A 71,454-nucleotide genomic window follows, 5' to 3' on the forward strand; every position below is an offset into this window, starting at 1 on the left:
GAGAGAAGGTGATGGTGACAGGGATGGTGGAGGCCCTGGGAGAGATGATGTGGAATCGATAGGTTTGGAAGTAGCTGAGAAGATGGCAGAGGTAGAGTTGAGAATGAGGAAGTCCCTGGTAACAATGGTGATGACAAGGGTGAAATGGGGTTGGAGGAGATGGTAGGGTGGCAGTAAAGAAGGTAAGTATACATAGTGGAGGTCATGGTAGTGGTGGCAGTGGTGGTGGTCATGGCAGAGGCAACATCAGATGTGATGATGTGGATGAAGTGGAGATGACAGAGGTAATGCTAACAGCATTCACAGTGGGAAGGATGGGGGGAAGGGTGGCATTGAGGAGGTAAGGGTGGTAGAAATTAGGAAGAGGAAGAGAATTGGCAGTGGCAAGGAGGGGGGGTATGAAGATCACTGTGGTGACCAATAAGAGGTGAGGGTGATGGAGAAGTGATGAGGTAAAGATGATGAATGGGAGTTGGTGAAGATGGTTTCTCACAACTCTTAAGCTCCTTGGGGGAGGGTGTGATAGAACCATCATAACAAAAGCAGGGAGAAAGGAGGAAGGAATCTGAAGAGACACAATGTCTGCTGTGATGGGGAGAAGGAGGTTCCCAACCATGGACCTAAAGAAAACTCAGAGACAACTTCTGGCTTCTCTTCAGCAAGATCTCAGCTACACCCCAGTTCCATTTGGTGAGGGTGGCAGACTTGAGGTCTGCAAGTGGCCAGTGGGGTGGAGAAATCATAGCCACTGGGCCTCAGTGTCCTCTTCTGAGAAGTTGGAGGAAATATGAAAACCAAGTGAATAAGTGAATTTGGTCTCTTGCTGGGGCAGCAGGAACCTTACCCACAGAGGTCCCTGGGCTGACCAGCTGTGCATGTGCAGTGGCAGGAAGCTGCCTGTGGGAGGCAGGGAAGGAAGAGGTGAGTGTCAGAAAACAGAGAGCACATGGTCACCAGGGCTGGGGAGACATTGACAAATGTCTTCTCAGAACAGGCAATTGCCTGCTATCACTCCTCCACAGCCCTCCTCTCCACTTTTCTGTCACCCTCACCTCATTTTGATTACTACAATGAAGGTTGCCAGAGCTGTATCCCTGATGCTCTCCTCACAGTTCCAGTTCCCTCCGGGGAGGTCACACCCGAAGCCAGCTACAGAGTGAGCTGGTTTAGTCCACATGCTCGGAGTCAGGCTCCAGATAATAGTTGTGTGACCCTGGACGATATGCTTAACCTCTTTGAGGTTCTGTTTTCTCATCTATAAATTAGGAATAAAAATATCTACTATACAGGTTGTAGTGTGGATGTCTATAACATGTTTAGTCCAACTAACTTCAACTCAAAGAACTGGTAGCTGTCGGGCAGACACTTCAGGAGTCAAGTGCACCAATATCATTTATTCTTTAACCTAAGAAGCAGTAGCCACAGGAGAGAGGGCCTCTCCAAGACCTGTGGTTTCTGACAGCTGCAAGGTACAGTTGAGCCTTCTGGTGGAACCTACACTTGCACATATTGTCCTGCAGAGGGCGCACCTCCTCCATGAGCCAGGACTCCATGGACGACCAGGCTGCCCCAGGGAGGAAACACCCTGCCCAGATTGTGAGAGTCACTCTGCAATCCCTGTACTCCCCTGGGGTGAAGGGGTGAGAGAGGAGGAAGCCTAGACCTCTGGCCAGACTGCTTTGGGAGGCCGGAAGAGGGGCAGAGAGATGGAATCAGTTGTTGTTTGTGGCACTCAGAGGTCCTAAGTCTTTCACTCTGGCTGCAGATTTGCTGGGGACTGGCCATTAGCTTAGGGCGGAAGAGCCATCAGGGTTCCCCTGGAAGCATCTCTGGGCAATTCCACACCCCCTTTCTTTGTTTGGAATCCCTCCCCACACATATACACTGTGATCCAGCACGATTCACTGTGAGCGGCAATAATCCTAATGGCCCAGCCGATGGCCCATGTTTGCCCAGGATAGAGAGGGCCTGAAGAGAGCGGGACCCGGCAGTCACCTCTCCTATCTGTCTGTCAGCCTCGTCCCTAGGCCCACAAACCATACAGGTGCACACCAGGATGCTGCTGTTCCCATCGGCAGACGCTCTGCTCTGAGTCACGCAGGCACAGAGAGCAGTGATGACACGAGCTGTGGCCTCCTGCCACGGGGCCAGTGTCAGGGCCAGCAGGACCATTTAGGATGCACACTAAATGCCAATCTGAACAAGGTGGAACCATGGATGTGTCTGAGCCAGGGAAGGAATGCAATGAAGTCTGGGTTGGAGGGCTCTGTGTGGGGCTGGAGTTGGAGGCCGCCTCTGTTTTTTCTAGCCAATAAAACTAGACTGTGTGCCACAAATGTGTTTTTTAATATTTTAGTAATTTTAAAAGTAAAAAGAAACAGGTAAAATATTTACTTTACCAATCCTATATAATAAAAGGGTAATATACAAATCAACTGAACAGTGGAATGACCAGAACACCTACGGCCCCTTGCCCCAGCTGGCTCTGCCTTGGAGCAGGCACCTCCACCCCAATCAGGGCCTAGGCCGGCCCGCGGCCGCTCACCCCAGTTGGCCCCACCCACGGCCGCTTGCCCCAGCTGGCCCACCCCCAATGGCCCCCATCGGGGCAAGCTGGCTGGACCCCACCAGTGCATGAATTCATGCACCAGGCCTCTAGTATATTCATAATATTGTTGCTTCAACATGTAATCAATACGAAGATATTAATGAGATTTTTACATTCTTATTTTGGTATAAGTCTTTAAAATCCAGTGCATATTTTACACTTTCAGCACATCTTAGTTGTGACAAACTACATTTCAATGCTCAGCAGCCACATGGAGCTAGTGGCTCCCATATGGGACAGTGCATGTGAGACAGTCACTCACCCTTGTTACCTCTAGTCCTCAATCTCAGCAAGTTTATGTGGACTGTCTGGCTCACAGGCTGGTAGTCTTCTGGGATCCTGAGCAGCAGTGGCTGAGGGATCTAATGAGCTTCAGGCTCCCTCCCTTCAATTACCCCCACAAGGGAAGCCCACAGAGCCTCCTGGAGAACTGGAACCTGCTCATAGCTGGATGGGCCATCCACCCTTGCCAGGGAGCTCCCTTGCCAGAGGCTGCCAACTGGTGCAAGCTCCACAGGATACCTCAGGAGCCCTCTTCAAACCAGTCCTCAAGGCACTCAGGGCACAAGGCTGCACTACCAGAGCTCCTTGCCCTGGCCCACAGCCCCCCCTGAGGCTGGGGATGGCCCTCTGTCCTACTTGAGGGGAGGGACTTTGTGCAACCATAAGGGAAGTTAACAGTATCTGCAGAGTGGAAAGAAGAGAGTAAGGAAAGAGGCCCAGGAAGGCAACAGTCTGGGCAAAGGCCTGGACATGGGATCTAGGGGACAGGCGATGACAGGGAGCCAAAGGAAAATTAGGGGAGAAAGAGAAAGGAGCAGCTGTTGGCCTTGGAGGTGTGGGTGTGTGCATGTACGTGTGTGCATGTGTGTGCATGTGCGTGTATGTGATGCATACTAAATGCCAAACTAAACAAGGTGGAACCATGGACGTTCTGAGCCATGGAAGGAATGCAATGAAGTCTGGGTTGGAGGCATGTTAACTGGAGCCCATACAGAGAGGACCAGGAAGGAAGAGCTGAGTAAGGAAGTAACCACTCTGGGGTGATTATACATGTGGAATGAAGGGCACTTGTGACCTCCAGTATTTGGCTCTAGTGAGCTCAGCCGAGGCTGGGGCCTCCGTGCAGAGTCTGCGGAGGAAAGTGGGTCAGAGGCTTTAAGGTGGGCTACCCAGGAGTTTCCAGGCTTCTGCATGTCTCTAGGAGGGCCTGCCAGCTTCCACCAAGGGATTCCAATGGCTACTGTGGCTGTGAGTTGGGTAGGGTTTTGCTTCTCACTCACCTTCTATTCTGGACTACAGAGTCTGAGGGCTAAGCAGTGAGCCCTGGGTTCCTGCAAAGCCAACATATTCTCAGCTCACTGCAGACCATGCAGGGCATGTGTGAGCACTATAAAGGCTGTCCCTCTGGGAAGATGCATCCCTTTGGCAGATAGTGCCTTGTGCTAAAATGTGCCCAGAATGGGCTGGATTTCACTCCCACCTCTCCCGTGGCTGAGACCCAGCACATAAACCACACGGCCATGCAGAGCAGTCCTGCATGATTCCCAGCGTTGAGGGAAACTGTGCTGAAGTGGCAAGTCACACCTGAAAAGCACAATGAGACCTTCCCCCACCTCCCTCAGATCAGGGGAGGGAGATCTATTGAGTAAATATCATCAGGAAGCTATGAGGGGACAGGATAGTGGGGAGGTTCAGGCAGGGTGAGCTTGCTGAGCCCAGGGAATCAGAGCAGTAGTGTGCCAGGATACAAAGATGGCTACATCTTGTCTCCTTGGAGCCAGGTGAACACAACTCTGGAGAGAGGCAGGACAGAGAGTAGAGTTCTACTTAAAAAAACAAACAAACAAATACAGGCCAAAAGAGTTTAAGTGCCTCCGTTGGCACAGCTAATAACAAAATGGTGGGGATGAGAAGCCAAGTCACAGGGCAGTGAAGAGGCACCAAGCAAACCTAGGGGTTGTCCTGGCCCTGACCTTGGGCACTCACTTCACCTTTCTGAGTTTGTTTATCTGAGTTAACATGGAGATAACTAGGCTCTTTCCCAGATTAAAGACAGCACTGGATGGAGAGTGTGTAGTGACAGTTACAGAAACTGGGACTAAGACCCTAATTTCCTGCAGGGAGAGATGTGGACACTCCTTAAAGGCCCACAATAGACGAGGAAGTCTAGGATGTTAGTTGTCAAAGTACCAGACCTGCAGACCAAAAGAAGGTGGCTCAGAAAGCTGCGCCCAGCCCCCTTCAGGACCAGGTGAGCATGGCCTGCTGAGAGCTCCCAGGGCAGCCCTGGCCAATGACTCCATGTAGGTCACGGGTCAGGATCTCTCCCCCGACTTGGGGCAGCTCTGCAGGGCCCTCCGGAGCCATCTGTGCCTTCTCAGCAGTGCAGCTACCCCTCTGCACACCTCTGCTTCCTTCACTGTGAGAGGCAACCCCACTCAAATCCCTGAGCACAAACCTTCATCCCTGAGTGCTTCACAGGTACAGTATTCCTTTCTTCTGGCTGCTGTAACAAATCAGCACAAACTTTGTGGCTTAAAACTACACTCATTTATTGTCTCTCAGTTCTGGAGGCCAAACGCCTGAAATCAGCCTCCAACGTGGCAGCAGGGTTGGCTCCTTTGGGGGGCTCTAGGGGAGAATCTGTTTCCTCACATTTTCTAGCTTCTGGGGGCCTCCTGCCTTCCTTGTCTCATGGCCCCTTACTTTTGCATCACCCCAACCTCTGCTTCTGTTGTCAAATCTCCTACTTCCTCCTCTCAAATTCTCATCTTCCTCTTGTAAGGACGCTTGTGGTTAAATTTAGGGCTCACCCAAATAATCCAGAATAAACTCTCCAGCTCATGATCCCTAACTTAATCACATATGCAAAGTCCCTTTTGCCATATAAGGTAACATCCCAGGTTCTGAGGATTAGAATGTGGACATTTTAAAGGGATGGGGAGAGCTATTCAGCTTGCAACACCAAGAAGCCAAACCAAAGAAAGTAGCCTTCTATCTTAAGCTGGAAGGCCAGATGACAGTCTGATTCCATCAAAGAACAATGGGAGGGGTCTGACTATGGGAGGACTGCCTCTGGAGGCAGTGAGACCTAGGTTGTGAGACATCTAGCTACCAGGAAGGCTTATGCAGGCCTATAAGTCTTTGAAATCCAAGAATGCCTGTGCTCTCTTTTCTCTACCCCTAAATGTTTCTCATTTTTGAAGGCTTGGCTGCCACAGCCCACTCAAAACAGCTGCCTGCTCTCTGCCCTCCACCACGCTCCCCTGTGCCTCCATCGGTGCCTGCCCCCAGCCTGCTGCACGAGTCTATCTCCAACTTCTCTCTCCTAGGAGAACAGGTCTTTCTCATTTTCTCACTCTTTGATGCCCACCGTGGGGGTCTGTGCCCCTGGAGAGCAGAAGCCTGGTCTGTTTCCAATCAATCAAATAACTGCTCGCAGAACTGGGTCCCCCTGAGCTAATCCATGACTCCCAAGGAGAAAGACAAAGTGCAAGGTGTCAGCCCAGTGGCCTGGCAGCTCAGTCGGAATAGGTGCAGGCTGGGGTGCTCTAGGGAGCCCCACCTACCTTCCATCTTCCATCCATCTAGGCTTGGCAGCTGGAGGAGTGGTATGCTGCTGCTCCTGCAGACCCACCTGGTGGCTCTCCCTGACTCTGAGTAACTCCCCAATCTGCTAGGAGCCCCTTTCCCCAGCCCCAGGTACCTTCCAATAGCTTTCCCATTTCCGTATTTTTCAGAGTAGTTTACATCCTCTGTATTATCTCTTGTTCTCCCATAAGTCAGTCCTGTCCGGCTTCTGCTCCTTTCTCCCACAACACTGCCCTCCCCAGAGTCACCAACAACCTTGGTGCTGCCCAATCCAAAGGCTCCAGTAAGGTCTGGCTTCTCTGCTGCTCTCCATCCTGCCCATCCCTCAGCTTCTTGGTTTCTCTTCAAAAGGCCGTTCTGTGGCCCTGGACTGGACTTGGCCCCCACATGGGTCAGACTGGAATGCTTGGGGCATGAGTGTCCCAGGAGCAACCCATAACCGACCAGGGGTGGGAGTTGGTAGATAAATACTGCTTCCTTGCCCCTCCATGGAACAGTTCTAAGGCATGTTTTGCATATCAGGGGGTCCCCACTGGGATTGGGCCAGGAGTTGCCCACAGCTGTGGCCTGATCATTAACACACCTTTTATTGACTTGCCTCTCTACCCAGCCTCACTTCCCTGCTTTCTCCTCTGCTTCCTGGAACCACCTCCCAAACAAGTGGCTTCACCCAAATCCTTGTCATAATGCCTGTTTTCAACCTGGCCAACCAAAGGGTCTTGGGTTCCATTCCTGGTCAAGGGCATGTACCTGGGTTGCAGGTTCTATCCCCGCCCCAGTTGGGGCTCATTCAGGAGACAACAAATCCATTTCTCTCTCTCTCTCTCTCTCCCCCCTACTCCTTCCCTCCTGCCCTCCCTCCCTCCTTCCCTCTCTCCCTTCTCCCCACCCTCCCACTCTCTCTAAAGGAAATAGGGGGAAAGATCCTCTGATGAGGATTAACAAAAAAGCAAAATAAAACAAAAACACACGCCTGTTTTCGTGGAAACCAAACTAAGGCAGCAACCGATCATGTTACTCTCTCCACTGCCAACCAAGAGACCAGGCTCCTTCGCTCAGTCTCCAAGGCCCTGGATGGTCCTGAAGTGTCTGCCTCTTCTGTACCACTTACCCCCTTCCCAGCCTAGAGGTCACCATCACCTGCACCACCCACAGCAGCTGCGTCCCCCCACACACTCTGGCCCCTGCCTGTGCCTGGAGCCCCCTTGTACCTTTCTACTTTATGCTCAATCAAGCATTTTGTCTTGGCGGCCTTCCTTTGTGACTAGGGAGGCAAATCCTGGACTTCCTGCCTAGTCAGCATACTGTGAAGTAGCCAGGATGGAATAGACTGTTGGCCCAGAGTGAGACCTTGTCCTGGAGAGGCTGCTGTGCCAGCAGCTCCCCTCCCTCCAAGGCCCCACAGGCAGGCAGGAAGCCCCTTTCCCTAGCCTGGTGATCAGCTTGCACTGTGTTAATCTAAAAAATAAAAAGTTCTTTCAAAGTGAGAGGCAAACAAACATTTATTTGATATCAATAAGAACTGCTACTCTGTGCCATGGCTGGTGTGGCTCAGTGGATAGAGCGTTGGCCCATGCACCAAAGGACTGCAGGTTCAAACGCTGGCCCTAGTCAGGGGTGCATGCAGGAGGCAACCAATCAATATGTCTCTCTCACATCGATGTTTCTTTCTCTCTCCCCCACTCCCTCCCTCCCTTCTACTCTCTCTAATAATCAATAGAAATTCTCCAGTGAGGATTTTTTTAAAAGCTATTCTGAGATGCAATGAATCAGCAGAAGTCCAAACAGTGTTGTGATTAGGAGATGGATATTTATGAGAGGGGAGGGGGAACAATACATCAGTAGAAGGAAGACATTTTTGTGTGTGCAAATAACATACATACTGATGTTAATTCTAAGCAATGTTGTTGATTTTCAGTCCAGAAGTTAGCAAATAGTCATAATAACTGGGGGTTTTTTTGCAAAATTTTTAAATATATTTTTATTGTTGATAGTATTACAGATATCTCCCATCCCCTCCCCCCGCCCCTTTCCCCTTTCTCTCAGCCCCCCACCCTGAAAAATTTTTTTGGACACAGTATTTCCCTAAGCCCAGTCAAAAGGTTATTTTGCCCTGTTTTAACATTCCAAGGTTTGAGGTATCCAGCTCCACTTTAAAGTGGTTCCATTTATATTATTATTTACAACTGGCTCAAAAGAATTAAACTTGCATCTCTTCCCAATTCTGCATTCACTGACATCAAGTTGGTATCTTGAACTCAGCCATGATGAGAATATTTACACCATGGAAATTGGCAAATGCTACAAATCAAGGATTTAGTTTTCTTCAGAGAGCCACTACTGCTTTTGTCCCCATCCCTGCTCCCCATAACATGTGGCTCTGGGTGTGATGAAATCCACACAATGTTTGTGGGTTTATAGCACAGATCCCAGCTCTAAGCTTCCTTTAGAATCAGGGCAGAATCAGCTTGGGGAAGGGATGTCAATTGGGCAGATGATGCCAAGATGGATGTGGATGGAGCCAGGGACCAGAGTTCAGCTAGGTGAGATGGAAACCAGAGCTGGAAGGAACTGGGACAGGGGTGTGTGTGTGTGTGTGTGTGTGTGTATGCGTGTGTGTGTATGTGTGTGTGTGTGTAAAAGAGAGAAACAGCAAGGGAGAGACAAGGAGAGAAGGAAAAGAAAAACATGGAGAGATAAAACAAACACAGACAAAACAAACAAAAAACACAGAGGGAGGGAAGAAGACAGAGTAAGACAAGGTAAATAGAAACAGAGGCAGAAACAAAGAGAAAGACAGCGTGAGAAAGGGAGAGTAAGACAGAAATGGCAAAAGCCAAGGGCAAAAATAGAAGAATTCAGTGACAAAAGTGAAAACAGGGAGCGATGAACAAAGGCAATTAGCATCCTGACAGGGCCGGGGAGGGGACCAGCCCACACCCAGCTGACAGTGAGACCTGCTTCTACAGCATTCAAGCGTATGCCATGGAGCAGCTTGCAAGAGAGGCCATAGAACCAGGTCTCCGCACAACCCCAGCCGTCGGCCACAGTGGGAACACCTCCTTAGGTGCCAATCATCTACCAGATTAAAAAATGCTAATGTTTGATTGCTTCTTCCATTTAGGCACTAAATCCCTCAGTAATTCAATAATGCATTGCCCAATTACTCACGTGATGAGCAATTTTAAATTAGGTAAAAAATATTTAGGCAAGTAAATTGCTAAGTGGTTTGATTGTTTCTGAAGGAAATTCCCTCCTAGGGCAGTGGTTGGCAAACTGCGGCTCTCGAGCCACATGCAGCTCTTTGACCCCTTGAGTGTGGCTCTTCCACAAAATACCACATGCGGGCGCGCATGTACAGTGCGATTGAAACTCGTGGCCCATGTGCAGAAGTCAGTATTTTGTGGAAGAGCCACACTCAAGGGGCCAAAGAGCCGCATGTGGCTCGCGAGCCACAGTTTGCCGACCACTGTCTAGGGCAGTGATGGCGAACCTTTTGAGCTCGGCGTGTCAGCATTTTGAAAAACCCTAACTTAACTCTGGTGCCATGTAACATATAGAAATTTTTTGATATTTGCAACCATAGTAAAACAAAGACTTATATTTTTGATATTTATTTTATATATTTAAATGCCATTTAACAAAGAAAAATCAACCAAAAAAATGAGTTCGCGTGTCACCTCTGACACGCATGTCATAGGTTCACCATCACTGGTCTAGGGCTTTATTCTCCCTTCTTAATCAGTGGTGAAGGGATGAGCAGATCTAGAGTCTGCCTGATGGCTCTCCTGGCTGAATCAGTACATCCGTGAGGTTAGGCTCCCCGATTCACACCCTGCCCCTTGCCTGGCCATGTACTGAAGTCAGCTTGTACTAATGCAAAAAAAACAACAAAAGATTTGTAAATCTTTTCCCAATTCTGCATTCAGTGGCACCATGTTGGTAGCTTGAAATTGGTCATGTGCCCTGACCGGGAATGGAACTGTGACCTCCTGGTTCATAGGTCAAAGCTCAACCCCCTTTTCCCCCTTTCCCCCCCTACCTCTTTCCCTCCCTTCTTCCCTCCCCCAAACCTTGGCCCTTACTCCCTATCAACCAATTAGCCCACAGAAAACAGCTAAATATAGTCCCTTATTCCTTGGCATCTACCAACTAGCCGAAAACTGTCCATGCTCTTTCATTGCTCAGCTGTGTCGTTCCAGTCATGAACCATCTGCTGCTCCTGGAACCTCATTGGGCTGCTCTCCAGCCCATTTTTGTTGGGGTCTGCAATGAGGAAAAGTAGTTTGAGAGGACCAGTTTAGAAAATGTGAAACCAGCATGGACTTTGGAAAGACTGGTGTTCAAATCTTAGCTTCACCACTTCCTAGTGTGTGAGCTCAGGCAAGTTACTGAACCTCCCTGAGCCTCATGGTCCTTGTCTGCACAGCGGGGCTAATATTGCGTGGCTCACAGAACTGCTGGGATGGTCAACCAGCATAATAGGTGTAAGCTTCTAGCCGAGACCTGGCACAGAGGGAGAGCTTGATAACAGTTCACCCTTCCCACCACACATTCTTTTCTTTCTTTTTTTTAAATATATTTCTTTATTGATTTCAGAGAGGAAGGAAGAGGGAGAGAGAGATAGAAACATCAATTATGAGAGAGAATCATTGATTGGATGCTTCCTGCACGCCCCCGACTGGGGATCGAACCCGCAACCCAGGCACGTGCCCTTGGCTGGAATCGAACCTGGGACCCTTCAGCCCGCAGCCCGACGCTCTATCCACTGAGCCAAACTGGCTAGGGCCCGTCACACATTCTTTGCTTGTCCCACAGTAGAACAGAAGTCATAAAATTATGCCTACCCAGAAGATCTGTAAAATCAGTAGTTTGCTATGGACAGAGTATCTGTCCCTATGTCCTGACCCTGACCTCCCTCTTTGACACTATGGGGCAGTCAGATGTGCTTCCTGGGGAACCAGACACACACACACACACACACACACACACACACACACACACACATACACACAGGAGGGCATGTGCACATCTGTCCACTTAGGGTGCAGGCGCATAGGCCATAGGCTAACTGGGGCAGGAGGAATGGACAGGGAGGTGAGAGCATGCAGTGCCCCCTCACCCCCAACATCCCTCCACCAGCCTGCCTCTGCACTGCCCTCCTGGGCAAGATGGCCGTGTGTGTGTGTGTGTGTGTGTGTGTGTGTGTGTGTGTGTGTAGAGGCTTTAGTGCCCTCTGCTGACAACAGCACTGCCTGCAGCCCACATTCAACTCAATTGAGCCTGTGTGGGCAAGCACTGGGTGCCTGGGGGACTCGCCTCCTTTTAGTGTGGGAAACAGGAAAACCAGCAGGGAGGAAGAGAAAGGAGATGGAGGTCCAAAGAGCCCCTTCTGTCTTCAAAGCCACCAGGATGGAGGATCCCGCTATGTGTCCACTCAGCACAGCAGCTGCTTACAGCAGAATCACCTCCTCGGATGCTCATACGGACCCTCTGAAAACCTCACAGGGACACAGCCAGGCCCCAGGGGGGTCCCTAGGCCAGGGGTGGGCAACCTTTTTGTGAGTGCGTGCCAAAACCAGCAAAATCTCTGACTCAAAATTCTTCTGCGTGCCAACCCTAATTTTTTGAGAACATGTTATGCCTACTTGATATCTCTTAAGGTGTACGTATGTGAAGAACCTTGAAGAAATAATAAAATTCATTCAAGCGACAAAAACACAGTATATGATGATGAAAAATACATTTATTTTTTAATGTATACATGTACACTGATAGTCCGACAGAAAACTTTATGACTCCGTTTGATATTATCAGTGGGACTTTTGCTGCTGCATCACTGATGACAGAGATTTTACATCAGGTTTATATTTCGTGACCTTCAGAGATATGCACGAGCTACTACTTTCATCCGTCAGGCTACTCCTATTATGAGACTTAACAAAATTCATCACTGAGAACAAAGATTCACAAGTGTATGTGGATGAAACCAAAACACTGGTTGGATCTAGGAAGGCAGGGAGAGTTAAGGCAGAGGCATAGAAATTGTTCTTCCCCTCTCTCGTCAATCCATGTCTATGGTCTTTAAGATAACTTGTTATGTAAAATTATTTATTTATCTAAGATGCACCTACACTGAATTTATCTGAAAAATAAAAAAGTCGATATTAAGAAAAAAATTGTAAGTGGAAGATTTTAAGAGAGGGTTTTGCGTACCAGCAAAAGTTACTGGCGTGCCATGTTTGGCACGCGTGCCAGGGGTTGCCCACCCCTGCCTTAGGCTCTGGCTGTGATGCCTGTAAATCCACACAACAGAACTATACCCTGAGCCAGGGAGATTTTTCTATCACCTCTGGAAGGGCCAAGGCCCAGAGGTGGAGGCAGGAGAACTTGATGGTAAAAAATGTGGACTTGGGAGCCACATGACCTTGGGTTCCTAACCTTTCCAAGCCTCTGCATTCTTATCTTCAGAATGGATAGAAATAATACAGTTGCTGTGGGAATTAAATAAAAATTTGCACAGAGCACAGCCCAGGCCTGGCACACAGCAGGTGCACAATAAATGCAGCTATTATTATTGCTGCTATTGTCTCCCTTTCCATGGGCTTCAAGAGGGGTGAAGGACACAGTGTGATCAGAACCTCTGCAGCTTACCTGGCACCCTAAAGTGGAGGGATGGTGGGGTCAACAGAGTCCTGGTCTTTGTAGAAGGCCATAGGGTCAGATTCCTGCCCAGAACAAGGGTTGAGACTGCCTGGCGGGCACTGACCCTCTTTCTCCTGGGTTCTTCCCTGCTCCCCAGGAGCTGCCCTCCTGGACCAGGTTGCCTCTGCAGGGTGTGCATCTGGCCTCACATGGCCAGTGAGGCCCTTCTCTGGGGTATTTAGACTTAGAGTCACTGGGAACCAGTTCTGTCTGTAACAAAACCTTCACATTACAACAACACTTGGAAGCTGTCGGTGGCCATCACTTCTGTCTTGTGGACCGAACCAGTCTGCAGTGAGAGGAAAGAAAGAAGCTGACCTGCAGCAGGAATGGAAAATGAGGGATTGAAGGGGTTTTCATGGTTCACACACCCCTGGTTCCAGATGCCGCTCATGCTCACCTGTATCACCGCCCCTCTACTCGGTGAATTACTAGATTCCTACTTAGATTCTGTGAGGTGCTCCAAGGTCCCTGCAGTAAGCCCCACTTCCAATCAAGTTTGTATTAGTTGCGCTTCTGTTACTTGTAAGCAAAGGGACAAGGACATGCTCCTCGACTCCTTGGTCCCCTGCTTCTCTTCATCTTCACTCACAGATGTTCCCATCCTACACTTTCGTACATTCCCTAACCCTAAAGAGTTCCAAAGCTGTTTTTTTCTTTTTGCTTTTAAGAAATGTTTTCTCAAGTGTAACATATTTATTATAGTCTCAGTTTGTTGGAGTATAAATGGGAAATTGTTTTCTAACAACTACCCTCTTACCCAACTGAGTGGCAGGGCTCTGCGTGACACAGTAGCTGCACTGCACAAGTCCCCTGCATTCCCATCTCTTAGAACAGTCTCGGTCAGTAAGCAAGACTTGTTCCTGTTCCCCTCCTCCAGTCAACCCCGCCGCTGCTCAGACTGTGGCTGTCCTACCCCTCTCTCTTCTATGGATCTCTGGGACTGGGGACTAGGAGAGGGATTGGAGTCTCATGAGACTGTCCTCTCCTGAGTGGACTGTCCCTGCTTCTCTGGCCACGCCCACTGTTCTCTGTTCAAAAGCTGAGCCCCTCTGGAGGGCCTGTGCATCCTTTGAAGTAAGGTTCTCCTGGGTGGGCTCCAGCATCGCAGCTGAGTGCAGCTCTCTCTGTAGTGCTCTCTCCGCCTCCTGTCTGTCTCCTATTTCTCCTTTCCCCTACCCAGGCAGCTCAAGGTATATCACAGAGTCCCCAGATGAAGCAGACACCCACCATGCTAGTCTTGCCTTAAAATAAATTTCCTGTGGAGAGTAGCTTCTGCCAGCGACACAACAGTTGCTCCCTCTCCCCCCACCCCTACTGCTCTTACACTCACCGCCGGGTGTCAAGGTTGACAGAGAAGAGCCAGCGCAATCCTCTTTCAAGCTATACAGAAGGGAGATGTGCGATTCTCTGAATGTAGGGACACAGGGGCCCTGATGTCTTCATATTCAGTTTTGGGTCTTAGCTGCCTTGCAGAACAGGAGGAAAAGTGCCAAGCAACACCCTGTTATGCTGGCACAGGGCTCTCCTCCCTCTCAGAGCCCAGCCAAACTAATCAAAAAGAAAGGAAGGCTAATTCCCAATCCAGGAATGCTGGGAGTCTGTGGGAAATGTGCAAGACCTAGATCTAAGGGAGACCCAAGGGCTGACTCGCACCTCCAGTTTCTGAGAGAGCAACACTGTACCAGGAAAAGCAAGCACATGAGATGCTGGCAGCATTTGCCTACTGCCCCCAAATTTGGAAGCAGGGGGTAGGACATGAGCTTGCAGAGAATATGCCATTTGCATATTCAATGCTGTGGATCAACAGCCTGTGGAAGGAGCTGACAGGGAGGCCTTGGGGTGCATATGGTCACTAGTTCAAGTAGATAATGGGGGGAAGCTCTCCCTGAATCAGCTTCTCCCTGATTCCACATTTCTCCTGTCCTGAAAGGGTGGGTGCAAGTCTTGTCATGGCTACATCAGTTACCTAGAAAATCAGCCTGGCACATAGACCCTGCCTGTGCCCCACTGGGCCTGCTCCAGTCAACTCCTAACTAGACGCCCAACTAGATCCCTGAGCTGGTCATGGCACTGGAAGTCTCTACTTGAGTGGAGAAAGAAGAACAGCGCATGTGCGCGCACACACACGCACAACCTGCAGCCAGCTGGACCCACAAGTCAATTCTAGATGAGTCGAGGGGATGTATGTCACAGGCAATTTGTGTCCACAGCCAACTAGGGACATGAGTGAGCCTTAACCAGTCCTTCAGTCTAAAATATGATAAGACAATGGAAAAACATCCAGGTGGATGGTGAGCTAAAGAGAATCCACTTGGGGACAGTAACACCCATTTTTAAAGAAAAAGTAACAAACAGCAAACACACCTGCACATGCATATACACTCATGGGGTCTTTGAACAGACTGCATCATGAAGGAGGAAGAATGTGTCCTGAGAGAGCAGAGGAAAGAATTCTTTGAAAAAGATTTTTCACAGCAACACAAAAAACTTTCAGACCACATCTGCTCTGTACTCACTTCATTTAATTAACATGTGAACTCTAAGAAAAGAAAGTTAAAAAACAAGATGGAAAGAATGAAATGAGAAAATTGTTGGCTAACAGGCAGGTAGAAATCAAAAGCAAACCATGTAAGAGAAAAAAAAAAAGGCTGTAAAGAAACTAATAATGTAGCTGCAGATTTAAAATTGCTTTATGATGGTAAAACAAAAAACAAAAAACAGAATGGAAACTACAGGAAACTGAATCATTACGTGTGAAGAACAGATAGGAGTTCTGTGAGAATGCAGGGGAAAGCCCAACGGAAAAAAAAACTAAGGGAGAGAGCATAATAGACATCAAAAGAGAAACCAAACAAATGAAACAAAACAAGAATCAAAGAAGAGAGGAGACAATACTTCTGAGCTGATGAAAACCTTGAGCCTGAAAAATTAAAAGGTACCCTTTTACCTAAGTCAAATTAATAAAAAGAAACAAATACTTAGAAATATCATGCAGGATTTTTGCCCATTTTAAGGGTAAAGAAATAAGAAACAATCTACATTTCTGAAAATGTATATAATTGGAAGAGAGATTTCATGGAATGTTGGGAAGTGCTTATGTTGGAGGGGGTTAAAGCTTATGTCATAAAACAAACTTGATAAATGCTGAATGAATCAGAAAAAGGACAAACTCTTATATTGAAGCTTTTGGGGGAGGGGGTTTAAAAATGTTTGTGCATCTTGTTAAATTAGTGATATTAGCAAGCATAGATTTCCAAATTTATTTGATGATGAAACCCTTTTCCATCTGTGCACTCATTGGAATGCTCTTTGGGAACCACTCTTCTACAGAATTTTGAGAGATCACAGTTTATCCTAAAATTTCAACAATCTGCAGGGGCTATCAGCATGAAGACCACAAAAAGACTTTCCTAATGTCAGAATTTAGAATACATGCCATGCATAGCTCCACCTTTCAGTGGGGGGAAATGCTCAGAGATGCACTCTTAGCATGCAGGAATAAAACAAAATTAGCAAAACTATAGTAAACAAAAAATCAGTATGGGGAAGTTGTTGTAATAAAAGACCTGGAAGTGAATGTTAAAAACCTGTTAGACACGAATCCTTCTCTTCCCTGCCTAGCCCCAGCCCAGGAGGCTGTCCCTCACAGACCATACTCCTCCAGACTCCCTGGTGGAATTCTGGGCTGGAGACTCAGGGCTGGGAGGAGAGTAAAGTTAGTGTTTCCTTCCTGCTCCTTCCCTACTTTAGTGACCTCTCTCTGGCAGTGGGAGGGTCCCTGGTCACAGCTCTCACCTGGACCGATTCTCCAACATTCCAGCTCTCTCTGGGTTCCAGTCACACTGATTCCTCCCCTGTCCCTGCAGCTCTGGGAATAGCTTCTGGTTACTGCTAGTCCAAGTTTGCTCACAAAGTACAATCAAGTTAGCCGAGGCTGTGGTCTCAGCTGAAGGTTCAAGTGGGAAGCCTACTCACATGGTTGTTGACAGAATTTCACTCCTTGTGGTTGTTGGGCTAGGGCCTCAGTTCCTTGCCTCAGGGGCTTCCAATAAGGCAGCTCACACATGGCAGCTAGTTTCTTCAGAGCAGGTAAGTGAGAGGGTAGAGAGAGGGAGAGTTCTAGCAAGACAGAAGTCACAGCCTGCTATCACCTAATCTAGAAGTAATATCTCATCACTTTTGCCACATTCTATTCATGAGAAGTAAGTCACTAAGTCCATCCCACACATAAGAAGAAGGGATTTCATAAAGTAGTAACTACCAGGGATCCTTGGGAGCCATATCAGAGGCTGCCTACTACAGATGCCATTGCTCCAGTTCCTGAAAAGGAGCACAAAACACTTATATTCATCTACAAAATAAAGCTTCACTGAAGAACAATAAAAAACCTTAAACTAGAAGGGCATGCCATGTTCTTAGATGAAAATATTCAGTGTTGCAAAGAAGTGGATTATCACAAGATTAAGCTATAAATTTAATCCAATTCCAATTCCCAGAGGGATGTTTAAGCTCTTTTACTTTTCTTAATTTTTAAAAACACTTCAATATTTAATGTCCTGACCAGCAGTAGTACAAACACTAAAAGCAAGGCATGTGGGATCTTTTTACCTAGAAAAACAAACAAACAAAAAGCCCAAACATGAAAGCAAACAAACAAAAATTCCCCAAAACCACATATTAAAAATGGCAGGCTTTTTATAACAATAATTAAAGTAATAAAAACATACAAAACTTTGTTTTTTAATATACACTGAATGGCCAGATTATTAAGACCACCTGAGGTTGTAGGCAAATTAGCCGTACACTGCATCGTATGAGATAAGGAAGCTGAAGGCCTGTTCGAACACCTTTGCTGTCTGCAGTTACCAAGATAAAACATCTCAATTCACACAGAAACACAAGGATTGGATAGTCGAGCTTTGGAAAAAAGTCATGTGGTCCGATGAATCACGTTTCCAGTTGCATCATGCAGATGGCAGAGTGAGAATTTGGCGGAAACAGCATGAAAGCATGCACCCTACATGCATGAGTACAACCCTTCAAGCTGGTGGGGCAGTGTTATGGTTTGGGGCATGTTTTCCTGGCATGATTTTGGCCCTTTAATTTGTGTGGAACAACGTCTGAATAGCACAACATACCTAAGTATCGTTGCTGGTCAAGTTCATCCTATCATGTTGATGGCGTATCCCAATGGAGATGGCTTCTTCCAACAAGACAATGAGCCATGCCACCGTGCTTGTATTGTGCAGGAGTGGTTTCAAGAACATGAGGGAGACTTTACCTTGCTTAGGTGGCCCCCACAATCACCAGATCTCAATTCAATTGAGCATTTGTGGGACGAAGTTAAAAGAGCCATCAGGCAGTTGGTTCCACAACCATCAAATCTCACAGAACTGGACAGTGCTATTCATCAGGCATGGTGTCAGATTCCTCACATCACCTTTCAACATCTCGTGGAGTCAATGCCAAGAAGAATCGCCACAGTATTGAAGGCAAAAGGTGGCCCAATGAAGTACTGATGGGGTCATAATAATCTGGCCACTCAGTGTGTGTATGTGTGTGTGTATGTATGTATATATATATATATATATATATATACCACGTTCAAAGGCTGTTAAATTGCATTGTTTACCCATATCTTCAGAAAAAAATCACTTCTACTGTTGTGGTAAACAACCTGCTTCCCTATTTATAATGGTCTGGCCCTCTAGCAACTTCAGCGCGAAATTATAGCTAATTTACCTACAAATGTCAGGTGGTCATAATAATCTGGCCAATCAGTGTATATACACAGTATAAGGCTGAAGCACCTTTGACTTTTCTCTCAAGATTTGTAGGAAAACAACCCCCACTGCAGCAACAATTTGGTGGGCATGAATATGTATATACACAGAGCTCTGCACATTCCCCACCCCCATGGAGTAATAAGAAAGGTACCTTCAGTTTATCAATTTGCTTTATCTTTAGGTAAGAGCTTTTCCGGGGGAAAGCCTATGAATAAGGCTTTAGTACAGTTGTTTTGTGTGCTCCTGAGACCTGCTGCTTTGAAGAAAATTTTGGGGAAAAAAGAAAGAAAGAAAAGAAAAGTTTGCAGAAAAGTAACAGAAACAAATAAGCCCTTCACTAAAAATGCACCTCACCTCCGTTCAGCTGAAGCAGGTCTCAGTCCCTATGCTGTAGCTAAAGCAAACTTGGGTCTTCAGGCATAGTAATAGGGCAACACAAGAAATAGAACACAAGTGGTTTGATCCAATCCTATGCACCTAGGGGCTATAAATGATAAAGTTTTAGTGTTGGTAATAGAGCCTTCATTTTCAGATTTTAAAATGGTGACATGGGGAAAGAAAGAATAAAACCACCTTTAAAAAATATATACGGGCATCATCCTACATTGGTTGCTTGCTGAATAGCTAAAGTGATTCAACTGCATTAAAGCCAAGGCAAATTTGTGTTTTTTTTTTCTGGAATCCTTTGCTTTATGCACGGCACATTCTTGTTGTTTTTTTAAGCTTCAAACCCAGAGGGGGTTTTTATTTCATTTTTGTTGATTTAGAATAAAACCTAGAGTTCATCTACATGACAATAGCAAAGAATATTTTTTAAAATAAAGGGGACTTGTCATAATAATTAAAATAGAACAATACCAGTGTAAGATTATCTGATAGGTCAATAGAATAGAATAGAAAGCTCAGCCAAACACAAAAATACTCAGTATATGATAAAATGGCCTTTCAGATCACCAGGAAATAATGAATTCTTTTATGATTCATGTTGGGATAGTTGTTTAATTTGTTTTAAATTTCTGGTCTTATCTCTTCCCACACATGAAGATAAAATAAAGAGTTAAATAAAGCCCAGGCTGTGTAGCTCAGTGGTTGAGTGTCAACCTATGAACCAAGAGGTCACTAGTTCGATTCCTGGTCAGGGAACATGCCTGGGTTGTAGGCTCAATCCCCAGAAGGGGGCATGCAGTATGCAGCCCATCAATGATTTTCTCTCTCATCATTGATGTTTCCATCTCTTTTTCCCTCTCTCTTCCTCTCTGAAATCAATATATATAAATAAACAAGTAAAACTACCAAAAATTTGTATGAAACCAAAAACAGACCGCAAATAGCCTCAGCAATCTTGATAAAATAGAACAGTGGGAGGAATCACAATACCACATATCAAGTTATACTACAAATCCACTTGTCTCAAAACAGCCTGATACTGACAAAAGAACAGGCATATAAATCAATGGAACAGAACAGATAACTCAGAACCAAGCCATTATGCTCAAATAATATTTGACAAAGGAGGCAAGAGCAGGCAATGGAGTAAAGATAGTCTCTTCAATAAATGGTGCTAGGAAAATTAGACAGGAACATGCAAAAGGAAGGGAAAGGAAGGGAGGGGAGGGGAGGGGAGGGGAGGGGAGGGAGGAGGGGAGGGAGGGAGGGAAGGGGAGGGAAGGGAAGGGAAGGGAAGGGAAGGGAAGGGAAGGGAAGGGAAGGGAAGGGAAGGGAAGGGAAGGGAAGGGAAGGGAGAAAAGAAAAGAAAGAAAGGAAGGAAGAAAGAAAAAGAAAAGAAAACTAGACCACCAACTTACAACATAAACAAGAATAGACTTATTTTCTACTGCTTGTTTCTACCTAAGAAATTTAAAAATGCTCCAATAAGCATTGTTTTTAGGGATCCCCTTCCTAGGACCCTGAATTTCCCAAGTTTTACACCGAGCTACTACCAAACCTCGGCTCCTTACCTTACTTTTGCTTTCAGCTTTTCCTTTTATTTTTCTATTTTTGATTTCTGCGTGTGCCTCACTGGAGCCTCCTTTCACCTTCCAAGTATAGTTCCCTCGTACTCAGTCCCTATTCCCCAGAACTCAGTTCCTGTTCCCAGAACTCAGTCCCTGTTCCCAGAACTCAGTCCCTGTTCAAGCGCCATATGTGGCGGGCTGGCACGGCCATGGCATACTCAGCCCCAGATTGGGTGCCTTTTGTGCTGCGCCAGCTCAGCCAGGTTCAGTGAGCCCGAGTGGGAGCAGTGAAGGATTAGAAAAGACAGACAAGAGAAGAAAGCTGGGTCTCAGTGGGACACTGCCCTCTCAGATGGAGAGACAGCACCACGGACTACAAGCCATGTCTTTATTTTATAGCCAGATTTCACAAGGCAAAGTAAGGGAGTGGTCAAGATGTTTACAGCATTCTCGTGGGTTTTGATCCTACTCAATTACATGCACCTGAACTCTAACAAGCCCATATTACTCAGGCATGTGGGGCCATGTGTGCAGACCATAGGTTCAAGCTTACAACTATAGTTGTTGGCTACAATTATGCTAGGAGGGCTCTGCCCTCCAAACTGGGACTTGCACGTGGCAATGAGAGGACTGTGCCCTCTCATTAGTCCAAAGCTTGACCCTGTCCAAACACTGTAGCTGTGTTGAGTGTTTCCTTCCCACGTCCCACATGGATCAGGGTTCAGGACCTGGAAGCGGAGCCACACACAAATGAAAAAGAAAATGCACAAGATAATTGGAAATACTGGGGGGCCAGGTGGGCAAGTCCATCTCAAGGGGAAGGACTTCCACCCATGCTCAGGCCTCACCAAGCTTTTATTGATCTGGGATGCACCCATAGCATAGCCCTTAGGCAGGCGACCCCCCAGTAACAGGCAGACTAGCCCATCAGCAAGGATTTACATAATAATAAATGGGGAAGTAGTTTCAGCTACCACTGTCTGGACAAACAGAGGTGGCGTCTAGCTCCGACCTTTGCTAGGGCTTCAAAGGCACCCAGCCTTCGGGGGGTTCTCTGTCTACGCTTATCAGATAGTGAAGGCAATAAACAGTTTCCCACATAGCTGCTCTCCACAAAAATCCTCAACAAAATATTAGCAAATTTGATCCAGCAATGTATTAAAAAGATTATTCACCATGACCAAGTGGAATTTACCCCAAGGATGCAAAGCAGGTACAATATTTGCAAATAAATAAATGTGATACATCATGTAAACAAAATGAAATATGAAAACCATATGATCATACCAATAGATGCAGAAAAAGCACTCAACAAAATCCAGCACCCATTTTTGGTAAAAATTCTCAGCAAAATGGGAATAGAGGGATCATACCTCATATAATAAAGCCCATATATGATTACCCTACAGCCAACACCAGACTCAATGCAACATGAGACTCTCATAGCAATCTTGACAATGGGCAAAAACTACAAGCATTTCCCTTAAGAACATGAACAAGACAGGGATGTCCGCTTTCATTACTCTTATTCAACATCATACTGAAAGTCCTAGCCACAGTGAAAAAAAAAGAAAAAAGGAGGAAAAAAAAGGCATCAAATTTGGAAAGGGAGAAGTGAAACTGTCATTATTTTCAGATGACATGACACTGTACCTAGAAAACCCTAAAGACTCCACAAAAAACTACTTGATTTAATAAATTCAGTAAAGTAACAGGATACAAAATTAACAACCAGAAATAGATGGCATTTTTATATACCAATAATGAACTCTCAGGAAGAGAAACTAAAAAAAACTATTCCATTTACCATTGCAACAACAATAAAAAAGATACCTTGGGAAACCAAGATGGCGGCATAAGGTACAAACCTGTACATGCTGCCCCCCACAACAACATTGAAACTACAACTATAAGACAAAACAGCTATCATCCAGAACCACGTGAAAGCTGGCCAAGTGGAAGTTCTACAACTAGAAGGAAAGAAAGAAGCGCATTAAGAATGGGTAGGAGGTGCAGAGGCGCCAAGAACAGAGGTACAGAGGGCACGCAAGGCGGGCTGCACCTGGATGTGTGGTTTTTTTCAATTGGAAGGAGATACAAGCTCTCGAATGCACTGAGCTCGTTTAAGGCGAGATTCTGGGGTCCCAGACTCCTATGAGGAGAAACTGACTGTCTTGCAGCGGGTCAGAAAGCGAGGGTGGCTTTCTCGCAAAGCTGCTCGCAGGGATCATTGTTACTGTGGGGGCGCAGGACTCGGGGACACAAAGGGACTCCGGACACAGAGACATGGAGTCGCGGGAGACGCGCGGAATCGCAAAGAGGCTGACGACAGCCATTGCTGTTTGCTCCACCCTGGTGATTCTCTGAGACCCCACCCCACTCAATTTACATCCCCACCCAAACTGTGCACAGTGGCGCAAAGGAATTACCTGCGCTTTTGCAGCCTAACCTAAAAAACTGCAGTTGGGTCAGAGAGCTCCAAAACTTCCAAACCCCAAACAAAGAGGAGAAATCTGCTGGTATTGCTATAGCTCCTGCTGTGTGGACTCACACAGTGGTTGACTTGGAGATCCAGGAGCCAGGGTACCCCTGGTCAGATACCAGATTTCAACTCTTCACATCCATAAGGGAGACACTCAAGAAGCAGACTCAGGGAGCACCAAAGCCTCACTGAAGCAAGTCCTGCCCCATAAGGGTGTCTCCAGCACAGCAGTTCTTCCACAATAGACACAGCGGGTCCTCTCAGTCAGCCAAAAATGCGAAGACAAAGAAACATATCACAAATGAAAGAAATGGAGGAAAGCAAACTAATGGAGGACATAGAGTTCAAAACCGCAGTTATAAGGTTACTCAAGAATCTTCTACGAACCTCCAAGGAACTTAGTGAGACCTTCGAGGATCTTAATGAGAATGCCAAAAAAAATGGAAAAGGACCAGTCAGAAATTAAACATACACTGACTGAAATTAAAAATAATATACAGAGATCCAACAGAAGACTAGAGGATCCCAAGAATCAAGTCAAAGATTTGAAATATGAAGAAGCAAAAAACGCCCATCCGGAAAAGCAAAATGAAAAAAGAATCCAAAAATATGAAGATAGTGTAAGGAGCCTCTGGGACAACTTCAAATGTACCAACATCCAAATTATCGGGGTGCCAGAAGAAGAGAGAGAGCAAGATACTGAAAGCCTATTAGAAGAAATAATGACAGAAAACTTCCCCTACCTGGTGAAAGAAATAGACTTACAAATCCAGGAAGCAAAGAGAACCCCAAACAAGAGGAATCCAAAGAGGACCACACCAAGACACATCATAATTAAAATGCCAAGGGCAAAAGACAAAGAGAGAATCTTAAAAGCAGCAAGAGAAAAACAGTTAGTTACCTACAAGGGCGTACCCATACAACTGTCAGCTGATTTCTCAACAGAAACCATGCAGGCCAGAAGGGAGTGGCAAGAAATATTCAAAGTGATGAATAGCAAGAATCTACAACCAAGATTACTCTACCCAGCAAAGCTATCATAAAGAATTGAAGGTCAGATAAAGAGCTTCACAGACAAGAAAAAGCTAAAGGAGTTCATCACCACCAAACCAGGGTTATAGGAAATACTGAAGGATATTCTTTAAGAAGAGGAAGAAGAAGAAAAAGGTAAAGATAAAATTTATGAACAACAAAGTGACAACAAATAAATACCTATCAACAAGTGAACCTAAAAATTAAGTCAGAATAAACTGGTGAATATAATAGAACCAGGGGCATAGAAAGGGAGTGGACTGACAATTCTTGGGGGTAAGGGGGTATGGGGGGTGCAGGAAGAGATTGAACAAAAATCTTACACCTATGGATGAGGACAGTGGCAGGGGGTAAGGGCATGGGGTGGGGTGGGAACCAGGTGGAGGAGAGCTATGGGGGGAAAAAGAGGAACATCTGTAATAATATGAACAATAAAGATTTATTAATTTTAAAAAAAAGATACCTTGGACAAAGAGGTAAAAGGCCTATACTCAGAAAACTACAGGACATTGAAAAAAAAAGGAACAGAGGATGATACAAACAAATGGAAGGACATACTGTGGATTGGATCATTAAAATGTCCATACTACCCAAAGTAATCTATAGATTCAACACAATCTTTATTAAAATACCAATGGCATATTTCACAGATCTAAAGCAAATACTCCAAGAATGTATATGGAATCAAAAAAGACCTGAATAGCCACAGCAATCTTGACAAAGAAGAACAAAGTTGGAAGGATCACAATACCAGATATCAAATTATACTACAAAGCCATTGTAATCAAAACAGCCTGGTACTGGCACAAGAACAGGCATATAGATCAATAGAACAGAACAGAGAACCCAGAAATGACCCAGCCATTACACTCAATTAATAGTTGACAAAGGAGGCAAGATCATACAATGGAGTAAAGACAGTCCTTCAATAAACGGTGTTGGGAAAACTAGACAGGTACATGCAAAAAATGGAAAACTAGACCACCAACTTACACTATACACAAAACTAAACTCAAAATGGATAAAAGACTTAAATGTAAGTTATGAAACCATAAAAAATCCTAGAAGAAATCACAGGCAGGCAGCAAAATCTCAGACATCTCTCGTAGCAATATGTTTACAGATACATCTCCTAGGGCAAGGGAAACTAAGACAAAAATAAATAAATGGGACTACATAAAAATAAAAAAACTTCTGCCCAGCAAAATAAACCTTCCAAAAAATGAAAAGGGATCCCACTATATGAGAGAACATATTTGCCAATGATACATCTGATAAGGGGTTAATTTCCAAAATATATAAAGAACTCATACAACTTAACAAAAGGAAGACAATCCAATTAAAAAATGGGCACAGAACTAAGTAGCCACTTCTCCAAAGAGAACATACAGATGGCCAAGAGACATATTAAAAAATGCTCAAAGTCACTAATCATCTAAGAGATGCAAATTAAAAGGACAATGAGATATCACCTCATACCTGCCAGAATGGTTATCATCAACAAATCAACAACAACAAATGTTGGCGAGGATGTGGAGAAAAGGGAACTCTAGCACACTCTGGTGGGAATGCAGACTGGTGTAGCCACTGTGGAAAACAGTATGGAGTTTCCTCAAAAAATTAAAAATGGGGAGAACCAAGATGGCGGCATAGGTTAACGCCGGAGTTTGCTGCTTTGAACAACTACTTCAAAAGTGAAACCAAAAAACGGAAGGGACATCACCCAGAACTACAGGAACGCTGGCTGAGTGGAAGTCCTACAACTAGGAGGAAAGAGAAACGCATACGGACACTCAGAGGAGGCGCAGTGCTGAAGTCAAATTCTGAGGTGCGGAGTGCGCGAGCGGGCTGGCGGCGGAGGGCGCGGTTGGCGTTTTCAATCGGGAGGGAGTCGCAGACTCTGAGCTCCAGATCCGGGCGAGTCTTTAGGGACCCAGACTCAAACGGGAGAAGCGGGACTGTCTGGCTTCGGTCAGAGCGAGTGCAGCTTTCTCTCCGAGCTTTGCAGCGGGTGCTGGGACTCAGAGAGGCAGAGCCCCTGGGGACAGGACTGAGAGCCGCCATAACTGCTCTCTCCGGCCCACCCTGTTGATCCCGTATGACCCGCCCCGCCCAAGCCCTGCACAGAGGCATTTGCCGGATAGCCTCAGGCAAAGGCTAGATTAGCACCTCCCTAGAGGACAGAAGTTCTCTCACTGCTGACACAGCTGATTCTCATAGCCACTTGGCCTGGAGGTCAAACCCTCCCTGGAATTAGCTACAACAATCAAGATTTAACTATAAGACTGCGAACAAAGACCACTAGGGGGTGCACCAAGGAAGCATAACAAAATGCGGAGACAAAGAAACAGGACAAAATTGTCAATGGAAGATATAGAGTTCAGAACCACACTTTTAAGGTCTCTCAAGAACTGTTTAGAAGCCGCCGATAAATTTAATGAGATCTACAAGAAAACTAATGTGACCCTCGATCTTATATTGGGGAACCAACTAGAAATTAAGCATACATGGACTGAAATAACGAATATTATACAGACTCTCGACAGCAGACCAGAGGAGCGCAAGAATCAAGTCAATGATTTGAAATGCGAGGAAGCAAAAAACACCCAACCGGAAAAGCAAAATGAAAAAAGAATCCAAAAATGCGAGGATAGTGTAAGGAGCCTCTGGGACAGCTTCAAGCGTACCAACATCAGAATTATAGGGGTGCCAGAAGATGAGAGAGAGCAAGATACTGAAAACCTATTTGAAGAAATAATGACAGAAAACTTCCCCCACCTGGTGAAAGAAATGGACTTACAGGTCCAAGAAGCGCGGAGAACCCCAAACAAAAGGAATCCAAAGAGGACCACACCAAGACACATCATAATTAAAATGCCAAGAGCAAAAGATAAAGAGAGAATCTTAAAAACAGCAAGAGAAAGAAACTCAGTTACCTACAAGGGAATACCCATACGACTGTCAGCTGATTTCTCAACAGAAACTTTGCAGGCCAGAAGGGAGTGGCAAGAAATATTCAAAGTGATGAATACCAAGAACCTACAACCAAGATTACTTTATCCAGCAAAGCTATCATTCAGAATTGAAGGTCAGATAAAGAGCTTCACAGATAAGGAAAAGCTAAAGGAGTTCATCACCACCAAACCAGGATTATATGAAATGCTGAAAGGTATCCTTTAAGAAGAGGAAGAGGAAGAAAAAGGTAAAGATACAAATTATGAACAACAAATATGCATCTATCAACAAGTGAATCTAAGAATCAAGTGAATAAATAATCTGATGAACAGAATGAACTGTTGATTATAATAGAATCAGGGACATAGAAAGGGAATGGACTGACTATTCCTGGGGGGGAAAGGGGTGTGGGAGATGCGGGAAGAGACTGGACAAAAATCGTGCACCTATGGATGAGGACAGTGGGTGGGGAGTGAGGGCGGAGGGTGGGGCGGGAACTGGGAGGAGGGGAGTTATGGGGGGAAAAAAAAGAGGAACAAATGTAATAATCTGAACAATAAAGATTTAATTAAAAAAAAAAAATTAAAAATGGAACTCCCATTTGATCCAGTGATCCCACTTCTAGGAATATATCCTAAGAATCCCAAAACACCAATCAGAAATCTATGCACCCTTATGTTCATGGCAGCGTTATTTACAATACCTAAACTCTGGAAACAGCCCAAGTACCCATCAGTAGATGATTGGATAAAAATGCTGTGGTGTATACAGTGGCTCAAGAAAAACAGAGAAAAAGATGTAAATCACTTTCACTGTCTACAGCTTCTGTTCTCTGTTCACACTACTAAGTGTACTGAACTGATCGTGTAAACCAGTCCTCTCTAGCCCTCCAGTTTAAAGGCTAAGGGGGCAGAATGGTGCACAGATTAAAAGAGGGGAAGGCCAGTCAGTCAGTCATTGGGAGCAGAGAGGCTGGTGCTAATAACAGACCTACTCTCATGCAGATATGAGTTTAGAAAGGGCACACGGGGGTGGGAGGAGCTGTGGCACATTTACACAAAGGAATACCATCCAGCTGTACAAAAGAAGGATATCTTACCTTTTGAGACAGCATGGAGGGACCTGGAGAGTATTATGCTAAGCGAAATAAGCCAGTCAGAGAAAGACAAGTATCACATGATCTCACTTGTATGTGGACTCTAATGAACAAATCAAAGTGCAAAATAGAACTAGAGATATGGAAGCATGCAACAGACTAATGAATCTGAGGGGGGAGGTGTGGGTAGGAAGAGGTTAACTAAAAAATGTGCATGCATACATGCATAATCCATGGACACAGACAATAGTGAGGTGAAGGCCCAGAGAGGTGGTGGGAGCTATGTCACCTCATTTAAATCCTTATCATTGTTCCCGTTTTGCAGAAAGAAAAAAGGCACAGTGAGTCACACAGATCACAAATAATGGCTGGAACCAAACCAGGCCCTCTGAGATTCCTATGTAGCATAGGTAGACATGAAGATTACAGTGTCATTTATAAGAGCAAAGAAAGTAAAATGAAATCAAAGGGAGGCTTTAATTATATTATGATTATCCACATAACTCAGTCATTTAAAATCTGGTTGAAGAAAAATAGTTTTCAGTGTAGCCAGGTGCTGGCATAGGCAGAACTTCAAGGAGCTTCCAGTTAGAAGATGCCAGCAGCTGTGATGTTCCATTTCTTCAGCTGGGTGGTAGTTCCACAGGGGTATTCATGTTGGAATCATTCATCAAGCTGTATACTTTGTGCACTTTTCTATATGTATGTTACAGTAAAACTTTTAAGGCCCTGGTCAGGTAGCTCAGTTGGTTAGAGCATCATCCCAATATACCAAGGTTTCAGATTCAACCCCCAGTCAGGGCACATACAGGAATCAACCAATGAATGCATAAACAAGCAGAACAATAAATCGATGTTTCTCTCTCTCTAATCAATAAATAAAATTTTAGCCGAAACCGGTTTGGCTCAGTGGATAGAGCGTCGGCCTGTGGACTGAGGGGTCCCGGGTTCGATTCCGGTCAGGGGCATGTGCCTGGGTTGCGGGCACATCCCCAGTAGGAGATGTGCAGGAGGCGGCTGATCGATGTTTCTCTTCCATCGATGTCTCTAACTCTCTATCTCTCTCCCTTCCTCTCTGTAAAAAATCAATAAAATATATTTAAAAAAATAAAAATAAATAAATAAATAAATAAAATTTTAAAAATAAGTTATTTTTTTAAATTTAAGTTGCCAGATGTTTCTTCTGGAATCAAAGAAGCCCCTGGAGTCCCTCTTGGTCCTGCAGACATAAGTTGTAGCCACCAACTGCTCCATAGGGAGTTTGCTACCAACCTTTCATGGTCAGAGAAAGTCTGGTCCTTCCTACCACAGGAAGGAAGCGGCTGGAGCCCTTGATAGAAGGCAATAAGGCAACCCCACCGCTGTACCTTCCCATCTCAACCACTGGGTCAAGATGTCCCAATTTAGACCTGAGTTTCTCCTGTCAGAGTGAAAACTCAAGATCTGACTATTGGCTCATATCCAGGCCCAGTAGGAGGGGAGCTGAGGCTGGAGCCTTGCCTGAGCCAGTTCCCCACCGCCCAGACAATGGGAACAAAATTAAAGGGAACAAAATCTTAAGTATCTCCTCATCTGGCTAGGCAGGCACTCCTGTGATCAATATGAATACTAGAAAGAAAAGTAGGTCATGACAGTTACCCTTTCTAAATTTCCTATCATTGATGTATTTCATTTGTAATCTGAATTGAAAAGCTATTTAAAGCTGTGGTCCCTTCCTCTTCTAGCCCCTATGTGGGCAAAACTGAACTCATAGAGGATTCCTGGAGGTGGGGGTCACTTATACTAAAGTACAAGAAAGAACCTTACTTTGTTTGTCCTATGGCATACAATAGAAGCTAATCCATATCCATGGCACTCATCTCATCTCACCCAGAAATGCCTGAATAGAATCCCAGTGCCAGGCATGGCCGTTAGCACACGTCTGTCAGCACTGGCCCTGAAGGCCATGCTCCTTCTGCCACCTACCTCTATCCTTGCCCAGACCACCTGCCTCCCTCACCACAGGGAAAGAAGCAAAGTGCATGTGTCCCCCAGAAAGTGGAGAGCAAGCCACCTCACAAAGGTGACACCAGGAAAGTCACAGATGGAAAGGGACAGACAGATGGACAGAGACTGAGGAAGATAGAAATGTCTCTCAAAGGTCACGAAGAGGCAGCACAATGTCTTTGCCTCCACTCAAGGCTCCTCACTCTGCTCCTTCTGTTCATTTGTATCACCCTCACTAGCCTACAAGCTCTTTGGGGACTACACAGGTTTGCTTCTCTTTGTAACCCCTGTAGCCAGCCAGGTGCCCCGGGAACATGCTGACAGAGGAAGTGAGTGGATAAGTAAAGAGATAATTGGGAGAAACATCAGCAGATGGAATAAGAAAGATGTGGAAGAACTGAGACTGCGAGACCCAGAAGCAGAGGGAGACAGACAGAAAAAATAATGAATGAATAGATGTACTGAAAACAGAAACAAACAAAAAAATCTAGAGATCCAGAAAGAAAGTTAAATACAGAGGCAGGAAAACAAAAGCAGAGAGGGGATGGGGAGAGAATAAAGAGAAGAGCCTTCCCTTAGAACCAGAGGGTTTCTATCTCAGTTTCCCTGCTAGTTCTCCAGGATTAGCCTAGCTGTAGCCTAAGGGACTGAGCATCTTCATTGGTCTTGCCAGCACACTCCTTTGGGCAGGGGACTCTGTTACCTCCTTCTCCCCACTGCATAGTGGCTGAGCTCCACCCTACCACTTTGACTTAAGCAGCTCTCCCACCCAGGAGACCCCAGGCAACAGCTTGGGCCTCCACCAAGCAGCGGGGATGAGAATGAGTTTTCCTCTCCTCCACCTTGCAATGATGACCCTCCCCTGCATCTACCAGCCCCCAGGGGCTGGAAGGGGTGGGGATGGGAACAAGGAATGTATCATTAAGCAGGCCCCAACGCCATGGCTGCCTGTTGAGAGGAGGAGAAAGTCAGGAAGGGGAGAAGCTGGCTAGGCTGGGGGCTGAGGGGGCACTTCCTGACTCCACAGAGCCTTGCCTTGATGCCAAGACTGTTCTATTAGGGCCAGTATTTCCAATTCCCCAAGAACCATGGGGGAGGGGCCCAGAGAGGCCCTTGCTGGGAGGAAAAACTGAGTGGGAGGTGGCCAGAGCCACTGAATTCCAGTGGGTCCTAGAGAAGGTTGGGTTCCTTCCCTTCCCCTCTCACCCCATCTGTCTCTGACCTCACCTCCCCCACTTCCTGGCTTCTCTGAAGTTCCAACACTAAAGAAAGATGCTTCCAAGCCAAAGATCCCCAGCCCCCTCCATGCCCCCGCCCCAGCTGCCTGGGCTCTGGGGACTGAACCCCCCATCTCCCGACCATTGCACTAGATGTGGCTGCAGGGGAAGGGTGGGCTCAGAGCCCAGCTGGCAGTGGTCACTCGGTGGTCCTCTCCCTGCAGAGTCAGCGAATTCTGTGCCAGCTGCCAGACCTCACTCAGCACTTCCTCCAGCCCACTTTCCAGAGTGGCTGGGGCTTCCATTCACAATTCAGCACAAAAACTATCCACGGCCTTTCCTGGGCTGCCCACCCAGGTGTCAGGGCCTAAGCTCAGCAGTTAGTGATTATGGGAGAGGATACCCAGCTCTGCCCAATGTGAGAAACATAGGGCAGGAGCACCAGAGTGTGCCTCACCCCTTCCCAACCACAGAAACATTCTGACCCACAGTGGGTCTCCTGGTCCTTTCCTCTGCAAAGCAGCGAGGCATGTCATAGCGCCCATCCTTTCTCTGATCCTCAAACTCTCTGCTGGTCTTGTTCCCCCACAGATTTTTCAGAGCCTGGGAAATTTTCCATCACAAGGGCAAGGGACACTGACCACTCCATGGGAGTCCCAGAAACAGACAGCCCAGTCTAGAGCTGAGCACGCAGTAGGTGCTTAAAAGTCATGCATAGTCAACAAGCTTTTTCAGCCCTGTATCACTGTCTCTTCAAGGTCCCCTGTGACCAGTTTCTAGTGCCAGGGACTGGCAGCAAGCCTTAACCACATGCCTGGGTCTTAAAAAGGTGGGTGCAAATCCTGGCCTGTAGGGGCAGGCCTCCAGAGGAGCTGCCTGCCTGCTTCACCTCCAGACAGCTCAGGGCCAGCCCAACCTGGGGATTCAAAGCCCTCATTTGACCCAACCTCTGTACCCTCTACAGCTGTCCAGGTCTTTCTCAGTTCCCCATTGTGCAGGCCTCAATCAATTGATGCTGGGACACCTCCAGCCACTGAGGTAAGGTGTTGCCCTTTTTGGAGAGGTAGAATCACAAAGGCTTCCCTGGGCTCACAGAGATGCTGGGCCCTGTCAGCCACAGAGCCCTGGGGAAACCCAACTGAAGGAAGAAGGAAGTCAGAGCGAGGGAATGGAGAGGAGGAAAGAGGACAGTCCCCAGGGCAGGTGTCTGCCTTGCACAAGGTTCATACTGGGCAAGGAAGGATGCTGAAGATAGGTAAAAACAGGAAAGAGACAGGGACAAAGGCAGGGGGGTAGGGCACCCTTGAGAGATGAGCCCCTTCCTTCTCTCACAGACCAGAGAAAAGAAAGAAAACAGTGGCCATATGTCTGGTACTATGCTGGGTACTTTTCATAATCTTCTCATTTATTTTCCCAATAGACCACAAGAAAGGTATTACCCCCAGGCTATAAATGAAGACTCTGAAGCTCTGACAGCTTAATTGGTTTCCCAGCATAGAGGCCTGGCTAGGCCAGGACCCTAGCTTTGTCATCCTGGGGACCCCAAGTCTCCAGTCTCAGCAGGGGGCTGGCAGGGCTGCAGCTCTGGCCTTGGGAGACTGTGCAGAGGCCCAAGCTGCGTTCAGAGCAGTTTATTCAAACAGAGCCTAACAGGAAACTTGGCTTCTCTGACTCACTCTGATTCGACCTTATTAAGAAAAAAGAAAGAGGAGCAGGAGCCAGCATAGGGTAGGGTTTCATGCCAAGAGCTGGTTCAGAGTTAGAGGCCTGCTGAGCACAATGGTCCATGCCCTGATCTCCCCACTGCTGGAAAGCCCTGAGGCAGCCCCTGCCTCCTGCCTGGCTCTCGAAGAGTTCTTTACTCTACTCTAGGCCAGTGAGGCTTCCCTACTTCTGTACTCCCTCCATTCCTCCTCTTCCTGTCCCCTCCTGTCTGGGGGGACTCTGAGGCCTGTTTCCACTTCACCTCCTCCTCCTCTCCTGGTGCTGCTGCCCATCTGGCTGGCAGGAGGGCCCTACAGGACCCCAGGGATTCCAAGCAGCTGAGGCCAGCACTGCAGGGGGCAGGCAGGAGGGAGGGAGGGTAGGCTTAACCCTCTAAGTCCCAGTGATCCTCTGTAAGCGGGTTTTGCATCTGGCTTGGTGTCCTGAGCCAAACAAGTTGCTTCTTGCAGAAGTCCTGTCAGAAGTCTGAAACCAAACCCCACACTGCAGAGGTGAGGGACCAGTATTGAATGGCTGCTGGCTAGGTTATGAGCATTTAAATGGTAGGCGGATACTTCAAGTCACCTGAACCAGCTCATCCTAAAGCACAGTGTGATGGGTGAACAAATGCTGGCAGGGGAGCAAGGGTTCAGGATCCCTGAGGAATGTCCATTCTGGCTGTCTCCTCCCAAGGTGGACTCCAGGAGTTCCCAAAGTAGAAGGGCAATCTGCAGTGGAAAGTCAATGTCTCTTATGATTTCACAAGTTCTACTCAAAACGGGTATATCAAAAAACTATCCTATATAATAAAAGGCTAATATGCAAATGGACCAAACAGTGGAACAACCAAACAACCAGTCACTCTGACATGCGCTGACCACCAGAGGTCGCGTGCGGAACATGGTGGGTGTTGGCAGCAGGCAGCAGAATGTGGAACATGGCGGGCATCAGCCATGGGGGGATGTGGAGCAGGTAAGTGGGGGCACCAGACCAAGGTGGGGTGCCAGTCGCTGTCATTGGGGCAAGCCTCTGGTGGTTACTGAAAATTCTTTGCTCCTATGCATCCCAGTTCCGACTGCTGGCACCGGAGCTGCTGTTCACACCCACTCGAACCGACTGCTGGTGCCAGAGCTGCCATTCACACCCACTGCAGGCACTTGCGCCAGCCCCAATCACTCTCCGCTGTCAGCGGGTGAGAGCGGGGCTGCTAGCAGACAGGGGACTGGGGGCCGTGGTGGGAGGAGCCAGGCAGGGGCGTGGAGGTTGGGCCAAGACCCAACCCTGTGCCTACCGCAGCCTCACGGCCCACAGTTCCTTTCACGGTGCACGAATTCGTGCACTGGGCCCCTAGTTAGACTTAATAAATGAATTTGGCAATGTTGCAGGATACAAAATTAACACCAAGAAATCTATGGCATTTCTATACACACCAATAGTGAACTTATAGAAAGAGAGACTAAAAAAGCAATCCCATTTACCATCGCACCAAAAATATTAAGATACCTAGGAATAAACTTAACTAAAGAGGTAAAAGACCTCTATTCAGAAAACTACAGGATGTTGAAAAAAGAGATAGAGGAAGACATAAACAGATAGAAGAACATACCATGTTCATGGATTGGTAGAATCAACATCATTAAAATGCCCATACTATCCAAAGCAATCTATAAATTCAACGCACTTCCCATTAAAATACCAACAGCATATTTCACAGACCTAGAATGAACTCTCCAAAAATTTATCTGGAATGAAAAAAGACCCCGAATAGCTGCAGCCATCCTGAGAAAGAAGAACAAAGTAGGTGGGATCTCAGTACCAGATATCAAGCTGTATTACAAAGCCACTGTTCTCAAAACTGCCTGGTACTGGCACAAGAACAGACATATAGATCAATGGAACAGAATAGAGAGCCCAGAAATCAGCCCCAACCAATACACTCAATTAATATTTGACAAAGGAGGCAAGAACATACAATGGAGTCAAGACAGTCTCTTCAATAAATGGTGTTGGGGAAATTGGACAGATACATGCAGAAAAATGAAACTATACCACTAACTTACACCATACACAAAAATAAACTCAAAGTGGATAAAGGACTTAAACGTAAGACGGGAAACCATAAAAATACTAGAGGAATCCAAAGGCAACAAAATCTCAGACATATGCTGAAGAAATTTCTTCACCGATACAGCTCCTAGGGCATTGGAAACTAAAGAGAAAATAAACAAATGGGACTACATCAAAATATAAAGCTTCTGCACAGCAAAAGAAACCATCAACAAAACAACAAGAAAGCCCACTGCATGGGAGAACATATTTGCCAATGTTATCACCGGTAAGGGTTTAATCTCCAACATTTACAGGGAACTCATACACCTTAACAAAAGGAAGATAAACAATCCAATCAAAAAATGAGCAAAGGACCTAAATAGACACTTTTCAAAAGAGGACATTGAGAAAGCCAAGAGACATATGAAAACATGCTCAAAGTCACTAATCATCTAAGAGATGCAAATCAAAACAACAATGAGGTATCATCTCACACCTGTCAGAATGGCTATCATCAACAAATCAACAAACAACAAGTGCTGGAGAGGATGCGGAGAAAAGGGAACACTTGTGCACTGCTGGTGGGAATACAGACTGGTGCAGCCACTATGGAAGACAGTATGGAGTTTCCTCAAAAAGTTAAAAATGGCCAAAACCGGTTTGGCTCAGTGGATAGAGCGTCGGCCTGCGGACTGAAGGGTCCCAGGTTCGATTCCGGTCAAGGGCATGTACCTGGGTTGCGGGCACATCCCCGGTAGGAGATGTGCAGGAGGCAGCTGATCGATGTTTCTCTCTCATCGATGTTTCTAACTCTCTATCTCTCTCCCTTCCTCTCTGTAAAAAATCAATAAAATATATTAAAAAAAAAAAAAAAGTTAAAAATGGAACTCCCATTTGACCCAGTGATCCCACTTCTAGGAATATATCCCAAGAAACCAGAAACACCAATCATAAAGGATATATGCATCCCTATGTTCACAGCAGCACAATTTACCATAGCAAAGATTTGGAAACAGCCTAAGTGCCCATCAGCAGACAAATGGATTAGAAAACTGTGGTACATCTACACAATGGAATACTACACAGCTGTAAAAAAGAAGGAACTCTTACCATTTGCAACAGGATGGATGGAACTGGAGAGCATTATGCTAAGTGAAATAAGCCAGTCAATGAAAGAAAAATACCACATGATCTCACTCATTTATGGATAATAAAGACCATTATAAACTGATGAACAAAAATAGATACAGAGGCAGAGCTGCCTCGAACAGACTGTCAAACCACAGCGGGAAGGCCGGGGAGGGTGGGCAGTAAGAGATCAACTGAAGGACTTGTATGCATGCATATAAGCATGACCAATGGACACAAGACACTGGGGGGTAGGGGAAGCCAGGAGAAGGTCAAAGGGGGGTGGGGGGGGGGGAAGGAGACATATGTAATACTCTTTGTAATACTTTAAGCATTAAAACAAAATTTAAAAAGCACACAACAAAAAACAGGGATATAGGCCCATTCTATAGACCCGGAGGGTAAGAAAGAAAAAGCTGAGCTCCAATCCCTTTGTATTCAGGCCGCAGGCGCCCTGAATTAGAGGGTGGTTCAGCTAGGGTTCAACATCTCCCCCAAAAGGCCCATCAACAAGGAGGGTGTCTCTTAGCTTTGGGGACTGGAATGGGAGCCCAGGGATCCTAGTGAGTGGCTAGAGTTAACAGGAGTCAGGGGCTCTTTCAAGCCCACACAAGAAGCAGTAAGTTGGAGACAGGGAGTCTGCGTCCAAAGCAGAGTGCTGCGGACCCTTCAGCCCTGTTCTGCCTGCCTGGGCCCCACTTGCCAGGCCTGCGTCCCCAGAGGCCCCCTCCTACTCAGGCTTCATTCCCTTCCTCAGAGGCAGGTCTGTGGCTTGGCTGGGAGCTCCAGGGACTGAGGGAGCACAGCAGCTGTGGGACGGGCCACATAGCTAAAAGCCGGCGGGCCATAGGGCCCTGCGGAGGAGACCCCAGCAGGCGGACCAGGCTGTCCAAAACCTCCTAACACTCCCAGCCTGTTGCTTATTCATTCAGAGTGGGAAAGCGCCAGCCCCAAGGCCAGCCAGTGCAGGGCTGCCCACGTAAGGCCCCCAGGCGGTCCTGCCCGGTGCCCTGCAGAGAGCCTCGCGCAACCTTGGGCACCGCCCCTGCCCTGCCCTGACCCCTTGGCCTCGAAATGCTGTCATCGGAGGAGCCGTCCCGCTCGGACCAAGGCCAGGATGGACAAAGCTAGAGCTGCGGCAGGCAAGGAGCCATCCTGTCCTCGAGGCCGTGGGAAGGGAAGCACGCACAGGGGGCCACTCCTGAGAGCCTCTCAGTCCAGCGGGCCTCTGCAGAGGGGCCACCATGGCGCTGGCCCCAGCCGGCTTGCAGGTGGGGACCCTGGTGTGGGGCGCCTGCCTCTGCGTCCTGGTGCACGGGCAACAGGCCCAGCCAGGGCAGGGCGCGGACCCGGGGCGCTGGCGGCAGCTGATCCAGTGGGAGAACAACGGGCAGGTGTACAGCCTGCTCAACTCGGGCTCCGAGTACGTGCCCGCGGGAGCCCCGCGCGCAGAGAGTAGCTCCCGGGTGCTGCTGGCGGGCGCCCCCCAGACCCCGCGGCGGCGCAGCCAGGGCGGCCCCCGGCGGCGACAGGCCCCGTCTCTGCCCCTGCCCGGGCGCGTGGGCTCGGACACCGTGCGCGGCCAGGCGCGGCACCCTTTCGGCTTCGGCCAGGTGCCGGACAACTGGCGCGAGGTGGCCGTCGGGGACAGCACGGGCATGGCCCGGGCTCGCACCTCGGTCTCCCAGCACGGGGGCTCCGCCTCGGCCTCGGCCTTCGCCAGCACGTACCGCCAGCCGGCCTCCTTCCCGCAGCCGTTCCCCTACCCGCAGGCGCCCTTCGTCAGCCAGTACGAGACCTACGACCCGGCGGCGCGGACCTACGAGCAGGGCTACGTGTACTACCGCGGGGCGGGCGGCGGCGCGGGCGCCGGGGCGGCGGCCGTGGCCTCGGCGGGGGTGGTCTACCCGTTCCAGCCGCGGGCGCGCTACGAGGAGTTCGGCGGCGGCGGCGAGGAGCAGCCCGAGTACTCGCCGCAGGGCTTCTACCCGGCCCCCGAGAGGCCCTACGCGCCGCCGCCCGCCGACGGCCTAGACCGCCGCTACTCGCACAGCCTGTACCACGAGGGCGCCGCGGGTCCTGAGCAGGCCCACCCCGACCCCGGCCCCGACGCCGCGCAGGCCGCCGGCGGCGCCTACGGCGGCGACTCCGCCCTGGGCTGGTACCCGCCCTATGCCAACCTGCCTGCTGAGGCCTACGTCCCTCCGAGGGCCGTGGAGCCGCAGCCCCCGTTCCGCGTGCTGGAGCCGCCCTACCTGCCGGTGCGCAGCTCCGACGCGCCCCCGCCGGTGGTGGAGCGCAGCGGCTCGCAGCAGGGCCGCCTCAGCGTGGGCAGCGTGTACCGGCCCACCCAGAACGGCCGCGGTGAGTACGGTCCCCAGTCCCAGGCCCCGCACTCTGTCCTCCTGGTCCCGGAGGAACCGCTCTGTGCGCCCAGACCCTCGCCGGTCCTTTTTACCAAAGGCGCTCCCTGCGCTAAGCAGGACCCGCCAGGCCCCAATCAACAGCCCCAGTGCATCCCACCTCCCAGCTTCCGCGCGTCCGTGTATCATCAGTGCCAGCATTAGGCCGGCCAGGCCTGGGCTCTGACCTTGGCTTAAGGGGCGGGGTGGAGGAACTGGTCGGGCGTTGTGAGGAGGCACCTCCCAGACCTGGCTTGAGTCATTTGGGGACAAAGGGAAGGAGCCCTTCTCCCTGCCTCTTCCTCACTCCAATCAGCTGCCCCTATGTCAGCCTCACCGGGTGAAGCAGGGAACAAGAGTGTCCGAAAGGCCCTTAGGGATGCCTCTGGAGGTGTGGCAAGTTCACAGTCGGGGGGCTATGTGAGCTTGGCCCCAATGAACTCGAGGTTAGAGGGGAAGCTCTTGCCCCCGGCAGGAATCCAGCCGAGATGAGAGAGGTTGCAAAATTGGATAGGCCGCCAAAAACTCAGTAATTGAGATAAGTAATATTTAATGTATTTTTTTAGATCAAAATAATGCAAAAAATTCTGTGATGAGGTTTTAAATAGAATCAGTAATAGTGCCATGCCAAGCCAAATTGGAGCCCAAGGCAAACAAAAATCAGCAATCCTGATGGTGTCTTTATTTGAAATTTTGATATTTTGTTCATCACAGATTTTTTGCATTGATTTTGACTTTTTAGAATATTGTATCAAATATTGCTTATCTTAGTTACCAAGTATTTTGGCGCCCTCTTAAAGTTTGTACCCCAGGACAGTGCCCCATTCATTCAACTAGCTCATTCTAGTCCTGGCCCTGAGAAAGTCTTAGGAGGCCACTGTGAATGGGCCTCCCTTTGGCTTTTTGTGGGATAGAAGGGTGACGTTATGACCTGGAAAGCCCAAGCCATCTGCACACAAAGACGAAGTGCAGGAGGCAGCCTTCCTTCTTCAGATGGGCAACTCCTCACCTGCTATTAGCAAGTGGGCCCGCTAGTGGTCTGGCCAGAGCTGGCCAGCTATTGGCCCACCCTCTGTCTTAGAATTCCACTTCCTCCTTCTGTTTCTGCAAGTTCAAAATCCACCTTGGTCAAGGCTTTCCATTCAGTCTCCAGTGCATGTATGCTCCTGCCATAGCTCTTTCAAGGTGCAATCAGTGCCCTGATTCTCTCTCTGCTCCACAGAAAATCAGCCCACCAGGTGAGGGCTGAGGCCTTCAGGCCCAGGGGCTCAGGTGCTGCACCCTCAGCCTTTTCTCTGCTGCCTCTGTCAGCACAGGGACTGCTGCCTTGTCTTCAGCCATAATGACCTTGGGTGAGAGGCTGCTGCTGAGGCAGGGGTTCAGGTAAGGGCAGTGCTTCTGTCTCCCTAGGGGCTGCTGGAACCCAAGGCTATAGTTCTTGAGAGGAGTGTCCCCACGGGTAGCACCACTCCCTCACATCCAAGGCATAGCACTCCCGTTGGGTGCTGATTCCCAGTTTGAGAATCTGCAGGAGCTGAAAAAGGACCGAGATGGAGGGCCCTCTGTGATGTGATGAAGGGTGTATCTTCATGGTCCTCACTGGGACTTGCAGCACCTGTTCATCAGTTGCTCCTGTAGCTCCTTGGAGGAGAGGATATTTTGCCTAGAAGGTGCTAACTTTTTGTGGTGGCTTTTCTTAGAATGGAAGACCACAGAGTGGGACTCAGCCAAAGGCGCCCCACCTCTGGGCAGAGGAGAAAACCAAAGCCTCAAGTTCCACAGCACTGCTGGCAGTCAGGCGTGGGGATGCTCCAAGCCAGTGGGTATTCTAGGCCTCCTTTTTGGCCTGTCAGTTTTTCAGGTTCAGAAGGGGACCTGCCAGGGCAAGGCCATGTCTGGAGTGGAGGTACTTGCTGCTTAGCAGGGCCTCTGGCCATTGCCCCTGAGCTCCACAGTTCATTTGGGTTAAAGACATTTCTCTCCTGAAGGTAGTATGCTGGAGGCCAGGTAGTATGCTGGTATGCACCAAATTTAGGCCCTGCCCTGGGAAGCACAGAAAAGAGGGCATCTCAGTACTGTGATTGGGCAAGCATTGGGAGATGGTCTATGGAAGGTCAGAGGAGGAGTCTCCAAAATCAGGGCCTGGGGACTCAGGCAGGACTTCCCAGGAGGAGGTGCCCAAGCATTGTTGCAAAGGATGGCCATCAGCACCCTCCCCTGGTCATGAAGGGGATGGTGTTCGGGGTGGGATTGTGTGGAGTGCAGGCTAGTTTGAGGCTCAGAGAGGGAACACTACTTTCTCTCCTCTTATTGGTTCCCCCTCCTTATTCTGCTAGGCCAGGACCATGGAAAATCCCGGTTCAGGGAAGGCCAAGTCTTGTTCTTTAACTCAGACCTCCAGGCTTGGTGTGGGAGTCCAGGGCAGATTCTCCAAAGCTGACCTCATTCCTCCTGGCCACACAGCCAGGGGGCTGAGGCCCAGTGCTGGCAGTCTGAGTGTGTGGGTGTGGATGTATCCTCACAACACTAAACACATGTGCGCACCACCCTCATCCCTCTACCTGGGTGGTTTCCAAGTGCCTGTCCAGACCCAGTTTCTTCCTGGGGTGCCTCGACCCTCTCCCTCTCACCCTGGACAGGGGTATCCAAGAATATCTGACTCTAAAATGTGTAACTGGAGAGAAGACTAGGAAACAGAGGCTCAGAGAGGGTAACTTACTTTTCCTGGCTGTCCACAATCCATGAGAGGCCTGGAGGGTGGCCACCTGCTTCCTAGGCCCGGCTGCATCCCCTTTGCTATGTCTCTCCTCCCACAGCCAGGCCCGCTCTCTCCTTGCCCCCTTTCCTGCCTCCCCACAGCCTCGTCTTCTCTGAGCTGGTGGTCTTAGTGCTGACCCCAGAATACCACAGCTCTTCTCCTAGGGCCTCCCCCTCACACCCCTGGCCTGATTCATCAGCTCCGGCAACCCTATCAAAGTAACATGGAGCAGGCAGCCTGGGCCATCCTCCCAGGACATCTCTCATGGCTTCACCAGCCTAGCCTGGCAGAGGTTCTCCAGCCCTGCCTTCACACGGCCAATCAGAGGTTAAGAGAGAGCTATGGTTGCCTCCTCCCTGATCCCCTGATCGCCTGATCCCTGCCTCTCCCTCACCAGTCCATCCTGCACGTGGGGCAGATAAACCCTTGCATTGCTGACCATGTTACGCTTCTGCTCAAGAAGGTCCTATGGCTCCCAAAGCCTTCAGGACAGAATTTGATGCCTTGGCCTGTGGCTCCAGGACCTTGAGGTACCTCCTTCCTTTAACCTCCTCCTCCTCCCCTTCTCAAGCCTCTGCAGCCCCCATGGGAACTCTGCTGCAGCTAGGCCTAGAGGTTTCCTCCACCTGCACACCCAGGTATTTCTGGGGTACTCCCTCTCCATCCAGTGCCCCTCACTCAAGAGACCATACATGGTCCCTTAGTCCCTGAGAGCAGCCCTGGCTCCCTGCTCACATCCCTACTACCTTCCCCTCCAAGTCACCTACCCACCTTCTTCGGACTTGGAATAGATGCAGAGAAGGACAGAAACAGTCTCCCCCAGTAAGCATCCAGAGTTAGAGTCCCAAGGCAGAGACGATGGTAATAATTTAGTCATTTGCTGAAGAACACCTCCTGAACTTAGTGGTTTAAATGTTTACTTTCAGTCATCCTTGCAGCCTCCCAGAGAGATGAAGATTATGGTTCTCTGGTACAGCTGAGAAAACTGAGACTTAGGGAAGTCTCACTGCTACATGCAACTGAGCCAGAGTTCAAACTGAGCCTGTCTTCTCTGCACTGCACAGAAATGACCCAGGAGGACCCATACTCCACCTGCAAACTGGGCAGGCAGTGCAAAAGCCTGGGTTTCCTCCACCAACTTCCCCTCTCTGGGCCTATTCCCCTAGTTGCAGCAGGGGCGGGGGGGTGGGGGTATTGACACTAGCATCTATTGGCATCTATATATATAAAAGGCTAATATGCAATGTGTCCCTATGGGAGTTCGACGGGAAGAATGGGAGTTCTATTGCTTGCTATGATGTGCGCTGACCACCAGGGGGTGGTGTGGAATGAAGGAAGACCCCAGCAAGCATCTGGAAGGCCCTGATCTGCCCTGATCACTGGCCAGGCCTAGGGACCCTACCCATGCACGAATTTCGTGCACCAGGCCTCTAGTTTTACATATCACCCCTCTTAACTCCTGCAGCAATAATGAGCCAGGTACTGTCATTCATCCCATTTCATAGATAAGGTGACAGGCTCATTTGCTAATTGTCACACAGCCTCTTAGTAGTGAAACCAGGATTTGAGTCTGTATGACTTCTCCATTCTGAGTTCTTAATATCACATATTATTACTTTTTAAAATTTTGTGTATTCTTGCTTACCTTGCACACTTCATTTATTTGGTCAATCAACAGATATTTGCCAACTCTGTTCCAGGCGGTGGTGGTGACAGGATGATCTGGAACAATGAGTGCACAAGGCTTTGGAAGTGAAGAGTCCCTCAGCAGTGTGATGTTAAATCCTTGTCATCCTCACTCCAGACTTAGACCTTTATTTAACAAACACTCATCTAGTGCTTCCGTAGTGCCTAACCCTGTCCTGGGTGCTTTATAATTAAAGTAACTTAATCCTCATAACAACCCAAGGTGTTGTTATTCCCCATTTTTCCAATGAGGAAACTCAGGCCCTTAGAGGTTGACTTGCCCACGGTCATATAACTGGTGACTAGTGGAGCCAGAATCCTAGCTGAGCACCCCTTCCTCCTTCCCTGAAGTTGTCTCAGTGCTTCTTCAGAAAGAAATGGAGTTTTCAGGCGAAGGAAGCTGTCATAAAGGGTCAGGTGGGTTGTGGAGACAGGAAACTGGGTCTTCCTCCTAATTCCCTGTTTGACAGTCAAATGCCACTAGTGTGGGAACAAACAAGTGGTGTCCTGGCAGCCTCATCTCAGGCAGATTTCCTGCCTCCTCTCTACTTATCCATTTGCAGGGTCATAGCCTCTCTCCCCTGCAAGAAGAGATAACTCCTAGTTTAAATAATAATAGCAGCTGATATTTATTGAACACTTACCAGGTACCAGACACTATGCCAAGTAGTTATTTTTATTTTCTCATTTAACTCCCCCAGCAACCTTGTGAAATAGGTAGCATTATCACCCCCATTTTACAGACCAGAAAACTGAGGCTAGAGAAGTTCAGTAACTTATCCAAGGTCTCAGAACTCATCAGTGGCCAAGCTTGGGCCCAGGCTGACTCTCTACCCCACTGAACTGCCTCTAGGGAAGGCTATGTCTTCGTGTTCATTGTTTCTCTCATGTCTGGACCCCCTGAAAAACCAAATTTAGAGTTTTGCCTCGAATCCACAAGTGTCACAGAGCCTTTTTGGGGTGGGGGCCAAGCAGGGTGGAGAGTCATTAGGACCTACAGGCACCAGGCTACTGCCACACTTGACCTCGGAGTTCTGGCCTTGTCCCCCTCCTCCCTCTCTCTAACTCTAGGGGCCCCTATTTCAATGTCCTCTCAGCTCTGAAGGGGCACCCCTCCCCAATAGTCCCAACCTGAGTTCACCCCACTCCTGTCCAAGCCAAGAACACATGGAAAACTCTTCAGGGCAGTGGCTGAAATGGCAGGAGAGGAAGAGGGGGGAGAGCTGGAGACGGGAGGTCGGCCCAGGCAGCCCACAGCTGCTTCCAATTCCCATGCAGGCATTCCTGCTGGGCAGCTGCCGGCAGGGCTCCGGAAGAAGGCTGAAAGGAGAGGTTGGGTCTTGTCCTCTACTCTGCCCTGACCTAATGGCCTCCTTGCCACAGGCAGCTGGACCCAGAGGGCCTTTTTTTTTCTGGATTCAGGATTACAGGGCTAGAATTGGGCCATGGTTCCTCTCCCCCTTGCTGATGGCACCAGAAATCAGGAATTTCAGTATCATCTGGAAATGGATGATACTGGTGTCAGAACACCAGAGCAGAAGGAATTTAGGTGGGGGAGGTGCAGCTTGAGAGGCCTGTGCCATCAAAGCCTCAGGAGATAATCCACCCTTCTTCCTGCTTGTGAGCCAATTGGTAGGTACTGTGTCCTTTTTCAAAAGAAAGGACTTTTGAAGTCAATCCCAGCCTTTGGTTGATAATAAAGTCTGTGCTCACACAGGCAGATGCCACCAGACCCTTTGTAGGGTGCAGGTATTTGTGCACATGCCCACCAAGGATGTACAGGTACCAGGCCATGAGCTGAGTGCAGGGAACTCAGGGGTGTTCCACACTCATCCCTGTCCTTACCAAGGTCATAGCCTGGCAGCAGGAAACCAGGCACACAGGATGCAGTGGCCCAAGCCCACCTCCATCTTGCCTGTTTCTCAATTTCCCAGACCCACTGTGCACTGAGACCTGAGCCCACAGCTGGGCTGCAGGCAAAGCAGAGCCCCTCCCACCCCCAGGTGCTCTCATCTGGATGATCATTTCATGAGGACATTCAGCTATTTAACAACATTATTTGTGCCTTATTATGTTCTGAGCAGTGGTCTAGGGCTGGGTATTCACTAAAGAAAAGAAAGAGACAAAATTTTTGCCCATGTGAATCTTATATTTTCATGCATAAACATAATAAATAGCTAAATAACAGAAAGTGGTAAATACTATGGAAAAAATATAGATATGTAAGGGAGGTCTGGAGTGTGGGCAGGGGGAGGCAGGTTGCAACAGTGGTCAGAGTAGGCCTCATAAAGGTGCCATTTGAGCAGAGACATGGAGGAGAATGAGTGAGCTCTGCAGCTATCTGTTGGAAGAGCATTCCAGATATAGGAAACAGCGAGTACTAAGACCATGAGACAGGAGTTCCCTGGGGTTTTTAAGTGTGTGCCAGTGTGGTTAGAACAGAGTGGAATGAGAATGGGAGCATAATAGGAGACAGGCCAGAGAGGTAACAGGCTCAGGCCATGGAAGACCCTTCATGCGTCGGGAAGCTATTGCAGGGTTTGAGCTGAGCAGTGACATTGGAACAGAGGCCCTGCCTGCTATGCTGGGAATGGACAATGGGAAGGTAGGCCAGAGACAGAGGTGGCTAGTACAGAAATCCAGGCAGAGATGATGGCAGCTGGGCAGGGTGGCAGCAATGGAGGTGGTAGGAAGTCAGATTTGGGATGTATTTTGGAGATAGAGCTGATGGGATTTCCTGATGGACTAGATGTAGGGTGTGAGAGAAAGAAAGGAGTCAGGCAAAACATGAAAGTATTGGCCTGTGCAGCTGAAAGAATGAAGTTGTTAGAAGCTGAGATGGGAAGATTGTGCTGAGCGTTTGTAAGAAAGGTAAAAAGTTCAGGTCACTGTGAAGGATCCAGGGGCAGAGAGGGAACTCAGGGGACTGAAGCACCCAGGAAGACTTCTGGAGGTGGGGTCAGAAGCACTGAGCAGGACCCACAAAAATTGGAGGGCAGTGAGGTGTGTGAGAAGGAGGCTGAAGGCTTGGGGTAGGTAACTGACCTCTCTAAGGTTAGCCTCCTCCCAGCTCAGCCCCTATCTGCTTCCTGGGCAGTTTGCTCAATTGAACAAACACTGACAGATCCCCTTCTCTGAGTTGGGCCTGCTGCACAGAGTGAGGTTGTCACTGCTACTGGACTGTCTCCCAGTTGGGTAGGGGCAGCAGATGTGTGCTGGGAGGGGGGTTAGGGTAGTGGCAAAGGGATGGTCAAGACTGACAAGGTAGGCTTTGGCCTAAAGACTGTGAGGTCAGAGCTGGTGTGTGTGTGTCTGTGTGTGTGTGTGTGCGCGCGCGCAGTAGAGAATTCCATGACAAGGGCAGTACGTGTCAGAGGCCAGGGCAGAAAAGATCAGTTATGCTAAGTAGATGTCTACTGGTCCTTAGAGTTAAGAGAGGATCTAGAAGGTCAGGTGAAGTGAGGCCAGACAACCCTGAGAAGTTTGAGCTTGATTCTGTAGGCAATGGGGAAGCACTGAAAATTCTGGGCCTGACTTTATGGCATCGCAGCTCCTTTGCCTGGGCTACAATTGCCCCTTCATGGTGGGGCACAGTGGACCATGCAACCACCTTGCCTAGTGTGGCACTGCCAGGCTCGTGCTGACAATTTAATGTTCTCATTATTGATGATAATTTCATAGGACACAGAGCTGCCAGCTCCCACCCCAGAGGCCCTCTCGGCTCATCTTTATTCAAAGCTGTGCTCTGTGAGCGTTCTGCTCTCCTACCTCAGGGTTCCTCTGGAGTCTGGCTGCATGAGCCACAACATCCGCTGCACACATATTTCACAGCCCACTGCTCCGTTCCTGCTGGACATTGTTTATCCTCCAGCTGGGGCTCAGGGGATTATCCTCCACCCGGGGCTCAGGCTATTTGGCATTTCCATCTCTTTCATCTGCTTCTTGTGAGGACAGATTCCCAAGGAGACAAGGTTTATGTAACCCATAGAAAGGGGGAAGTCAGCAGGGAAATAGGTGAGGTGTGGGGAAGCAGCAGGAATGTAACCACAGGCCCTCTGTTCTGGGCAGCCTCCACGAACCACTGAGCAAGAGAGAACAGATCTTTCCTGAGCAAGGATTTAGGTCAGACATGGGAGAATCTCCTGGCTGTTAATAAGTCGTCCATAGAGGTCGTAAGAGGTCTTAGACTCTTGCCCAAGGCTGGGGAGTAGACTGAATAGATCCTGAAAAGTATTTTAATCTCCAAGTGTTTATGGAGCTATCAAATTATGCTCAAGGACCGCATAGTCCAATCTCCCCATTGTCCATACGAGGGAACTGAGCCTATGAAAAGGGAAGGGACCTGGACAATGAGGGACTGGGGCAGGCTAGTGCTGAGCACATTGTGAAGGGGCGGTGGATGCCCACAGAGGAGGCTCTAGGGACAGAGCCAGAATGCAAAAGCTGGCCCTTGTCCTTGGCTCTGTGTCTTCACTGCCCTGTAGGGTCTAATGGGCCCTCCTAGGCTGAAGGGCTTCCCAGACCAGCAGCTGCCTCTGGAATGGCCTTGGGACCCAATTCAATTCCATCCAGCCCCTCCCTAGCAAAGCAGCCTGGCTTTGACCATCCCAGGGGCCTTTGCTGCTCTTTGACTCAATGTTCCCCACCCTAGGCTAGGCTCTAAGCAGCCTGAATTCCTAAGTGCATGACCCCATGGTCAGCATGGAAGAGTGCCCACAGGGGCCCAGCCCAGGTTTCCAGGCCATGAGTAGAATAGAAGACAATTAGATCTGAAGAAACAGAGGCAGTCAGGCCTGGAGCAGGCCCAAGCCTGCCCAGGATCACACAGAACATCTGTGACAGAGGAGGGTAGAAGCCAGGCTCTTGTCTACCTCCTGGGAGCAGAGGGCCAGATGCTGATGATACCCAGGGTCTCCCTGGGTAGCCTGAGCAAGACCATTCTTTGGGTGGTTAGCCCCATCCTGTGGGTCTATTCCATGATACCATCTATATTGGCCATGGGGCGGGGGATGCATACTGCAGAGTCCTATTTGACAATGATAAGAAGTGAACTAGATAGATCTTAAAAGTTTGCATTGGCTGAAAACTCAAGAATCAGAATGAGATGATAAGACAATATCAATTATATGCTTTAAGAATACATAAAAACTGCAGATTTTCTAAAGACACAAATGTTCAAGGACATATCTAAGGGTCAGGGGTGAGAATGAAGGTTAAAATTTTTTAGTACAATTATCACTGGGCCTTGCATAGACCAGTGATAATGGTTAGTTTGCTCTGAAATGAGAATTATGATTAATTCCATTTTCTGCACTTATAAAAACAGGAGTCTCCACAAAAAGTTCTCATTGGAACCCACTTAACAGTGCCACATCCAAGGGCTGGATTACTCCATACGTTCTGAATAAGAGATCCCAACCCTTCCTCAAATTCATAGCTTGACTGTGATGATATTTACATTTGTCAAAACTTGTCAGACTGTACAAGTTTTGACAAATGTAAAATTTGTACATTTGAATGTGTGTAGGTTAAATTTCAAAAGTGTTCGTTTTTTTTTTTTTTTTTAAAAAAAGAAGAAGAATGACAAGAGGAGTTCTGGGAGGGATTTAGGACCCAGGGTCTCCTGAAGCTGCCCTGAACCCCTGTGTGACTGTGATAAACTCATTGCCTTTTCTGAGCCTCAGTTCCCTCCAGCACCTCTGTGTGCCCTGGTTTCTTGTAGGGGAAGGGTGAGGAGCATGCCTGTGGATGATGGAACAGTAAAGTATAGTGGGCTCTCTGCATCTGGAGATGGAGAAGTGGAAAATAAGAGGGCTGACTAAGGGACTTGAGCATCTGCAGATTTTGGTGTCCTTGGGGGTGGTCCTGGAACCAATCTTCCCTGGATACTGAGGGATGACTTTATTACTCTGCTAATCATTAAAGAAGCTTACCTGACAGAGGCCCTTGGGATGGGCAGTCCATCAACCCCAGCAACATGGGGATAGGAATGTGGGGTGGGAGGTGGGTCTTCCCTGCCAATGGAAGCAGGAGGCACCTGCCTGAACCTGAGATTTCTCAACAATAAAAGGAAGATCATCTATGGCCAAGGCCAGGGCTCAGATTGTAACCAGCAGCTCAAAGGTGTCTGCCCACATGTAGTACTCAACTGCCTTCCCCCCCCCCCACACACACACACACATGCGCATGCACACACACATGCGCATGCACACATACACACACACTTACCCCAGCCATAGCTCTGGAGGTTATTTTAAAAACCTGACCACACTCAGCTACAATAAAAAGGATTGATGATGTCAAAGCAACTCCTTTTAAGGTGTGGTTTTTGTTTTGTTTGTTTTTTAAGTACCACGCTTTAGTCTACAATCTGGAGACAAACAGCAATGAGTCTGAGATTCTGAGTTGTTGATAGGTATCAGACCTCAGTGTGTGGTTAGGATTAGGACTCAATAAAGGACGAGGGTCAGACAAGAGTCAGAGGTCTGTAATGGCACTAACCCTCATTGGCCCTAAATACCCCTGGCCTCTTACTCAACAGGCTGCCTCTTCTAACTTCCCTGGACTGCACAGCTGGCTCATGGACTGGCCTAGAGAGGAAGGACCAGGCCAGAAAAGCTTTGTGGAGCCATCTGTGCAGTGTTTATTGAAACCGAGCCTGCGATGGGGGAGGCAGCTTCTGGGGCCAAATGCTGGATCTCATGAGGCTTCAAGCCCGGCTGACCACCCCCACATGTTGCTGAAGGGTAGGGGGTGATTCCTGTTTTCCTCACCTCTGCCCCAGAGGCTTTTAGGAACCAGTGTGTGAGAACCAGCTGGACACCAAGGTATCCCCTTGCTTTGAAGGCCTGAAGAGCCCTTGGAAAATGACTGCGGGCATTCCTGGGGGCTTGAGTAATGGGACCTAGGCTGGCCAAGATGGCTCCATCAGCCAGGAGCCACCTCATCCTCACCCACCCCAGTGCTCCGAGATTTCTCTTCATTCCAAGTAGGTGAGGTCACACTGGCTGCCTGGACCCGGTCCCCACATGAGGCTAGGGCCCCAGGTTGAGCAGGGGTACAGTCTAGGAGCCCAGGGGACATTGAGGGATGGTTTGTAGGCAGACACCTCTGTGAAAGGCTTAGAAGCCAGAGTGCCCTCTTCTGCCTCATTTTCTGGACCTAAAGGCTGACAAGAGAGTTTTGGCAGCCAGAAGAGGGAGCTGGAAGCCTGTACACAGGACAGAGTCCCCCTGCCTTGCTTGTCCCCCAAGAGCAGAGAGCTTGAAAGAAGCTAGGAGGAGCTTACAGTCTTGTTTCATCTTTATCTGCCTCAGTGGGAATAACTTATTCTTGGGGAGGGTTAAGGAGGAAGGAAAGTCGGATGGACCAATCCTGGCATATCCTGAGATCAAGTGATCACGGGCTGGAGAAGACTCCATACTTCCCCTGAGCCCTTCAGGGGAGGAAGCCAGGTGCCCTCAGGTTGGAGGCCAGAAGCTGTAGACAGGGGAGGGAGGGGGTGGTCCTGTCTAGGGGAAGATGACTGGAAGAAAGGAATAGGGCTGGGTGTCCAGGCTGAGAACCCTGCCTAGTCAGCAGCCTGCTCTGCAGATATGTTTTCCTTCTAGTCCATCCCTTCCTGCCCACCTCTACTTCTGCCAGTCAACATTCACTGGGTCTTCCCACAAGCCTGCTGGGACTCATTTGGGGCCAAAATCCCAGAGCTATCTTGGTGGTTTATGAAAAAAGCTAGGCAAGAGGAGCAGAGGGTGTCTGGAGGCTGATGCAGAGGCCTAGGGAATAAGGACATGGGGGAAGGTGTCTCTGTCAGGAAATTACTTGGTTCATGCAGTCTTGCCTCTAAGTCTTGTCCATGCTGTTCCCCCTTACCAAGAATACCCTTCCCGCTTCTCTGGCTCTCCACATTCTGCCCTGTCTCCTAGCTCTTACTTATGTCCTAGCTCTGCTAGCAGGTCTCAGCACTCCCACACCTGAACTTAGGGAGAAGGGCTCACATCCCACACCTAGCTCAGGCTGGGAGGCTTCCTGAATGACAGCCTGTGTAGAGGAAGAAGAATGGCAAAGGGTATTTGGGGCTGGGGAGGTCTCTGGGCATTAACCATGGCCAGCCTGACTCTCAATGTCATGCTCTTCCTCCCTCCTCCCTTTCTCCCACTGCTCATTCCCAGGTCTCCCTGACTTGGTCCCAGACCCCAACTATGTGCAAGCGTCCACCTATGTCCAGAGAGCCCACCTATACTCCCTGCGCTGTGCAGCAGAGGAGAAGTGCTTGGCCAGGTAAGGAGCTGAGGATGAAGCTTGGAGCATTGGGACAGTCCCTAGGAGTCACCCAGAACCCACTTGCATGCCAGGCTGCCAATGTCTGAGTGTCCGACTGGCCAAGTGTCTGAGCCTCTCAGGACCTGGCCCTCGTCATCTATGAGCTTTGCCTGCTGCAAGGGAGTCAGGAGGGGAAGGGAATGAACTTTTATCCAGCAAGTGTCACTATACAAAGAAGGTTCCTTTTACTGTGGCTTTTAATCTTCACATCAGCCCTGAAGGTGCGTGTTGAGCAGGGCAGGAAACTGAGGTGCAATGACAAGAACTAAAACTTTTCTTCTCCAAGCTGCCTTATGAGAAGGTTCCTGTGGAGGGCCCAAGTTCCAGTGCTTCTATGAGGACCTGGGAAGTCCTCAGGGAGACCCAGGACCTGGGTTACAGTAGGGACAGTGGGCATGGGTGACAAAGAGGCCTCAGTTATGTGTGGCACCAGAGAAGGGAGAGACCAGTTTACATGACCCCAAAGGTTAGCCCAGCCAACTCTCCATTATTCCTAGGCAATTCTGCTTCCTACAGAGCTAGCTTCTAACTTTATAAACAGTGAATATTTTCTTCAAATTTGTATGCCTTGGGGCCACCTCCTTGTGCTAAATGACTAGTTCAATATTACATTGACTTACTTCTTTTGTTGACATTTCTCTATTCTGGAAGCACCTAGTTTTCTTAATTACCTGCTTTGTTTAGACACTTGAACTCTTTATTTACTTTTATTTTATTTTTATTTTTAGTATCTGGAAAGCCCTTTGGAATCTAAACATTTTCTCATTTATGGAACTTCTAGTCCACTGCCACTCAGAGTAGCTGATCACAACTATTATCTCTGTAACAATATAAGGAGATTACACCAGGATGCAGCTCAACTCACTGCTTCCTTCATCAAGAAAATCTGGTTTCAAAAAAGGAACTCTCAGCTTAACTAAACATTGTGATTAGTAATGTAGTTGATTTACATGCTGGTGCAAGTTCCTTATCTCATTACAGACTGGCAACAAAGAGTGTGTGAACTAGCAAAAATCCTGGGACCACACCTTGAGTACCACTCAGTTGTCCATGGAAAGAGAACACAGTGATGATGCTCCTGCTATGGTTCCTTGAGCAGTGAGGAATTCAGCCTCCATGGCAATCCATTAAGGCTGAGTTTTGAGTTTGAGTCAAAACCCAACTATCACTCCATCTTCATTGTAGCATCCTGTGTGTCCAGACCTGAGCTCCTGGATGGGCTGGGAAGGAGGCAACCAGGCACAGTCCTGGGGGTGATGTCCTGGTCCTGCCCAAGAGACATGCCCCAAGGACAGAACCAGGCAACTGGGAGAGGGAGGAGAGCTAGCATGAGTAGTGTGCAAGCTGGAGCTAGCTGTGTGAGGTCGGCAAGGGCTGAGGCATCAGAGGAAGCTGGGTGCGGAGTACAGACCTAGAAAACCAGACAAAACTGAAGCCCTGGAGCACAGGGCACTCAGATATCATCAGAGTGTGGGCTGCAGGCCGGTGGATGCCAGAGCACAGGTGGCCAGCAGGGCCCGAACAAGGGAAGGGACTTGTTCCAAGTCTCACCACAAGTTTGTAGCCAAGCTGGACCTAGAACCTTGATGGTTTCCCATAGTGTGCTGAGCAAAACAGAAGGACACAGCAGGGGGAAGGAGGATATCTGTTCCAACCCAGACACAGATGGATTTCAAGCCTCCTCCAGACAAGGCCTTACTTATGTCCTGGCAGAGAGGAGCCTGCAGTGCCTGTTGTCCAGACATCCTCTCAGACAGAGCTAATTCCCACAAATGGCCACCTTCTGCCTCTGGACTTAGGGCCCAGACCTTAATGAGTGCCAGAGAAGTGCTCCTGAGGACAGCCAGGACAGCCATCTCAGTTGGGAATTGGGGGTAAGTAAGTGAGTTGGGAGCAGGCAGACTGCACCAGAGCCATACCTCCTGAACAGAAAAGGCTAGGTCACTGAAGCCATACAAACAGGTAGAGGTGACCTAGTGACATGGACCTGGCTTGGGGAGTGTGTGGATCACTGTTAGAGCTCACAAGCAGTCAAGATTTCTTTAAGTGGAGCACTCAGAGCAGAATTCCTTAGGGAGGGGAATTGAGTTGGCCTAGGAGGCTGAATGAGTTCTTGATCAAGCAAACAGCATGGGCGAAAGTATAGATTAGCAAAAGAATTAAGTCTGTTTGAGAAGCAGTGTTTGAAGCTGGAACCAGTGTGTGTGGGGAATGGAAGACAGGACTAAGAGAGTGAATAGGCTTTGACATTGAAGAGCCTGAACCTGATTCTTAGGACCACATCCAAGATGTGACACACTTTAGTCAACAATTAGGGCTCTGTCCAGAGGAGGGACAGAATCTTTCAGAATCTCCTGGATAGGCCCATTTTTATTGTTTTTTAAAAATATGTTTTTATTGATTTCAGAGAGAGGAAAGGAGAGGGAGAGAGACATAGAAACATCAATGATGAGAGAGAATCATTGATCCGCTGCTTCCTGGGGATCGAGCCTGCACCCCAGGCTGGTGTCCTGACTGGGAAACCAACCGCTGATCTGGTGCATGGGATGACACTCAACCAACTGAGCCACACTGGCTGGGCAAGATCGGCCTATTTTTTAAAAAGACCTCTAAAGATTTCTATATGACCCCGCCACACACACACACACACACACACACACACACACACACACACGGGCTTTCCCCAGCTGAGACTCTCCTGCAGGCACCAGGGACCCTCAGAGACTGTGTCAGACCCGAGGCTGCCAGTCTTATGGAGAAAGGGGAGAGGGCTGAGCCTTCCCGCAGTGCAGGGTCAGATATCAGTATCTTCAGAGCAAGTTGGCTGGTTCTGGGTTTGGGTGCCCTGGTTCCCAGTCCTACTCCCGTCTTCCCACCTGTCCTGCAGCACAGCCTATGCCCCAGAGGCCACTGACTACGACGTGCGGGTGCTACTGCGCTTCCCCCAGCGGGTGAAGAACCAGGGCACAGCGGATTTCCTCCCGAACCGGCCAAAGCACACCTGGGAGTGGCACAGCTGCCACCAGTGAGTGGGGCTGTGGCCTCTCCCACCCCTCCTCTGGGCTGGAGGACTTGCCCCACCTCCCTCATCCATTAGTGCTGGGGGAGGGGAGGTGCTGGTAGGAGGGCCCGTGAGGTGTTGCCTGCCCAGGATCCAGCACTGGGGCAAGTTTCTCAAAGGAGCCTTAACAAAAGCTGGGCTGGAAGAGGGGACATGGACGAACCCACCTTGAAGGGATGGAAATGGCTACAATGAAGGGCATTTGCCAAGGGAGTGCAGGTAGCTGGCCCGAAGGAAGTAAGGAGTCCTGAAGGGGCGCTCTCCTAGGGTGACCTGGCTAGTTGGGGACAGGAGAGGTGCTGCCCTGTGGGACACAGGAGAGCAGGAGCCCAGACTGGCCAAGAAGCTGTGTCACAGCAGGGTCACTTGGGCCCATCTCAGGAGGGGAATGGGATGGGAAGCACCAGGGTGACTAGGCCTTCTCTAATCTCCTGTCCTGTGCCTCTAGACATTACCACAGCATGGACGAGTTCAGCCACTATGACCTGTTGGATGCAGCCACAGGCATGAAGGTAGCCGAGGGCCACAAGGCCAGCTTCTGCCTGGAGGACAGCACCTGCGACTTCGGCAACCTCAAGCGCTACGCATGCACCTCACACACACAGGTTGTGCTAGGGTGTAGGGAATAGGGTGCAGGATGCAGCCGCACCCTGGGAGCTGGAGGAGCAGACAGTGATGCAGCCTGGGCCAAGCTGAAGGACCAGTGCCAAGGCCCCTGGCCACTCTGCTCAACAGAATGGGGGTCTTCTTACCAGTCCTTGGGCCACCACAGGGCCCCTTGGGGACTCGTCCCCCCTCCCCCAACCAGACCCCTTCCTACATCATTCCCAGGGTGTCTACTCATGGAAAGAATGGAACATTCCAACAGAGTAGGATGGCATGATGTTCCAGTTGCCTATTTGTCTACCCAGCTCTATTTTTCTGTCTGTCTGCCCAAACACCACAAAGTGCCCATCTATCCTCCATCCATGCCCTTCTTCATTTGATCCCTATAATCTGGTGCTTATATTTATTATCTCTCTGGTCCATCCGCCCTTTGGGTTTAAGGAGGAGCAGACCCACTCTGAGCAGTTGCCCTAGACCAAGGTCAGGGCAAAGCACAAAGGAAGGAGGGCCCCTGGCTGCTGGAGTGGTCATGAGGGCCTCTGAGGATTATATAGCACCTCACCCTCTACTCTTGTCCCTGTTCTCAGGGCCTGAGCCCAGGCTGCTATGACACTTACAACGCGGACATCGACTGCCAGTGGATTGACATAACTGATGTGCAACCCGGCAACTACATCCTCAAGGTGGGCCTCCCAGCCTGGAGCACTGCCTCCAGCAGCCTGACGCTCACATCAGTGTCGCCACCTCTGAGATCTGCTTAAGCTTTTGGGCATGTTCCCCTCTTCCCAGCAGCTGAGCAGAGGCAGCATCTTGGGGCATCTGGCAGAGGTCTGCCCTTCCCACCTGAAGGTCGCAGCCTGGGGCAGATACAGCCTCTTTCCATAAAGACACTGAGGACTCCTGGGCCAGGTGTGGCGGTGTTAGGTGATGACTCTGTCTTCCCTAAGCGAAAGGGGACTTGGAGAGTCTGTGGCCCACCCCCGTTTGCGGGCAGTGAAGGCCATCTGGAAGAGGACACCACCCTCTGAGAGAGACCTTCAGCTCCTCACAGTGGCCCTGCAAAGCCAGAGGCGCCTGTGACCGAGTCCTTCCAGCCTAAACTCCACCTCCAATGCTCGCTTGCCCCAGTGCCCCTTCCCTTGGTGGGGGCAGGTAGGAAAGCACATTGACACACTGCCCAGTGTGGTATATCCCTGTGCAGGCTGTGCAGGACCGAGTCATCATGACCTCACCTGGGGAAGGCAAATCTCAGCCTCCCTTCACACAGGTGTGCCATGAAGGTGGGAGTCATTGTGCCAGGTCCCCCGAACCCACTGTTCCACACCGAAGTCCAGAGAAGAAGGAGCAGTGAAGACCGGCTTGGGAGGTGACTTTAACTTGCATGAAGATGGCTGTTGGGGGCCGCAGTCAGAACATAGCAGCCCACCCTCAGTGCCTCTCAGGAGGCTCCTTAGGCCTCTCTTCACCTCACCCAAGGGCCAGGGTTTTCAAGGGCATTCTGTCCTTCCTTCCTTCATCCACTCATCAAACATGTGCAAGGGCCCCTCTGAATTCTGGGAACTGGGGATTCAACCCACATAAGCAATGCACAGTTCCCACCCTTAAGGATGTATAAGGACTTAAAAGTAACATCTTTCCACCGGACTTAAATGTTCTGCTGTATTTGCTGGATGCAGCCTACCCCAGGGAACCTCCCCACCCCACAATAATCCAACATTTGAAAGGCTTCCTTGTGTCTGGACAGCACTTCTTCAAAAAAAAAGTACAGGTTATGCTTGGGCCATCATCTCAGTGAGTGTTGGGCTCCAGGGCAGGGGATGCCACCTGGCATCCGACAAGCCTTCAACAGGTTATATAGACAGGCATGTGTGGTGAAAGGCTGAGAGCCTCGGAGTCAGGAGACCAGGCATGGGATCCCTGCTTGGCCCCTCACTGCCTGCTGTGTTCCTAGTGGCAGTGAATCAACCTCTCTGACCCCGAATGCCCCATGCTGCGCTATGGGGCCCACCTGGCCTGAGCTGTGGCTCTGGGGAAGCTTCCCATCTTCTGAGAAGGGAGATCTGATGTGTCCTTTGACTATGACTGTCTCTTCTCTCCTCCCTCTGTCTCTCTGCATCTCCCCATGTTCCTCCATCAGTGTATTTCTGTCTCTATGTCTCCACTTCCCTGTCTTCCTCTCTTTGTCCCGTGTGTGTGTGTGTGTGTGTGTGTGTGTGTGTGTGTGTCTGCCTCTCCACCACCTTCCCTGATGACCGAGTGAAGCACAGCCCCCGACCAGACTCCTTTTCTCTGTTCCCTCCTTCAGGTGCACGTGAACCCTAAGTACATTGTTTTGGAGTCTGACTTCACCAACAATGTGGTGAGATGCAACATCCACTATACAGGTCGCTATGTTTCTACAACAAACTGCAAAATTGTCCAGTAAGTGCTTCCCCACCCGCGCCCTGCCCCAGCCCCTTTCATACCTGGGGCTTTGAGTCACCTTGATGGCCAAACACAGCTGCAGGTGGGCCCAGCCTACAGGCTGAACAGAAGGAGCCTGTCCATGTCAGCCCCAAGCTGAGTGCCGTGGTGGGGCTCCGGCTGCAGGGTTGATCTGCGGTGCGGCTCTCTGAGATTTCTCCAGTGGGAACCAGCAGGAGGCAGCTGTGTTGGGTGGACATGCACAGGCTCTGTAATCCCACTTCTGTGACTTCCTGGCTCAGTGACGTTGAACAGTTCACCTCACCTCTCTGAGCTACTTTTTCAACTAGGATATAAAACAGGCATTTTTTATCTCCCACATGGGCTTCTAAGGAATATTTAAAGGCCTTATGTCTGTGTGTTTGAGAACCTTTCACAGTAGCACTTAATGAATGGTAACTGTGATCATTAGTGTCCTTATCAAGTAGATCGAATTAAACAGTTCCAGATTAGAAGTGATTCTGGTTGGAATGAACCATCATCAATCTCTGGGCCCCACCGTTGAGTTGATAAGCTCTGGCTCCCCTGCTCCCCTGGGCCTGCGGCCCTTCCCTCTGAGCCCTTCACATAAATGCTTGGAGAGGCTCCGGTCTTGTTAGAGTGTCTCTGTGACACTAACCTCGGCCAGGTGCTGGCCCAGCGCACTGGAAGCTGGAAGGAGCCTTCCCACCTGTGGGTTTCAATCTTGTTTCTGAAGAGGAAAAAAGGCTTAAAAAAGTGTACTGAGGTAAAAAGAAAGTATTTCTCTGCCTAGAAAACGATCTGGGCCCAGCTGGCATGGCTCAGTGGTTGAGCATCAACCTAGGAACCAGGAGGTCAGGGTCCAATTCCCATCAGGGCACATGCCCAGGTTGTGGGCTTGATCCCCTGTGGAGGGCGTGCAGGAAGCAGCTGATCAATGATGTTTCTCTCTCATCAATGCTTCTATCTCTTTATCCTTCTTCCTTCCCCGCTCTCTAAAAAAGTCAATAAAAACATATTTTTAAAGGAAGGAGAAAGAGAGAAAGAACAAAAGAAAAAGGAAGGAAGGAAGGAAGGAAGGAAGGAAGGAAGGAAGGAAGGAAGGAAGGAAGGACAATCTGGGATGCCCTGGCCGGTGTGCTAAATGGTTAGAGCACCGGCAGAACACTGGCCATGCACCATAAAGTCTTGGGTTCCCAGTCAAGAGCACATACCTGGGTTGTGTACCTGGGTTGCAGGTTCATTCCTGGCCTTCTCTCAGGGCCCTGTAGGAGGCAACCAATTGATGTGTCTCACATCAATGTTTCTCTCTCTCTCTCTCTCCCTCCCTTTCTCCTTCCCACTCTTTCTGAAAAGCAATAGAAAAAATATCCCCTGGTGAGGCTTAACAACAAAAGAAAGAAGAAAGAAAGAAAGAAAGAAAGAAAGAAAGAAAGAAAGAAAGAAAGAAAGAAAGAAAGAAGGAAGGAAGGGAGGGAGGAGGGAGGGAGGGAGGGAGGGAGGGAGGGAGGGAGGGAGGGAACTATCTGGGGCCAGGACATGGGGAAGGGGGGTGCTGAGACCCTGTCCTGGGTGGGAGTCCATGAAAGTCTTCTTGGACCTGGGCTGAGGGGCCCCTCTCCCCAAGCCCAGATTACTGAGGGGAACAAAGCCTGTGCCTGCCCTCCCACATGGGATCTGGGCTGTGGAGGGAAGCCTTTGGCAGGGGAGGCAGTGAGGGCTTTGCCGACAGTGGAGTGAGAGGCCCTACCCAGAAACCTGCCTCTCTTTCTCTCCTTAGATCCTGATCTCCAAGAAGGTGGACAAACTGCCAACCTCCCTGCTTCCCAAAGCAGGTCCTGCTTACCAGGCAGCCTCCCACCAGGACACACCTGGTCCAAGGGGTGCAACCCCATCCACCACAGGCAGGGGCAGCTGAACACAGGGGCATCCCTCTCTACCGGCCTCAGGGAGTGAACCTGGACCGAAACCACAGGGATACCGGGTGCCAGGCCCAATTTCATACTTTAGTTTTCACTACAACATTATTTTGTTGGTTGTTGGTTTTTATTTTTTATATTTTGACCATACCACAGAGCAAGATTGCCCAGACTTGGGCTGAATAAAACAAGGTTTTTCTACTCTGTGGCTCTGCATGTGCCTGCCACTGGGCTGGCCAAAGAGAGCTAGGGTGGGCTCAGGGGACAACATGGGACTTGCTCTTTCTCCTAGCAGAATTCAGAAAGAGCAGCCACTACCCATCAGGACTACAGTTTGATCAAGAGGGCATCAAGCCCACTGTGGAAACTTTGAGAGGTCCACCCCAAGGCCAAGTCCTCTGTGTAGGAAGAGGATCCCCCTGGGGGTTGGGTCTCTGCTCAGTCTCCCACTCCTTCCCCACCTGCCCCCTGCCTCATTCAACCAGCCACTTATTCACATGCTGAGCACCTACCGAAAGCTGGGGCTATGCTTAGACTAAGCACACACTGGAGAACCAGACACAGTTCCTGCTGTTAGAGTTCACAGGAATGGAGTCGAGAGCACACCACACCTACTGAGACAACTCCTGGGGGGAAGGTGGAGTCTTCACATGGGAGGTGGTCTCCCCAGGAAGGGAAGGGACAGGGGTATACTGGGCAGAGGCCGATGGAGGCGGGAGGCAGAGGTGCAGGGAAGCCCTTGGCTGCTGCAGCCCTTCCTCTCCAGCCTTGTCTGTGGTCTTCCTGAGGTCCTGGGTACTGGGTCATGGTGTGTCTCTCCTCCTCCTTCCCTTCCCACCAGCCCTCAGGAAACCTCTGCACCCACCTGCCCCCTGCCAGCTCCCTATCTCCCCAGGGGAGGAACTAGTGAAAAAAGGCCAGAGACATCCAAGAAGCAGGGCTTGGTTCCAGGGCCCTCCTCCTGCTCACTGGCTCTGTGACTCTGGGCAAGTCATGCTACTCCTTGGGCCTTGGTTTCCTCAGCATCAAGTGGGAGCACTCCTGCCAGGCTCACACGCTGAGCCACAGGACAGCACTGGGTGAGCTGCAGAGGCTCCAGATCACTGTGGACCACCACCTGTTTGCATTCAGTGCCCCCAAAGGAGAAAGTAACCCCCCCTTTTTTCTCTCATGCAATTCATAACTCAGGGTCCCTGGCAGCAACTAGGTCTTCTGATGGGGTGGGGAGGGAGGGCTTCTTGCAGCCATGCTGTGCCGCCAGAAGAGTCTTGGCCCCAGCCCCCTAGGTTCTCGGGCCACTCCCATCCCAGGCAGCAGGATGGAGTGGAGCATGGCCACAGCCCCTTCCACCTTCCACCTTCCCTCACAAGGTTTGCTAGGATCAGCTCTTCCCTGGCACAGGGGCGCTTCACCCTGCTACCCTCCATCCAGGGCTGGGCCAAGAGGCCTGAAGAGAGTAGGCAAAAGCCTGTCATCCAAGGGTCATTGTCCTGCTGCACCCCTCACCCACGTATGCCTCAGAGATGCTATCTTGATTCCAGCCCCACCCCTCTCCTTTCTAGATACCCCCAAGAGGGAGCAAGGGAGGGCTCAGGCAAAGTCACCCTGTCCCAGACTATCAGAGGACCCTGAGATTGAGTTAAAAGTCCCTTATTCCCAGGTCACAAAGGAAGCCCAGAATGGGAGCCTGTTTGAGGCCACAGGTCTCAGCCAATGCTCCAGGGAGGCTCCTGGGGACACACAGTGCTCCTGGGGGAAGGGTAGCCTGCCTGGTCTGGACAGGCTAGAGGGCTGGCAGAGGAGTAGGAGGGGAGGGGGAGTAGGACCAGCTTCCCTGGCTGAACCAAGAAAGGGTTATTTCTTGAAAGTGGATTTCTAAGAAAATTTGCTGGTTGGTGGGGGCCTTGGCATCAACTAGGGTCCCTCTTGGTCCCTCGCAGTGCCTGTGTGCTCACTTGAGCTTGGCACTCAGCACCAAACAGGGCTTTCCAGGAAAATGAGGATGGCATGGTGGGCAGGTCATCTCCACTCCTGACCCAGAACCTCCTCCCTCTGCATCCTGATGTGTGAGAATCCACCTGGGCTGCACAGGGCCTCTCAGTCACCTGCCTTAAGTCCCTCCTCAGCTTGCTCAGCCCTGGAGCTGAGAGGCCACCACCTCTCAGACACTGCTGTGAGAACACCGGGAGGGGGAATGGACCTCCCATCAGCCTATCTCTGGTCAGGGCCACAGATTTATTAAGTTCTAATACTTGGAGTGAGGGTGGGCGAAGGACACAGAGGGGTTATGCAAGAGGCGGGTGACCTGGCTGTGGTCCTCTGTCTTTAATCGGGCCTCAGTCTCCCCATCTGTGTCCTGAGAGGCTTGGTTCCTTATGCTCCAGTGCTGCTCTATCAGAGAAGGTGGGAAACGGGAGGGAAGGGAGAGGTAATAGGCAAACCCAGCCTGTGTGAAGGCAGGAGAGGTAGACTGCTGGACTCAGAGCAGGAGAGCCAGAGGAGAGACTGCAGCCTGGGAGGGCCTGGGGCGTCACTGCAGACAGAGGCCTATAGTGGGGCATTAGATGCCAAACCAGACTAGACCTAGCAGGGGAAGGAGTGGCTGAGTGGGCAGGGGCAGGGCCTCTGATGAAAGCCAGTTTACGGGACAGCTGGGACCCAGATCCCATTGCTGTCCTGCTCGAGATGATCTTCTCCCTCTCCCCCAGCCCCAGATGCTCATAGCTGCCCGCCACCCAGGGCAGCAGCATCCTCAGCGTAGAGCCCTCCCCGTTGCCCTCACTCCACAAAAATCCCACCTTGTTTGAAAAGCCACTTAGGCCTATGTCAAGGAAGCATCTCAGAACCACAGTGTGAATGGTAGAGCTGGCCTAACATTCTTCCTGGCTTTTAGGTGAGGAGCTTCTTAATGTATCGGCATGACTTTTAAGAGAGCATGTCAATACACTGCTTGGCCAGGGATGGGAGGTTGTGAGGATATTTGCAGATTTCATGAAAACAAAGTTTGACTCTCGATGGGAAGCCCAGGGCCCACCTACCCCTGCCCCATGTGCTGGAAGTCTCTGAGTCTCTTGGCCCAACCCCATGGCATCCACACTAGCATACAGGCCATGCCTCATGCCTATGATGCCCAACCCCCAGCTAAGGGAGGGTCCTGCTTGCCCTGCTGATTCCAGACTGACTGAGGTAACAATGCCTGCCTCTCTAACCTGGGATGAGGGGCTACTTCCCAGCTCCCTCCAGGCATCTCTCCCCCTTTGTAGTCAAGACCAGAGACCAAGGTGCCCTTGGCTATCCACTCATAGCCTCTGAGGCCAGCTGGTCATGCACAGGAGTGGGCTCCTCATTATGGCTGCCTCTGGGCACACACCACAGCCACAGCATATGTTGGAAATCTTCGCGCAGCTCTCTGCAAACCCCAGATTGAGTCATGCAGGAGGAGCCCATGGGCAGACCTGCCAGGGTGAATGAGAGGTGCTGCCCCAACCAGGAGCCTCACTGAAGCCTGTGTGGATACCGCTGCAGAGAGCAGCCGGAACCTGGGACTCAAGGGTACACATGACACATGCTACCTGGAATTTGCAGAACTTCCTGAAAATGAGAAGGTATTGAAAAAGCTTTAATGCTGAAACACAAAACATGGAAAGCAGGGGAAGCAGTTGTGGATTTTGGCACTCATATGCTCTGACTATAGGAAATCATTTCTTCTTTTTTCCTCTTTAATTTTTCAAAATTAAATGCAATCTGCTTTGAGCCCCTGGCTACCAAGTGGGAAATTTAATGTACTGAGTTGTTTTACTCTCATCCTAGAGGCCTTAAAAGGCCCAGAACATCAGAGAGGAGCCCTGTGGTCTTCAGTCCCCTCTATCTCACATAGGCTTGTTGACTGAACCTCCGAGGGGAGGCATCTCCAATTCCCGCATAGCTTGGGCACAGGACACCAGTCAGTCTTATCGCCCCTCAAGGTTGACCATGACCTCAGGGCGCTGCCAGGCGAGGACACTGTCCTTGCTATGGAGCAAAGCCTCAGCCCCATCACCCAGCTCTCCCAACCTCTTTCCTCTGCCTGCTTCTACCATGTCCTCCTTAGCCCCTCACTCTGCCTCTCTTTCTCTTTGGGGAAAACTTCCATCACCCCATGGTGTGCCTCAATTCACAGAAGCTCCTTTAGACCTGACCTTTGGGTGGGGAAACACAAGCACCTCCTGGAGGAGAGGGGGGGAAGACCCAGTAATGATGATGATGGCAGCTAACTTCTTCAATGTGCCAGGCTCTGTCCTAAATGCTCTACAAAAGTTCGCCCATTTAATCTTCATAATGAACCTGTGAAAGATACACTGTTGTTATTACCATTTTGCAGATGGAGAAGCAGAGGCATAGAGAGGTCATGTGACTTCCTTTCTTAAAGGCAGTCTGGGAACAGACAGAAAGCCATATGCTTGTGCTTTGAAGTGTAGCCAGAGCGTTGTTCAAACCTTTATCTCTTTTTTTCACAGCTCTCTAGAAACAGCAGTTCAAACACAGGCTGCAGGAGGAAAAGCAGAATTCCTCCTAGAAGAAGTATGATTCATACTTAGATTGTTCTTTATGGGCAGAGGAAGGGAGGAGTAAATTAAAATTGAACAGGAATCTAGTCAATAAAATAAAAATACAGCCCTGGCCAGGGTTGGAGCATCATCCCATACACCAAAAGGTTGGGGGCTCCATTCTGATAAGGGCAAATACTTGGGTTGCAGATTCAAGCCCTGGTCAGGGCATGTGTGGGAGGAGACTGATTGATGTTTCTCTCTCCCATCAATGTTTCTTATCTATCTATCTATATCTATCTATCTATCTATCTATCTATCTATCTATCTATCTCTTCCTTTCTCTCTCCCTCTTCCTCCCTCTCTAAAATCAATAAACATATCCTCAGTTGTGAGAATTTAAAAAATGAGATGAGAAAGGAAATATTAACACAGCCATGGAGATAACTTTTGAAATTTTAGAAAATAATATATACAACTCCAATGCAAAAAGATGAAACTAAACCACCAACTCACACCATACACAAAAATAAACTCAAAAAGGATAAAGGACTTAAACGTAAGACGGAAAACCATAAAAATACTAGAGGAATCCACAGGCAGCGAAATCGCAAACATATGCCGAAGGAATTTCTTCACTAATACTGCTTCTAGGGCATTGGAAACTAAAGAGAAAATAAACAAATGGGACTACAGCAAAATAAAAAGCTTCTGCACAGCAAAGGAAACCATCAACAAAACAACAAGAAAGCCCACTGCCTGGGAGAACATATTTGCCAATGATACCACCGATAAGGGTTTAATCTCCAACATTTACAGGGAACTCATACACCTTAACAAAAGGAAGATAAACAACCCAATCAAAAAATGGGCAAAGGACCTAAATAGACACTTTTTGAAAGAGGACATACAGAAGGCCGAAAGACATATGAAAACATGCTCAAAGTCACTAATTATACGAAAGATGCAAATCAAAACGACAATGCAGTATCATCTCACACCCACCAGAATGGCTATCATCAACAAATCAACAAACAACAAGTGCTGGAGAAGATGTGGAGGAAAAGGAACCCTTCTGCACTGCTGGTGGGAATGCAGACTGGTGCAGCCACTATGGAAGACAGTATGGAGTTTCCTCAAAAAACTAAAATGGAACTCCCATTTGACCCAGTGATCCCACTTCTAGAAATATATCCCAAGAAACCAGAAACACCAATCAGAAAGGATATATGCCCCCCTATGTTCATAGCAGCACAATTCACCATAGCTAAGATTTGGAAACAGCCTAAGTACCCATCAGCAGATGAGTGGATTAAAAAACTGTGGTACATCTACACAATGGAATACTACACTGCGGTAAAAAAGAAGGAACTCTTGCCATTTGCAACAGCATGGATGGAACTGAAGAGCATTATGCTAAGTGAGATAAGCCAGTCAGAGAAGGATAAATACCACATGATCTCACTCATTTGTGGAATATAGAGAACAACATAGACTGATGAACAGGGACAGATCCAGAGACAGAGAAACAGCTATCAGACTGTCAGTCCCCAGAGGGAAAGTAGGGGAAGGTGGGGGTAAGGGGGGGAGATCAACCAAAGGACTTATATGCATGCATATAAGCCAAACCAATGGACACAGACAACAGGGGGATGAGAGCATGAGTGGGGGGGGAGGGAGGGTTGGGGGTTAATGGGGGGATGAGGACACATTTGTAATACCTTAACAAATAAATTAAAGATATATATATATATATATATATATATATATATATATATATATGCAAATCAACACTCTACTTCATACGCATTAAATATTTAATGTTTCAGCATTAAATAATAATATTCTAGGCACATATTTGTAAATTGCCAAAACTGACTCAATGAGTGAAAGGCCAATAACCACAGAAGAAAGTTAAAAAATTGTTATCTCTAAAAAAGACACCAGGTGTAGAATTTGAGTGTGAGTTCCTTCCAACTGGAGGAACAGGTCACTCCTTATGTTGTTGTTTTAATTCTTTCAGAGCATAAGGGGGAAATGATGAATTGATTTCATCCTTCTGAGTGAATTTGAAGCCAACATCATTCCGATACCCAGTCTGACATAGATAGCCATCCTACCCCAACCTCCTTCCTGATGATAACCACAGGCAATTTTGCTCTTGGCCATGGAAACAAAAACTCCAGATGAAAGGCTGGCAGTACTTTGGAGTGAGAGTGCAAAGCTTGCAAAAACACAAAAGACAACAGCTCAAATTTCAGCTGGGATACCCTGTTGAGTTGATAATTTGTCATTTATTTTTCTTTTTGAGAAGGTCTTGATTTGTTTCTTTGTTTTTAAGTAGGTTACATTCTCTGCGTCTCCCTACTGGGCTTGGTAATATCTGACTAAATAATCAAGTCCTGATGGAATTCCCTCTTTTGCTGTATTAATGTGCATATGCTCAACACTTTGGAACAGTGCCTGCCTGTGGTCACCTCGGCAACTGAATCCTGGGCCCAAGGGACTTGATCCAGCTGGCAGAGCACCTATGTCAGATAAGAGATGGGGCCTCCGTTTGGGGTCCCAGCAGCCTAGGAGTGTCTCAGCCAGGAAACAGACTGTCACTGCACCTGGAGGCCAGCCACCACAGGGTGCAGGACTCTATGTCCAGAATATGTGACATCAAAGGCCATCTCATTTCTGACTCTCTTTCATTTTTTAAAATACTAGAGGCCCAGTGCACAGGTGAGGGCTGGCTGGCCTGCCCCAATCACTGCCAATTGGGCCAGGCAGTGGGGAGGACACAGGAGGTTGGCCGGCCAGCCCCACCCCCCTAGTGGAACTCCCAGTCGAACTCCCGGTCAAACTCCAGTCAAGGGGACAATTTGCATATTAGCCTTTTATTATATAGGATAATTCAAGTATTTTAAGGGATAATTTGCATATACTGAGATTCACCCATTTTAGGTATATAGTTTGATGAGTTTTGGCAACTATGTGTAGTTGTAAAAAAAAAAAAAGGCAACACAATTAAGATGTAAAATATTTTCATTACCCTGAGAAGTTCTCTCATGCCTCTTTATAGGTGATTTTTTGTCCCCCACCCCTAGCCCCTGGCAACCTCTAATCTGCTGTCCCTAGTTTTGCCTTCTCCAGAATCTCATATAAATGGCCTTTTTGTATCTGTATTCTTTCACTTAACATAATGTTTTTCTTATGAAATTCATCCATGTTGTTGTGTATATCAATAGCTTGCCTTTTTATTGCTAAGTAGTATTACATTGTGTGGCCCACAACTTATTTTTTCATATACCAGAAAAGAAATATTTGGGTCGTTTCCAGTTTGGAGCCATTATGAAAAAAAACTGCTGTAAACATTCACCTACAGGTCTTTGAATGGGTATGTGTTTTATTTTTCTTGGTTCTATACCTAGGGATCAGGTTGGTGAGTCACGTGTGGGTATGTTTAACTGTACAAGAAACTGCCTGTCTTCCAAAGTGGCTATTGCTCCACAAAGTGGCTATTATCACTTTGTATTGTCTTCCTTTTTTTTAAAGCTATTCTAGTAGGTATGTAGTGGTGTTTCATTGTGGTTTTAATTTTCACTTCCCTAGTTACTAATAATGTTAAGCATCTGGTCATGTAGATATTTTCCACCATATCTCATCCCCGAGGATGTTTCTGTTTAAATCCTTTGCCCATTTTTAATTGGCCTATCTGTCTTATTACTGAATTGGAAGAGTTCCTTATCTATTCTGGATTCAAGTCCTTTATCAGTTATGTGTTTTGCAAATATTTTCTCCCAATCTATGGTTCGTGTTTTAATTTTCTTTTTAATTTTGGTGAAAGCCAATGTAATTATGTTTTCTTTTGTATGAATTGTACTGTTTGTCTTCTCTAAGAAATCTCTACCTAAATTAGATCACAAAGATCTTCTCCTATATTTTCTAATATAAACATGTAATACTATAATATCCCTCCAGGTGCTACTTTAAATTGTGCCCTAAATGCCCTAACTGGTTTGGCTCAGTGGATAGAGCATCGGCCTGCGGACTGAAGGGTCCCAGGTTCGATTCTGGTCAAGGGCATGTACCTTGGTTGCGGGCACATCCTCAGTGGGGAGTGTGCAGGAGGCAGCTGGTCAATGTTTCTCTCTCATCAATGTTTCTAGCTCTCTGTCTCTCTCCCTTCCTCTCTGTGAAAAATCAATAAAATATATTTTTTAAAAAATTGTGCCCTAAAAATTTTGATATGTTGTGTCTTCACTTTCATTTAATTAAAAATATTTCTAATTATTCTCATGGTTTCTTCTTTCAATCATGAGTTATTTTTAAATGTGTTGCTTAATTTCCAAATATATGGAGATTTCCCAGATACCTTTCAGTTACCAATTTATAGTTTAATTTCATTATGATGAGAGAACATATTTGTATGATTTTAATTATTTTAAACTTTTTTGAGATTTTTCTTATGGCTCAGAACATGATCTATCTTGGTGCTATTCCATATGCCTTGAAAAGAATGTATATTTTGTTTCAGTGGGTGGAGTGATCTCTAAGTGTCAATTAGGTTAAGTTGGTTAATACTGTTATTCGAGCTATCCATATCTAGACTGCTTTTCTGTCTACTCACTCATTCTGTCAAGTATTGAGAGAAAAGTGCGTCTGTCTATTTCTCCTTTCAGTTCTATCAGTTGTAACTGTGTGTATCCTGAGGGTACGTTCCCAGTACATACACATTGAGGTTGCTTTTCTTCTTGATGAACTTGACCTCTTTATCATTATGCATTGTCCTTCTTTATTCCTGGAAATATTCTGTATTCCGAAGTCTACTTTGCCACATGTTAATACAGATACCTCAGCTTTCTTTGGGTTCGTTTTGGCATGGCATGTCTTCCTGTCATTCTTTTACTGTTAACCTACCTAGGCCTTTAAGCTTAGGCTTCTCGTAGACAGCCTGGGTGGGGTTCCAGAGGGCTTTTCTCACTGTTGCTGTTCCACCAATAGCTTTCAAAGGCCCTTGCCTGCCTCCCCAGATGGGCCCCTCCATGTGCTCTTGCTCTCTCCCTAGAGTAGCTGCTGTTACTGTTCTCAGTTCTGCTTGCTCAGCCGCCTAGAGCCTTTGCACCTGGGACTCGAAGGTGGGCCTAGGCAGTGTTCAAGTCTGGTGGGACTTGAACAGGAGAGCCCCTCCCACAGGAGTTGACTTTTATCCTTTCCCCAGAAGCAGTGGATCTTAATTTCTGCTTCTTATCACCCCCAATGGCTTTATTTGAAAGAACCTCCTCCCGAAGTAGATGAGTTGTGTGTCTATCTTCCAATCGCCTTTTATATGTATGTGCCACCAAGTGTGTGAAAGGGCCTCTCCCCTCTTCTGTTCCTCCTGCTCCCCCTCCAATCTTCCTCTTAGGAAATGGTGGGGAAGGACAAACTCCCTCACACCTCCCACATGCTCTCTCAGGGCAAAACCGTTTGTCCCATCTTTCCTCAGAGAGCCTGTCACTCTTTGGGTCAGTTCTCCTGGTTACCTATGACATCCTCAGCTCTCTGATGGGTTTAAAATTCATACTTTTGTAGATTGTCTGGCTTTTTCTTGTTAGATTGGGAGTGACATTCTCTTGTGGCTTTCTACATCCTAAGAGGAAGTGGAACTCAAAGGGGTTTCTACACATCAAGTGCCTTCTGAGTGACTCCTACTGCCTGAGGCAATGTGTGCAGTAAATAGTGTCTCATGGTTTTTTTCATTGCCCCATAGTTTGGGTTGTGTTTGCTGTCACTTGTTTAGCTGACATTCACTGAGTCCCTACTCCATTCCAGCTCTGTTCTGAGTGTATCAGTGATGGGGAAAATGAAACATTTGGGGGGGCTAGCAATCTGAATCTGTGCCATTAACATAATGTACATTCTTATTAGCCTATAGTCTAGCTAGCCACTGCCCCTTTAATTGTTTGGTCCTGCAAGACCTGTTTACTCCCATTTTAGAGAGGCCATAAACCATCCCCAGACAGAGTTATCATGCTGGTGCCAGGCCTTTAGTTGTGGTCTCAAGGCCCCAGCACATGGGGCTCTTTAAGAACTTGCAAAGGGGACAGAAAAACCCTTATTTGGGAGAAAAAGGGCTAGAAAGATATAAAAAGGATAAGCTTCCTCCATTGTTTTGCTCAGAATTTGAGAGACATCTTTCTCTGATCCCACCAGCGTAAAAAAGTGTAACTCCATTTCTCTAAGCATTGCTTGGTTTTTCTCCAGTCTTCTGTAACATCGGTCATTTCAAGCCATTTCCAACTCCTCCCACACCCACATCCTTGGTTCTATCTTCAAAATATAACCAGTTCCTTCCAAAACAAAACAATGGACTCACCAAGGGCCCCACAACTGCAATTATCCCAGAGAAATACTAGTAAAGACTTATTTTGGCACTTTTAATGTGTGCTCCTGATGGTTCTGTTGCTCACCAAAGCCTGAAATCTACTAAGGGAGAGCGCAAACACAGTCCCCCACTACTATAAATTATGCAATCGAGTTCCCACATTTGGGAAAATTGCAGGGTCAGCCCATCTGGAACATAATGGATAAGCCTCACCTTGGGAAAGCCATCTTTGTGATTATGGTATCTCACCTTCCAGGTTGATGCTCAACTACTGAGCCACAACAGCTGGGCATACTTTTTTACATTTGTGCTTCAAAAGATACTATCAAGAGAAGAAAAAATGGCGGCCAGAAAGGCAGATGTGTTGTGCACATTCTCCTGGGACCAGGCTGGAAAAGCAACTAAATCGGAGAACATCCACTTGAAATTAACAAATTAGACACAGCTGAGGAGACAATTTTCAATAAGGAAGGGCAGAGGACTCCTGGAGAATGTTAGGAATGGGGATCAGGACTGGAAAGGGATGCCTGCCCCCAGGCCGAGAAGGTAAGGTGGAGGCTGCATTGCACCCAAGCCATGTCCCTTGGTGACAGGCATAACACCAAATTGTGAAAACCCACAGGGCTGCTGGCACCCAGGGAATCTAGACCTGGGACCACAGCCATGGGGGGCGAAAGATGGCCTGAAAAACAGCCTGAGTGGCATGGTGCCCCTGGGGGGATGGGGAAGAAACCTGCAATTTCATGGTTGTTTTGCTTTCGTTTTGTCTTTGCTTTTATTCTCTAAACCCAGAATATAGGACTTTTCAGCTGCAAAAACTCACCCAAGGCTCCGGTGCAGGGAGAGGCACAGATTTGTGTAGCCTGAGGAGAGGCTGGGGAGGGAGGTAGGGCAGTGAGATGTGACCAAGACTCTTCCTAACCCTCCAAACCTAAGCAACCATTTCTTCCCAGAAGAGCTAGCCCCTCCCAGGGGCCTCAAGGCAGAGAATACAGCCTGCAACACCCTCCCTGCACTCTGAGCTATACAAAGGAAACAAAAGCTCTGAATAGACCCAAAGAGCCCTCAGTGGCTGGGTTGGAAGAGGGGCCAGTCCAC

General features: G+C 48.5%; 1 protein-coding gene and 1 non-coding gene across 2 annotated transcripts; one reads left to right on the plus strand and one right to left on the minus strand.

Annotated features, from left to right (window-relative positions):
• The first annotated feature begins 37,213 nt into the window (after nt 1-37,213).
• Nucleotides 37,214-59,680, plus strand: LOXL1 (lysyl oxidase like 1). The gene is made up of 7 exons (XM_036348528.1): nt 37,214-38,664; nt 51,318-51,426; nt 54,356-54,493; nt 54,978-55,134; nt 55,723-55,818; nt 57,441-57,556; nt 59,340-59,680. Exons 1-7 carry the CDS (start codon nt 37,545-37,547, stop codon nt 59,344-59,346), a joined length of 1,743 nt encoding a protein of 580 aa, XP_036204421.1. The 5' UTR covers nt 37,214-37,544; the 3' UTR covers nt 59,347-59,680.
• Nucleotides 59,681-70,458: 10,778 nt separating this feature from the next.
• Nucleotides 70,459-70,620, minus strand: LOC118662370. Its single transcript, XR_004969739.1, has one exon. It is a non-coding gene; the product is annotated as a U1 spliceosomal RNA (small nuclear RNA).
• Between the last annotated feature and the right edge of the window lie 834 nt (nt 70,621-71,454).

The sequence above is a fragment of the Myotis myotis genome, unplaced genomic scaffold, assembly GCF_014108235.1.
Source record: "Myotis myotis isolate mMyoMyo1 unplaced genomic scaffold, mMyoMyo1.p scaffold_m19_p_1, whole genome shotgun sequence".
NCBI classification, from domain to species: Eukaryota; Metazoa; Chordata; class Mammalia; order Chiroptera; family Vespertilionidae; genus Myotis; species Myotis myotis.

Coding starts and splice junctions, on each gene's coding strand:
- LOXL1 (XM_036348528.1), top strand. CDS start 37,545: ATGGCGCTGGCCCCAGCCGGCTTGCAGGTGGGGACCCTGGTGTGGGGC. Junction 38,665..51,317: donor GCCCACCCAGAACGGCCGCG/GTGAGTACGGTC, acceptor GCTCATTCCCAG/GTCTCCCTGACTTGGTCCCA. Junction 55,135..55,722: donor CATGCACCTCACACACACAG/GTTGTGCTAGGG, acceptor CCCTGTTCTCAG/GGCCTGAGCCCAGGCTGCTA.